This window comes from Triticum aestivum, chromosome 1D, assembly GCF_018294505.1.
Source record: "Triticum aestivum cultivar Chinese Spring chromosome 1D, IWGSC CS RefSeq v2.1, whole genome shotgun sequence".
Taxonomy (NCBI): Eukaryota; Viridiplantae; Streptophyta; class Magnoliopsida; order Poales; family Poaceae; genus Triticum; species Triticum aestivum.
In genome coordinates this window covers 480,341,523-480,413,611 of record NC_057796.1, presented here as the reverse complement: position 1 = coordinate 480,413,611, position 72,089 = coordinate 480,341,523, and the positions used below count along the sequence as shown (strand labels likewise).

Below are 72,089 nucleotides of genomic sequence, written 5' to 3'. Positions count from 1 at the left end.
AAACACGCCAGCAAATAGCAAAGTCATATAAGACCAAAGCTATGCATGGGCGAGGAAAAAAAAGAAAGAAAAGAAAAAAACCAAAGTGATCAGTTCCGTGATCGGCAAACTATAGGAAAGACCATATCCGCATCAACTGTCTCAAGACACCTTATGAACATCGTGATTCTTCAACAGCAACGCCTTCAGGAAGGGAGCAACCCTGAAACGCTGTCGTCACTGGATCCAGCAGTCAACGCCGGAATCTAGGTTTTCACCCTGAAGAAACTCTCCTCTTGTGTACGTATGTATCAATGAAAAGGTGAGCTGAGAGTCTTTTCGTAGAAAAAATTAGTGCTAGTTTTGAGCAATGTACTTCATTTTCGGTCGATATATCCGAGGATTCACTTTGGTGAAACCAAGATGACGCTCTTCCTCCCATAAAAAAAAAGATGCTCTTCCTCAACGAAGATCTGCTTCAGTACAAGTGCCCTCGTTACGGGAACCTCGGAGATAGCGAGCTAGCTGAACGGAAGCAACGACGGGGACAACTTATATGGGATCTGGGGTTCAGATGAGATCATGCGATTCAGTGATATGGTCCATTGGATCTCCATCCAGTGGTACAGATAATGAAAAGTGGGATAAGATGGTATAGTTTGCATCAAGATCTCTAGACTTATATAATATAACATTTAACAACAGTCTGGTATGTTTGTAGTGTAGACAAAATGGATTTGACACGGTACTGTACGTGCGAAAATATATGAAACAGATACTTTGTTCAAGTCAAAATATGAAAATATATACATAAAGAAATATTTTTTTTCTCTCCTGCTGTATACGCCCAATTGGTATAGAAAATAACCTTATTATGTCATACTAATGTGTACTGAACCCAAATCAGCTATAGCGGTACCTGCTACACAAATTTGAAATGTTATCTTCACGTTTGATAAGCATGATCTCATCTTTAATTAGTACTACGCAGCAGTTACACATTGCTTGTTTGCAAATCCAAAAATTGTACTACTAGACAGCAGCATGCTTTTTGCCTAAAAAATAGCATGGGTTATTATTATTTATTTATAACCCATGAATCAAAGTGTTCTCTATCTCAAGAACAACAACCTTCACAAACCCTGAAGCAGAAATGTACAAAATAAAAAGAAGATTTCGCGAGATCGGATGCACCAGAAAGAAGATCCGTTAACTTGACAAACACATGTAAATAACAAGAAGATTCCACAGGATATCGTGTACATAAACTTCTATGAGAGATTGGAGAGAACACATCCGGTCACATTGAGAAACAAATCATGAACCAAAAAGGCACGAAAATAGCTATAAGCTTAGATGTGTTATCTACTCGCGGCCATGGTGCCGATAGCTACAGGCTAAACAGCAAGCGGTGTTGATGACGATTGACGAACGACAATGTTGGGGACGAGCCCACAAGGGGGCAAAAGGAAACAGATCTGGCCGGGATCTATGGAAGGTCCGATGAGGAAGTAGTCCAAACGATGGGTGCACTCACCGGCGTCGGAGATGACGGCGGCAACATTTGGGAAGGTCCGACGGCAGTGATGCCAAGGGCTAGATATGAACTCTGAAGAGAGAATGAAGAGGATTTGTTTGGGCTGGGCACACACGTGGGATCAGAAGGGCTCAGTACGGCATAGAGGAAAGAAAGAAAGGGGTTTTATGTAAAATATGACATCTTAATCACGTTGCTACATCCGGATAGCACATTTCCCATCCAAGGGTAGACATGGATGGATCGTTCGATCGCACCTGAAGTACCGATCGCATACTAGTTCTCCCCACGACAACAACGAGAGGAGGAGAAAGAACTCTCCGTACAACTAGGAAGGAGTCTGTTTTTTCTCCAATAAAAACTAATTCACCAAATTTGTTGCGGATGATATCCAAACTAAGTTCAGGCCTCCAAGGTTAATTTGTTGTGCATGTTATCCAAACTAATATCTCCGTAGAACTAGGAAGGAATCAGTTTTTTCTCGAATCAGAAAAAAAAAGAGGAAGGTTAATCACGTCACGTCCATATAAAATGCCCTCCCCCCTCGCGCCTCAAGCCCTCCACCGTCGGCGGTGGAAGCCATTGGCAGGCGCACACTAGCTCGATCAGCCTGCCCCCAAAACTCAGGTCTTTTTCTCCTCCCTGCCTCGTGTAGCTTTTTACACACCTCTCTCCTGTAAATCTATATTTTATTTGTAGTACCTGTTTATGGAGTGGGATTTTACTTCTTGATCTCTTATTTATTATTATCATTGTGATTGAGGAAATTTTGTCCTCGGAAAATGCTTTTACATCGGAGTGGTAGGTAAGTCATTAAGGAACGGTGACTTATCTTTGTGTGGCGTGGTAATTATATTTAGTCAAGATTTTTGCACTACTTTTGGAGATTACTCATGTTCTGAACTGCCCTGTGGCACTTGCAGAGGAGAGCAGGGGAAGGCCTGCCGGGGCTATGGGCAACACCGGGAGTAGATGTATGTATTCTTGGTCCTTTTTCTAATTGAAATTCAGATTGTGCATATTATGAACAGAACACACATACCAATTAGAGCGCTCATTTGCTAAGCTAAACCAGGGAAAAAGTACATGGATGGTAGCGCTTAATTCTTATGGTCCTACAATTCTAGGTATATGCTGCAGTCCTTTTCTAAAAAAAGGTATATGCTGCAGAGAATGAACTTCTTATCATCGCTATCATCTTTAGTACTGTAACTAGCAAGACGATTAGCTACCGGAGTACCGGTGATTGCTCTTCGGCTGGGCTTGTCATGCTGGTGGCTGTTGTGCCCGCGCCCGGCCCTGTGGTGCTGGTGCAACAGTCATCGAGGTCATGGTCGTCTGATTTGCCACCGTGAACACCCATGGCTGATGACTGTAATTCTTGCTACGTTACCCAAAAACACACCTTTTTTTCCCTCCGTTTTGTTTGGTCAAAGTGAGTAACCATAGGGGCCACTTACCACATTAATACAATTAAGATTACATGCCTTCACACTCATTTTATTGGGAGTGCCTAGAATTCATTTAGATGAGATATAATTTGGTCTCATTCACCTTGAAAATAAAAACAGGTACAACCCACATCAGCACACACGCATCTTATAGCATCACATCCAATGGCTATAAAAGGTGAATGAGACCAAACTATATCTCATCTAGATGAGTCCTAGCAAAACTGCATTTTATTTGTCCATGTACAAGGGGAATGGACAGAGTTTCAAGTGCTCCTTGTGTGTCCTTGTTGTTTTAGGGTTTAATTGTTTTTTTCTTTTCTTTGATAAAAAAAACAAGCTGTGGCCAAACTCTTATACATTATTTGCATTTTCTGCTCAATGAAAATATGTTCTGCTTCTTCCATTTTGCTCATGGTAGACATTGCAGCCTGTTCATCTGCAAATGCAAAAGCATATTAATTTTAAGTTGCTGCCTTTGTGGAAATTTCAGCTCCTGCAAGCTTAGGAAAATCTCATGTTCCAGATTTAGAATGGAAAATTCATGACTTCTCAGCCCTACTTGAGACAGGAGCTAAGTCAGCAAAATCTTCTCATTTTCACTACTCCGGGTACAAGTGGTATGCATCATAACTGCAGAAGGATTTTTTACTCAATTACTATGTGTTAGATGTAAATATGATGCTCCCCAGTCTAGCATTATTACTAAACCATTCTTTTTGTTTTAGTAGTTCGAATCGTCATCTGTATATCCATATGCAATACTAATTTAGGATGTGCATTACCCCCGCTAATCATGCTGCTATGAAGTCAAATTTGCAATCATAATTACGTAGGATGCATGAAGTGAAGAAATCAGATCTCATTCTTACTTCAGTTATGATACCTTCTAGACTGATCTTGTTTTACATTTTTGTCCATCAATTGATTTACCAGGTTCCTGAAAGTGATACCAATGCATAAAAAACCTGGCGCTGAAACTCCATATGTTAGTCTTTGTCTTAAGCTAGGCTCGAAAACCCTGGAGCCGTGTGACACGGTAAATGCGGTGTTTGAGTTATCAGTATACAATCGTGCAAAGAGGGTGTATTGTGGACGCAGAGGTATTTTTCAATGCTTCTTTTGTGCACATCCAACCTATTACAATTGGGATTCCCTTCCCTAGTCCTTTGTGACTATGCTATATAAGTTTGAGCTATAATTCTACATGGGATTCACTATATTGCTACTCCGCCCGTTCCAAAATAGGTGTCGTGGTATTAGTTCAAGAACCACGACACTTATTTTGGAACAGAGAGATCCCTCCGTCCGAAAATACTTGTCATAAAAATGAATAAAAAGAGATGTATCTAGAGCTAAAATACATCTAGATACATCCCCTTTTGTTTATTTTGATGACAAGTATTTCCGGACGGAGGGAATACCATGTTTGCATATATGCGTAATGGGTGTGAAAGGAGTTTATACATTGTTTGGGGTATGCTGCTGCTTACATGCAAGTTTTCACTCACTAATGTTCCAATCTTTACCTGAATGCAGCTAGCCACAACTTTGATTTGAACAATACACTCTCGAAGAATGAATGTTTGATCCCTCTTCAGGAGCTACTAAAATCATCTGCTTTTCTAGTTGATGATAGCTGTGTCTTTGGTGTTAAGATATTGGAAATTAAATTATTTTCTACTGAAAAGAAGGCTGCTGTGGTTCCGAAGAAGGTTACCACAGTACAGAACCTTTTTATCCAGAAGAAAGGGCTCATCAAAGGGACCTACACCTGGATCATGGACAACTACCACGAATTGGACTCGAAGTACTTTGTTTGTTCTCCTACATTCGAAGTTGGTGGACATAAATGGTACTCATATCTTTCATCAGTTACATATAAATGGTGTTTATTAATAATATGCATGCAACATTAGTCCATTTATCGTAAATGTACCATGCCAAGTTACATTACTAATGTCATAGGGACATCCAGAAGTCTGTGTAACGCAAGTTCCATAGCCACTTCAGATATCCCAACGGACTATATCAACCCAACTTCTATAAATGGAACCAAGCAACTCTGGTTCTAGTATATATTTAGAGACACACAGAAACACACTCCGATGCATCACCTAACGGTGTTGCTGAATATTCAGTCTGCAAACTCGATGAGTATATTTTGATTGCCACTCTACATGTGTGTCAACAGGCATGTTGGTATGTATCCGCATGGTCGCAGAAACATCACCAACCATGTCTCCTTGTTCTTATACCTGGAGTCCTCGGATAAGCTCTGTGACGAGTCTGGGAAGGTAGTTGAATTGACTCTATCCATCCTGGACCAAAAGAACGGGAAACACTCCACCATAACTTCAGGTTCCGCTCTCCTTAGCAACTATCAGTGGCGATTAGAATTTGGGACCTCCTGATTTCAGTTGATCTTACTTTTGCGGTGATCACAGGTCTCTTGGTGTTTGGAGGTGAAAGCAGCCGGGGATGGTCCAAGTTCCTTACAGTAAAAAAATTCAAGAATCCGTCGAGAGGCTATGTTGTAGGATCAAGATGTGTCGTCAAGACAGATTTCACTATCGTTGGCTCATCCAATGATGGATAGATCGTTAGCTCATGGCCCTTGCATCCTAAGTTAGTCCAAAATGGAGTCACTTATTTTAGGGCGGAGGAAGTACTTGCTAGTATTATGTCATACTGTGTTTATTTCCTTTTTTTTCATATATTGTTTTGGTAGCAGTACTAACACGATCATCCTATGGTGCTAAGGACGAACTTAAGCTCTGGAAGTTGAGAACATGCAAGTTTAATTTTGGACAATGCGGTGTTTGAAAGTACTTCAATATGGCACGGATGATGCAATTATTTTGGTTGGCTTATTACCGCTCTACTTAATTTTCTATCATCTCTCCTCACCTTGTCCTGGTCTGCCAAAATATACTAGTTTTGGTGTTGGTACTGGTATTGGAAGAACGGCTTGCTTGTTTCCAAAAGCAGCTCAGAGATTGACACTTGCTGTTACATGAACGAGAAATTTAATCTTAATTGTAGTTACAACTCAGATGTACCGATTGAACTGTTGGGAGCATAGCGTGAGGACACATGGCTTGGAGGTCTTGGGTGCTCGGCCAATGTACGTTATTGCCGATGAATCAAAGACGATGGCTTTTTCGAGACCAACTAAGTACTGCCACACACTCGCCATCTCCTTTTGGGCATTCACTAGCAAAAAGGCTCGTGCGTTGCAACGGTAGATTTTTTTTCATAATCTCCAATGGTCATGACTACATTTTGCTGCATCACTGACAAACACTATCACTCTCAATTTCGTGAAATCATGAACATTTTTAAAAACTGGTACACATATCTGAAATCATGAACATTTTTCAAATCCATGAACATTTTTTGAATTTATGAACCTTTAATACGATTTGCAAACATTTTTTTTAAATAGTGAATATTTTTAAAACAATTTTCTTGAATCAGTGAACATTTCTAGAATTGATGAATATGTTTAAAAAAATTAGGGGCACAATTTATAAATTCACGAACATTTTTAGATCTAGCGAAAGGGACAGCACATTGCAACGGAAGAAAAATAAATCATAATCTCCAGTGGCCATGATCACATTTTCTTGCATCACCGAGATACACTATCGTTCTTATTTTCATGAAATCGTGAACAGTTTTTACAAATCATGAACATTTTTCTAAACTGGTGGACAACATCGTGAACATTTTTCAAATTCGTGAACACTTCTACAGTTTATTTTATACTATTTGCAAACATTTATTTTAATTGTGACATTTAAAAAAATCTTGAATAGGCGAACATTTCTTGAATCGACTAACTTTTTTTGGAAATTGTTTGGTGAAACAATTTTTAAAATTCACGAACATTTTTCTGAGTTAATAAACATTTTTTCAAATGCATGATCATTTTGTGAATCAGGAAACATTTTATGAATGAATAAACTATTTCGTAAGTCACGAACAGTTTTTGACTTTTAGGATATTTTTGAAGTCACGAACATTTTATGAATTGTCAAAATTTCGTTCAATTCCATTAACATTTTGAATACACGAACTTTTTGAAAAAAAAACATGAACATTTTTTTGATTTTGCGAACTTTTGTTTTCAAAATTGTGAATACTCTTGGAATATGCGAACATTTTTTTTAAATCATGATCATTTTCTGAGTCCACAAACATTTGTGAATTAATAAACATTTTATTTCAAAATTCACACTTTTGAATTTTCCTTTTTTTAATTACCAAATTATTTAAATTAGAAAAAAAAAGAAAATAAAATCGAAAATAAAACACAAAATTTAAAAAACAGGCCGCACGGACATGGGCCTGCTCAAATAGGCACGCAGTTTCTTCTCCCAGCACGCAGAGCGCAGTAAGAAAAGTTCCTATTGGGCCGGCCCATGCGGGGATTCCCGTGTGTGAAACGTTTTTATCACTTATAGATGGCATCAGTACGTAATATTTTGCAACTTTAGGGGCAATTTCGATGACGGACGACCAGAAGCAATAGCGCCTTCATTATTAGGTAAAGACGGGTGGTTGGTGCGTCGGCAAGGATGGTCCGGCTGCAGTTGTTGTTCTTTGAGGTGATTGGTGTCGATTGAGACACAACTTTGATCTTTTGCTTGGGGCAGGCTACATGCGTTGGGTTGTAATGTGTGTGATGGTGTTCTACACTTGTTCGGAGTGCGAGCTAGTCTTTTGTAATTGTTTTCTCCTTTTTATAAAAATATGATACACCGTGGCATACTCTCGAAAAGAAAAGCCTCATAGCCAACTATGAATGAAACATATTCAGGTGGGGACTCCTCCCCACAGTGACCATTACAAGAGGGTGGTTGGCGCCCGAGACAACGTGTCATCAAATTTTAGTTACAAGTGAAGTTCGGAGCTCAAGAGAAAAGTTTGGGAAATTCAGGTCTGATGCACTAGTCATATCCACCTCCCGTGTGCCTCGGCCGTCGATGCATCTCATTTGAAAAAGGAAAAGAAAAAGCGTCAACGCAACTGCTTCATGTGGCTTTGTAAACATGGCGAGTTCCAGCTGTCACGACGCCGAGATGTCGGCATCGTCGATCCGGAACGAACCTAAGCTTTCGCCCAGAGACAACAACCCAAGCAAGAACGGGGGAGATGCCGACACACCTCTGCGACGCATGCAAGGAGGGGAATGACCCCCATAGGCGCCGTCGCCACTAGCACCGACCGAAGACGGGAAGGATTTTCCTCCGTAACATCATGCACCTCCATACCTGCCCATTGGATTGGGGCAACTGTCCATGATTGTTAACTCCATCGCCGCCGCAACACCTCGCCATAGAGATCCTAATGTTGTGGAACACCGATACCACACATAGCCGAAGGAACGCAACCCTTCTTTCTCCTCCCTCGCGGTTAAGAACTCGCGGCTCTAGAACATCCTCCACTTCCGGCACGACAAGGACAACCGCAGAGCCTGCAGCAACCCACACACCAAAGGAGCAACACAACGGTCGCCACCTGAGCGCCAGATCAGGCACCAACAAGCCCTTGATCCAAAACGCACCACCACGCACACCAATCCACACCTTAGCGGGACCTGGTCGAGCTGCGCCACATCAGCCCTCTCCCACGCCCCCGCCTCCACTGTGCCGGCACTAACAAGAGGCCGACACCACCATGAGGCCATGCTACACACCAGGCCGAGCCGCGTCACATCTGGCCGAGTCGCGCCGCATCTGTCTGCTCCCACGCCTCTGCCTCCAACTCCTGTTTCGGCACCAACCGACGCCACCAGGAGCTCGCACGGCAACGCCACTCCCACGCCGGCGCCTTCGAGATGACACCACCCTTTAGCACCTCCTCTATGAGATCTCGACCATGCTCCGTCGCGCCGCTACGCCCTCGCCATGCTCCGTCCCACTGCAGAAGCTCTCCCCGCATCGCCCACTTGACGTTTGCTCCCCCGCGAGGAGGTCCGTCTGGGCGCGCCAACCTCGCCCACCGTCTTCGACGGCCGGGCGCCACCACCGCCACCGTCGGCGGCGGCAGCGGCGGCCAGGGGATCTCGGGGAGGAAAGGGTTTTGGGGCTAGGGTTGGGACCTCCTTAGCCGCCACACGCGAGTGGCCCTGGAGGGGAAAATGTTCAGCAAGTGCTAAGCTGGTGATACATCTCCAACGTATCTATAATTTTTTATTGTTCCATACTATTATATTATCTGTTTTCGATGTTTTATATACATTAATATGCTATTTTATATTACTTTTGGGACTAACTTATTAACCCAGAGCCCAGTGCTAGTTTCTGTTTTTTCCTTGTTTTTGAGTTTTACAAAAAAGGAATATCAAACAGAGTCCAAACGGCATAAAACTTTACGATGATTTTTCTTGGACCAGAAGACACACGTAGGACTTGGAGAGGAAGGCAGAAGAGTCCCGAGTGCTCCACAAGCCCTTAGGGCGCGCCCTAGGGGATGAAGGAAATATGCCCTAGAGGCAATAATAAAGTTGTTATTTTATATTTCCTTATTCATGATAAAGGTTTATTATTCATGTTAGAATTGTATTGATCGGAATCTTAAATACATGTGTGAATACATAAAATAATACCGTGTCCCTAGTAAGCCTCTACTAGACTAGCTCGTTGATCAAAGATGGTTAAGGTTTACTAACCATAGACATGTGTTGTCATTTGATAACGGGATCACATCATTAGGAGAATGATTTGATGGACAAGACCCATCCGTTAGCTTAGCATAATGATCGTTCAGTTTTATTGCTATTGCTTTCTTCATGTCAAATACTTATTCCTTCGACTATGAGATTATGCAACTCTCGGATATCGGAGGAATGCCTTGTGTATCATCAAATGTCACAACGTAACTGTGTGATCATAAAGATGCTCTACAGGTATCTCCGAAGGTGTTTGTGGAGTTGGCATAGATCGAGATTAGGATTTGTCACTCCGAGTATCGAAGAGGTATCGCTCTGGGCCATCTCGGTAATACACATCATAAGCTTGCAAGCAAACGACTAAGGACTTAGTCACTAGGTGATGTATTGCAGAACGCTCCCGAGAGTCGCGCCCACGATCCCTTTTTCTCGAGAACTCGCCCACGATCGCCACCAACGCACCGTGCGCGTCATGCATAGCATGGGCCTCCTTGACAAAACTGCATGCAAGCATGCAAGGCCCAGCTCACATGGGCTTTTTGGTGAAGGGTGTGTGCGGCCGTGCGAGCGTACAGGTACAACTGACCAGAACGTTTTGTTTCTTTAGTCCCACCTCGCCCGACCAAGGACATCAACCAAGTTTTTTGCCTATATAAGAGGGCGCCGCTGCATCCATTCAAGCACAAATACTACAAGCATGGTCTTTCGGTATATAACCGAAAACCGCATCGAATTTTCGGTTAATCGTATTTTCGGTTAGCTATTTTTTGTCACCATTTTCGGTTAGTGGTTTTCCTAGCCGAATTTGAAAAAAAAACTGAACGGTAGAAACCGAATTTTCGGTTTATACCGAACACCCACCCCTAATAGGAGCCAATATGGGCATTCAGGTTCCTCTATTGATTATTGACCGGAGAGATGTCTCGGTCATGTCTACATAGTTCTCGAACCCGTAGGTTGTATTATACTCCCTCCGTCCCAAAATAAGTGTCTTAATGTTGTACTAGCTTTAGTGCAAAGTTGTACTAAGCTTGAGACACTTATTTTGGGACGGTGGGAGTATGAGTCATGTGATTTGGTGACCGAATATTGTTCAGAGTCCCAGATGAGATCATGGACATGATGAGGAGTCTCAAAATGGTCTAGAGGTAAATATTGATATATAGTACGATAGTATTCGTACACCGAAAATGTTCCGGAGGGTACTGGGTACCTACCGGAAGGGGTTTCGGGCACCCCCGACAAAAGATATGGTCCTAATGGGCCAAGAGGGGAAACTCACCAGCCATCAGGGGCTGGTGCGCACCCCATATGGGCCGAACCAGAGGAGAAGGAAAGAGGGGAAGGGAGAAGGAAAGGGGAGGGATTCGGCCTCCCCCTTCGTTCCCTCCTCCCTCCTCTTTCCTTCCCCCTCCAGCAGATAAGGTATGGGGGCACCGGCCATAGGAAGGCCCCAAGTAGGACTCGGCATACTTGGGCGCCTCCTTGGATGCCTCCTCTCCCTCCCACCTATATATATATGTGGGGGGGCGCTGTCGGTGTCAAAACCGGCGGCTCTCGGGTAGGGGGTCCCGAACTGTCTGTCTAAGGTCGATGGTAACAGCAGACAGGCAACACGATGTTTACCCAGGTTCGGGCCCTCTCTATGGAGGTAATACCCTACTTCCTGCTTGATTGATCTTGATGAATATGAGTATTACAAGAGTTGATCTACCACGAGATCGTGATGGCTAAAACCCTAGAAGTCTAGCTTGTATGATTATGATTGCCCCTACGGACTAAACCCTCCGGTTTATATAGACATCGGGAGGGACTAGGGTTATACAAAGTCGGTTACAGAGAAAGGAATCTTAATATTTGGACGCCAAGCTTGCCTTCCACGCCAAGGAGAGTCCCATCCAGACACGGGTAAGAGTCTTCGGTCTTATGTCTTCACAGCCCATTAGTCCGGCCCATGTCTAATAGGCCGGACGCCCGAGGACCCCTTAGTCCAGGACTCAGTAGCCCTGAACCAGGCTTCAATGACGAGGTGTTCGGCGCGTGGATTGTCTTCGACATTGCAAGGCGGGTTCCTCCTCCGGATACTCCAAAATAGTCTTCGAACGCAACGAACGTGTCTGGCTCTGCAACACAAGTACCACACACAACCGCAGATAGTATAATATTCCATAAGTCCAATCTGCTGACAACTTTAGTAGCGTGACATCATGTCCCGGCCCGGTCAATATTTCAAACCGTTTTCGTCTTGCCGTTCCACGTCTCGAGACACGGTTTTATTGGCACGTCTCGTCAAAGAAGAGATCGTGTCCCCTTATTGCGGGATTCTCATTAATACGGGCGTGGCTAACCCAACGGCCCCATTGGCATGATTCCTTAGGAATAGGCAGGTTTCAAGGCTTCAGGAGGAGGCGTTCGATATCCATCACCTTTATAAAGGGGCCAAGGGCCGTCTTTCTCCTTTACGTCGACCTTTCCTTCAACCTTTCCAACCTTGAGTCCCATCACCCGAGGTTCAATCTAATTGCTTCGAGCTTCCCAACCATGTCTGGACCCAGCCTTCAAGGCCGGTGGGTGGCTTCCTCTGTCACAGAGGAGGATATTGTGAAGCTCCGGGCGGCAAGATACCTGACCGCGGAAATCCCCCATCGGCTTCCCGCTCAAGGGCAGGTTATTCCTACCCCCCGATCTAGCGAGAGGGTCGTATTCATCTGCCACTTCCTCCGCGGGCTAGGGTTCGCTCTTCATCCCTTCGTCCGAGGGCTCATGTTTTATTACGGGCTAGATTTCCACAATCTTGCTCCGGACTCCTTCCTTCACGTTTCGGTGTTCATCATCACGTGCGAGGCCTTCCTCCGTATTCCCCCACACTTCGACTTATGGCTCAAGACCTTTAATGTAAAGCCGAAGGTAATTGATGGGATACAAGCGGAGTGCGGTGGTGCCACGGTGAAAAAGCTTACCACCGCTCTCTGGCTAAAAGGATCCTTCACGGAATCCTCCAATTTATGGCAGCGGGAGTGGTTTTATATCACCGAACCCCGTGGTACCAAGTGGGCAGCTACACCAGCGTTCCGACCTGGCCCTCCAATTCAGCTCGCATCATGGATTAATAAGGGGTTGGACTGGGGATCAATTGACGAAGTGCAGACTCTTCAGAGTTGCATCCGGAGTCTTCTTGAGAGGGACACCGATCTAATCAACGTGATTCAAGTAATGCTAGTCCGCCGGGTCCTGCCATGCCAGCGACGGCCCCTCCACATGTGGGAGTTTAATTCGGAAGGACCACGAACCCTTCAGCACTTCTTCGGCACGACGGACAGAGGAATGTGGAAGTTATTCTTCGGGACACGAAAACAATGGCCGGACACCACCGAGGACATTGGCCTCGACTGCAACCATCCGGATACCTCGGTAAGCGCTCGACTCCCCAACACGGCTTAGTTAAACATCCCGTAATAAGATACTGAGAAAACCATCTTCTACAAGGGCTGGATAAAGAAGGCGGAGCGAATTAGATGTTCGACCCCTCTTCCCGAAGACCCAGCTAGTCCCGTGCTAACAAGGATGCTGGTCCGGGCGCCATACCAGGTGCCGGCGAAAGAGGACAAGGAGGAGAACAGGAAGGCCCAGGGTGGCTTCCATCCTGAAGGTACACCGGACACGGTGTCCGGGGAGGCTAGGGCTCCCTCTTCCGGAGACAAAAGAGAAGGAGAAGCTGTCATCCTTTCTCCCCATGGTAAGAAAAGGGCCGCCTCCGAAGGTTGGGGGGCAAAGGCTCCTAAGCGAGGTAAGATGCCTCTGTCCGGCGATTCGGGTTCGAAAGATGACGTTGCCGCACAATTCCTCTGCAAGGACAAGCCTTTAGCCGAATCGTAAGTGAAAAAGGGTGTTTTAAACATATCCCTGTTCTTTTCTTGTTGCAAGGGTAACATCCAGAATATATGTCTTGCAGTCCGGCACGCAGTCTTCCTCAACAATCCTCTTCCTTGGGAGATCTTCTTCCGGAGATGATGGAAAGCGAGACGCCTCCACAGGCTTCCTCGCCCCTAGGGCGGACGACTTCGAGGTGTCGTCTTGGAGGATCTCTCCTGATCAACAAGTGGTGCGAGGGATAACGAAGACGGCGCCCGAGGGTGAAACCTCGGTCGCCCAAGGCCTGGGGTATGTGGTCCCAACGGGGATCGACAATAAAGGCCCCGGACTATCCGGTTTGCAGCTGGAGACGATTCTAGGGTCGAGTAAACATATCCTTTCGAAGGGAGTCCGTGCTTCAACAGCTGCTTCCGGGAATCCGGAAGCGCCGGATACTTTGACGGACATGCTGAGACGTGCGTCCGTGACGGAGGAACATCATACCTTGATGGGTATGGTGGTTGAGAGGATTCTGTCCGCGAAAAGCGGATTGAATGACGCCTTCACAGGCCTGCTAAGAGGCTTCGAGGTACATAATGTAATATTTTTTTCAATTGTGCTCTATATGCAAAATGCACCTGTGTATAGATAGTAGCCCCTGAGACTCTGGTTGGCATCCAAAAGGAGGCAATCAGTGGATCCAAAAAAGACGTGCCCAGGAAATAATCTAACTGATTAGAACACAGGCTGCTACATCAGTGACGACTGCCCAAGCTACAGAGGTAGCAGATCTACAGCAGAAACTTGATGTGGCAGATGATGACATCACGCTTATTAACAAGCGGCTCGACGAGGAGCAAGGTATGTCTTGGTGGCAGTCAGTATAAGTACTATAATATAAGCATGACGCTGAGAATTGTACACTGAGACATGTATAACTGCAGATAGTGCCGCCGCAGTTGAGACCCTTCGGGCTGAGTTGGCCCGGGCCAAGGAGCAAGCCAGGATGAATAATGCGGCTGCCGAAAAGGCAGCTGATGAGTTAAAGGCCGAACAGGCTGCTCGGCGCCAATGCGAAGAGAGAATATCTGTTCTGGCGCTTGAGCTGAAGGAGGCCACTAGCCACTACGAATTTCTCGAGAAGGAGAACAAGGCCAGGACGGCAGATCTTGACAAGGCCTTACAAGAGGCGAAAGAAGCACGGTCCGAGTCTAGGGCGGCTCGGGAGGAGATGCGGCAAGCTGGGGAGATCGCGGCCGGTAAGCCCTTTTTATTACAAACTAAGTTCGGCGATCCAAATTATGCCCCGCTTAATCAAGTGTGGAGTTCTCCAGACGCGTTTTTGGACTTGCCGAAGAGTGTCTCCGATGCGACACAGTTTTTCCAAGCGCAAGAAGGACGTGCAATGGAAAGACTTTTCTGGTCGCAATTTAGCATGCCGAAGCGTCCGCTGTTGCTGAATGAACAGATGGCCCAGCGGGCCGAGCTCCACAAAATATCGGGATCTGCCATGAAGGATGTCGTGGTCCGGCTGTGGCCGACTGATCCAATTCCGAATAGTTATTTCGGTTTGGTGCAGCGACTTGTTGATGCGGTGCCGCGTATCGATGCCATTAAACGGTCAACGTGCATTGAAGGTGCACGGATGGCCTTTGTCCGCGTAAAGACGTACTGGGCGAAGATGAAGGCCACCGACATTACAGCGAAGAGTCCACCCAAGGGCAAGGACCATCACACGCCAGAGTATTATTTTGAAGATGTCCTAGAGGGTGCCTGCTTGATAGAGGGTCAATGCTCGAAGGATACGGTGTTCGAGTGAAATGTAGCGAAATTGTAAAAACAATATTCCGATATATTAAGGCTATGTTTTTTGTACTTTTGCCTGAAAGTTTTAGTTCCTCCTGTGCGACCGTTTTTTGTATAATCTGAAAGTTTACCAGTCGTCGGCTTCGGCCCCCTCGCATATAATACGGGGGTGTTCGGAAAAGCACTTGATCACTCTTGAGTCTTGACCCAACGTCTTGGTCCGTTAAGGAGGTGTCAATGTGGCGAACCAGGCAATCGGACTATAGGGCCTTAACACTTTCACTTAGCCATAGGAGTTTGACGGTGGGTCTATGATATAGCCCCTGGTATGTACGCGGTTATCCGAATACGGTACGTTTACATACGTGACCGGGAGAACGGTCCTTCGTTTAATACGGAAGGAATCACGAAGATTCTGATGAGTCATCGAGTGGTTGACTAGCTCTCGCCGCATCATGACAGTCAGTTTTCGGCTTTCTCTACTGAGGTGCTCATCTGGACAAACCAGGACACAATCGCAGTAGTTCTCCCTTTACTGCCCTAGCCGATAGAGCGGAACGTAAGGTAGTAAGCACAGGAGCCGGCAAACCCAACTATTGACCAAAGACATGATTCGGAGCTGATGCATATAAGGCCAAACTCGCGACGCCGAAGTATGCTATAAGGCTGTTCGGACTTGTTAGCAACTCATTTGTCCCTATATCGAGCCCCCGGCATTTTTTGCCGGGGCGCGTGTGTCAAACAACCCAAGAAACTTAATTCAGTTCTTTAGACAAGAGGCCAATACTGAATACGGATTATGTTCACTGGAACCTGATTGGTATGCCAATCGCCATCTTACAGATAATAACGCCACAACCCAGGCTATTTGGCATGCCAGGGGTCGAAGGCTGAGGGAAAAGGCACTTTACAGGCTCGAAAATAAAGAGTGCGGTCTACAAAAAGTTATTTGGACCTCCTGTCGCACGCCTGCGCCGCCTTGCCTCGGTGAAAGGGCTCCTTAACAGGAATAGCCTTTGGGTGAGTGTACAGAGCCAAACTCCGAGAGAGTCCGCGAGATGACCAGCCTGCTGAGCCACGTGTGGTAAAGGATAACAAATAGTTAGAAAAAGGAAAAGATTATGAGAGTGCGGACCGTATTGTAGGTCTGTCCGTATTGTGCCTCCGCCAATGACCAGGGTATTTTAAGTGCATAGTTATGTATGCGTGGTAAAAACACTGCGGCTATATGGGGTCGACGATGGAGGTCGAGCTGCTAATCCAGCTCTGAGATTGGTCGGTCCTTTTCAATAGAGACCGACGGCTTGATGGACGACGAGATGCGCGGCTTGATATGGTTGCTTTGTACTTCGGCTGTAGTGGCCGTAGTATGTTCCTCTGTTCGGAAGGAGCATTCCGTATTTCCGCTTAATTTTAGGACGATTGGATCTATGGCGTTGGCGTCCCGTAGTGCGTGCTCGCGCTCCCCTATAGGGATGTGCGTCACGTATACCATGTTCACTGTTTTCAATTCGGGGGGAAATTGCTTCTGACCCCCGGTGTTCTGTTGGTGAGTCTCTTCGTCATCGCTTTCACTGGGCGGCCCCTTCCCCTTGTGTTCGGCATTAAGCCTGTCGGCTTGTTTAAAGACCCAACAGCTTCTGTTGTTGTGATTGGCTGGCTTATCTGGGGTGCCATGAATCTGGCAGGGCCGATCCAATATTTTGTCTAAATTGGATGGTCCATCTCTGTTTGCTTTGACTGTCCTTTTCCGTTGACCGGGTATGGAACCACTGAATCCGGCGTTGACCGCCGTGTTGTGCATTCCTTCCATATTATTGCTACGCTTATGTTTACTGCGTCGTGGCTTGCCGTTGCTGTCTCGGACTTCGGAAGTGCCCGGATTGCTGGCGCCGTTGCTTCTACGAGCGAGCCAGCTGTCTTCTCCCGCGCAAAAGCGGGTCATCAGAGCGGTGAGGGCTGTCATGTATTTTGGTTTTTCTTGGCCGAGGTGGCGGGCGAGCCACTCGTCCCGGACGCTGTGTTTAAAAGCCGCGAGGGCTTCAGCGTCCGGACAATCGACAATTTGGTTCTTTTTAATTAAGAACCTAGTCTAGAGCTTCCTGGCTGACTCTTCGGGTTGCTGGACGATGTGACTTAAGTCATCGACATCTGGTGGCCGGACATATGTACCTTGGAAGTTATCGCGGAAGGCGTCTTCCAGGTCCTCCCAGCTGCCAACGGAGTTTTCGGGCAGACTGGTTAACCAATGCCAAGCGGGTCCTTTGAGTTTCAGTGGGAGGTATTTGATGGCATGGAGACCATCACCGCGGGCCATATGGATATGGAGAAGAAAAACCTCGATCCATACCACGGGGTCTGTTGATCCATCGTATGATTCGATAGTCATGGGTTTAAAGCCTTCTGGGAATTCGTGCTCCATTACCTCGTCAGTGAAGCAAAAGGGGTGTGCGGCGCCTCTATATCGGGACACGTCGCGACGTAGCTCGGATGGGTTCCGTCTGCGGTTCTTGGCTCGGGCGTGATTATGATTGTCGCGTCCGGCTAGGTAGCCGTTGTCGCGTGTAGGGGCGTGCCCCCGCGATCCATAGATCAATCTGTTCCGACCTGCTCTACTGTCCAAGTTCTGCCGCAGGTTGTATGTATGTCCCCGAGCTGTTTTATCTCTGCCTTTACGGGGAAGTAGTGCGGGCTAGTGTTCGGCTTCAGTTGCCGCTTTGTCCCGACCACGTAGTGGTCGGTCAGCCGCATTGCGCGATGATGGTACGGGCTCCAGCGGCTCGTCATCGAACTGAGGTAGCAATTTGCGCTTTGGGTAACTTTTGGCTGGGCGCTTGAGGCCGTATTCCTCGGCTGCCAGGACATCAGTCCATCTATCGTTGAGTAGGTCTTGATCAGCTTGGAGCTGCTGCTGCTTCTTTTTCAGGCTCCTTGCAGTGGCTATTAGCCGGCGCTTAAAGCGCTCCTGCTCGAGAGGTTCCTCAGGCACGATTAAATCCTCGTTGCCGAGGCTCTCCTCATCCTCGGAGAGCGGAAGATAATTGCTGTCCTCCGAGTCTTCGTGTACGGCCTGTTCATCAGAGCTAACTTGCCCGTCTTCTCGTTCGGCCTGTTCAGAAGTTGCCTCAATGGGGTCTTCATTGTCTTCGGCATCGTCCGGAGTATTGTTTTCTCCTGTGCCGGTATTGCTGTCTTTTCCATGGCGTGACTTGGAGCGGCGCCGTTGACGTCGGCGCTTTGGTTGTATCTCAGGAGGTTTATCCTCGACTGGGTTCTCCTTGTCGTCGCTGCTATTCTCTTTGGGTGCGTCCACCATGTATACGTCATACGAAGAAGTGGCCGTCCAACGTCTGGTAAACGGCGGGTTTTGGGCCTCCTCTTCTCCGGCATCATCGTCCATACCGTCGATGTCTTCGGAGCCGTAATCGAGCATGTCGGTTAAGTCTTCGACAGTGGCTATGAAGTGGGCGGTGGGTGCGAAGCGAAATTCTCCGTCATCAGCCTCCAGTTCGAACCGGATATAATTCAACTGTGAGTCCCCCGCTAAGGAGAGTGTTTCTAATGAGTTTAGCACGTTGCCCAAAGGCGAGTGCCGAAAGATGTCCGCGGAGCTGAATTCGACGATCGATGCCTGATCAAGATCGACGCCCGCGGACACAAATTGTTCGGAACATGTAGCCGGAAACGAGTTCGAAGTTCCGGTTACACATATTCCACTCGAGGTTGGGTCTGTGTGCGGCTCCGACGCTGCTGAGTCTGCGGCTTCCGTGGTGGGGTTGAGCCTCCCGTCCTCGGATGGCGTGATCTGTTCCGGATCTAGGGCCAGAGCAGTTACAGGTGCTATCTCCTGGGTATGGTCCGATGACAGATTTAAGTCATGTTCATCGAGGTGACAGGGAGTCGCTGTCGTAGTCTCGAATCCGTCGTAGATCAAGTCTCCGCGGATATCAGCGACATAGTTCAAGCTTCCAAATCTGACATGATGGCCAGGGGCGTAGCTGTCGATCTGCTCTAGATGGCCAAGCGAGTTGGCCCGCAGTGCGAAGCCGCCGAATACGAAGATCTGTCCGGGGAGGAAGACTTCCCCTTGGACAGCATTGTTATGGATGATTGACGGGGCCATCGAACCTCTTGAAGACGACGCAGCGGAACTCTCAATGAAAGCACCAATGTCGGTGTCAAAACTGGCGGATCCCGGGTAGGGGGTCCCGAACTGTGCGTCTAAGGTCGATGGTAACAGGAGACAGGGGGCACGATGTTTACCCAAGTTCGGGCCCTCTCTATGGAGGTAATACCCTACTTCCTGCTTGATTGATCTTGATGAATATGAGTATTACAAGAGTTGATCTACCATGAGATCGTGATGGCTAAAACCCTAGAAGTCTAGCCTGTATGATTATGATCGCCCCTACGGACTAAACCCTCCGATTTATATAGACACCGGGAGGGACTAGGGTTATACAAAGTTGGTTACAGAGAAAGGAATCTTCATATTTGGACGCCAAGCTTGCCTTCCACGCCAAGAAGAGTCCCATTCGGACACGGGTAAGAGTCTTCGGTCTTGTGTCTTCACAGCCCATCAGTCCGGCCCATGTCTAACAGGTCGGACGCCCGAGGACCCCTTAGTCCAGGACTCCCTCAGGTGCCCCTAGCACACCAGAGACAATTGCATAGCCGTGTGCGGCGCCCCCCCTCCACCGTTTACACTCTCGATCATATTTTCGTAGTGCTTAGGCGAAGCCTTGCGAGGATCACTTCATCATCACCGTCACCACGCCGTCGTGCTGACGGAACTCATCTACTACCTCGATGTGTTGCTGGATCAAGAAGGCGGAGGACGTCACCGAGCTGAACGTGTGTAGAACCCGGAGGTTCCGTGCGTTCAAGACTTGATCGGTTGAAGCGCGAAGAAGTTCGACAACATCAACCGCATTGTTTAACGCTTCTGCTTACGGTCTACGAGGGTACGTAGACACACTCTCCCCCTTGTTCCTATGCATCTCCATGGATAGATCATTGCGTGTGCGTAGAATTTTTTTTGTTTTCCATGCAACATTTCCCAATAGTGGCATCATGAGCCAGGTCTATGCATAGATGATATGCACGAGTAGAACACAAAGAGTTGTGGGCGGTGATAGTCATACTGCTTACCACTAACGTCTTATTTTGATTCGGCGGTATTGTGGGATGAAGCGGCCCGGACCAACATTACATGTCCATGCACATGAGACCGGTTCCACCAACAGACATGCAACTAGTTTTGCATAAAGGTGGCTGGCGGGTGTCTGTTTCTCCTACTTTAGTTGAATCAAATTTGACTGCGGCCGGTCCTTGAAGAAGGTTAAAACAACAAACTTGATGACACACCGTTGTACTTTGATGCGTAGGTAAGAACGGTTCTTGCTAGAAGCCCATAGCAGCCATGTAAAACTTGCAACAGCAAAGTAGAGGACGTCTAACTTGTTTTTGCAGGGCATGTTGTGATGTGATATGGTCAAGACATGATGTGATAAACATTATTGTATGAGATGATCATCTGTTGTAAGATATCTAACAACCGGCAGGAGCCTTATGGTTGTCTCTTTATTGTATGAAATGCAAACGCCATGTAATTGCTTTACTTCATCACTATGCGTTAGCGATGTTTGTAGAAGCAATAGTTGGCGAGACAACCATGACGCTATGATGGAGATCAAGGTGTCGAGCCAGTGACGATGGAGATCATGACGATGCTTTGGAGATGCAGATCAAAAGCACAAGATGATGATGGCCATATCATGTCACATTTTTTGATTGCATGTGATGTTTATCTTTTATGCATCTTATTTTGCTTAGTACGGCGGTAGCATTATAAGATGATCCCTTAACTAAATTTCAAGGTAAAAGTGTTCTCCCTGAGTATGCACCGTTGCTATAGTTCGTCGTGTTAAGACACCACGTGATGATCGGGTGTGATAGGCTCTGTGTTCACATACAATGGGTGCAAGACAGTCTTGCACATGCGGAATACTTGGGTTAAACTTGACGAGCCTAGCATGTACGGACATGGCCTCGGAGCACTGGAGACCGAAAAGTCGAACGTGAATCATACAGTAGATATGATCAACATAGAGATATTCATCATTGATAACTACCCCATCTCGTGTGATTATCAGACATGGGGTTAGTTGATTTGGATCACGTATCACTTAGATGACTTGAGGGATGTCTATTTAAGTGGGAGTTCTTAAGTAATTTGATTAATTGAACTTAATTTATCATGAACTTAGTCTTGATAGTTGTCGGAGTAAATGACTATGGGTAGCCTCATCGGCCCCCCATAGTATTTCAAGACATCGGGGCTAGCTGCGCCCCTCACATCATCTGGACGGACGACGTCCGTCTTGTGCAGGCTGGTCCAAGCGGACAGCTGCTAAAAGGCGGCGGAGCCTAGAAGGCGGCCACGAGGGAGGCCGGCTCCTAGAAGGCGGCCCCTCGTGCCCTCAAAGTCTGCAACCCCCATTACCACGACGGGATGGGGCGTGGCTACATTGTGGTATACCAAGCGGACACCCCTCGCCCAGCGCGGCATTGTACCCACGCAGCTCATGACATCACCTACGTCAGAGGGAGCCATGCTCCCATGATGGCCGGTCGGTACGGCCTGCAGGCGGCGGGCCCTACCTGTCGGCGAGCCCCAGAAGGTGGCGATGCCCCACCAGGCAGCAGCGGGAGTGGGCCGCCTTCCTGCAGGCGGCCCCCTCTCCCCCTCAAAGTCTGCGCGCCATTAACCAGAAGAGACGGGGAGTGGCTACAGTGAACGCCCACCAGGCGGCGAGACTGTAGCCACGCTTTCCCTGACAAAACATGCATCATCAGTGGCACGGCTAAAGTGCTAAGCAGCCGGCAGGACCCGCAAGCGGCGGGCGCGTCCTGTCGGCCAAGTACAAGATAGCCGGTGAGACCCTCCAGGCTGCGGGCCCCAGCAGCCGGCGGAGAAGCCGGCGACCAGATACACTGACGGCCGGGTCCTACACCCGGCCGGATTACCATTGTACCCCTGGGGGGTAGGCCTACATAAACCCCCAGGCCACCCATGCAAAGGGTTCTGAACCTTAGAAGACACACGCATGCATGCTCAAGCACCGGCGGCCACAAGCCATGGCCATAGTTGGCCACTAGGGCATGCCATGCACATGCATATACGAGATCAGACGCCCTTGGCATCGATCTCAGATATAGCTCCAGGAGCACTTTGTACTGCTAGATGTACACACCACATATATATCCAGACATGCATGAGTAGGGGTATTATCTCTCCGGAGAGCCCCGAACCTGGGTAAACTACCACGTGATACTCGCATACCCGTCCCCGGATATTCCTGCGGCAGTCTTGCCCTCACCTCAAGCCACCCTGTGGCATCTGTCGTCTCGCAACCCCCCTGTGAGAATACCACGACAATAGTTTTGCATATCTATGTTGTAGATCAACAGCTCGCGATATAGCTCCTATGTAACTTTGAAATGTTCCTAGAGAAAACTAATTTGAAAGATGATAGTAGCAATGATGTGGACTGGGTCCGTGATCTGAGGATTATCCTCATTGCTGCACAGAAGAATTATGTCCTTGATGCACCACTAGGTGACAGATCTATTGCAGGAGCAGAAGCAGACGTTATGAACGTTTGACAAGCTCGGTATGATGACTACTTGATAGTTTAGTGCGCCATGCTTTACGGCTTAGCACAGGGACTTCAAAAACGTTTTGAGCGCCACAGAGCATATGAGATGTTCCAAGAGTTGAAATTGGTATTTCAGACTCATGCCCATGTCGAGAGGTATGAGACCTCTGACAAGTACTTTACCTACAAGACGGAGGAGAATAGCTCAACCAGTGAGCATGTGCTTAGAATGTCTGGGTACTACAATCGCTTGAATCAAGTGGGAGTTAATCTTCCAGATAAGATAGTGATTGACAGAGTTCTCTAGTCACTATCACCAAGCTACTAGAACTTCATGATGAACTATAATATGTAAGGGATGACAAAAACGATTCCCAAGCTCTTCGCGATGCTGAAATCGGCGAAGGTGGAAATCAAGAAAGAGCATCAAGTGTTGATGGTTAACAAGACCACTAGTTTCAAGAAAAGGGGCAAGGGAAAGAAAGGGAACTTCAAGAAGAATGACAAGCAAGTTGCCACTCCTGTGAAGAAGCCCAAAGCTGGACCCAAGCCTGAAACTGAGTGCTTCTACTGCGAAGGAAATGGTCACTTGAAGTGGAACTGCCCCAAACATTTGGCGGATAAGAAGGATGGCAAAGTGAAAAAAACGTATATTTGATATACATATTATTGATGCGTACCTTACTAGTGTTCATAGTAGCCCCTGGGTATTTGATACTAGTTCAGTTGCTAAGATTAGTAACTCAAAATAGGAGTTGCAGAATGAACAAAGACTAGTTAAGGGCGAGGTGATGATGTGTGTTGGAAGTGATTCCAAGGTTGATAATATCACCTTCACATACTCCCTCTACCTTCGGGATTAGTGTTGAACCTAAATAATTGTTATTTGGTGTTTGCATTGAGCATGAATATGATTGGATCATGTTTATTGCAATACGCTTATTCATTTAAGTCAGAAAATAATTGTTATTCTATTTACATGAATAAAACCTTCTATGGTTATACACCCAATGTGAATGGTTTATTGAATCTTGATCGTAGTGATACACATATTCATAAAATTGACACCAAAAGATGCAAAGTTAATAATGATAGTGCAACATACTTGTGGCACTGCCATTTAGGTCATATTGGTGTAAAGCGCATGAAGAAACTCCATGCAGATGGGATTTTGGAATCACTTGATTATGAATCATTTGATACTTGCAAACCATGCCTCATGGCAAGATGACTAAAACTCCGTTCTTCGGAACAATGGAGCGAGCTAATGACTTATTGGAAATAATACATATTGATGTATGCGGTCTGATGAGTGTTGAAGCACGCGGTGGGTATCGTTCTTTTCTGACCTTCACAGATGATTTGAGTAGGTATGGGTATATCTACATAATGAAACACAAGTCTGAAACATTTGAAAAGTTCAAAGAATTTCAGAGTGAAGTGAAGAATCATCGTAACAAGAAAATAAAGTTTCTACGATCTGACCGCGGAGGCGAATATTTGAGTTACGAGTTTGGCCTTCATTTAAAACAATGTGGAATTGTTTCACAACTCACGCCAACTGGAACACCACAACGTAATGGTGTGTCCGAATGTCGTAACCGTACTTTATTAGATATGGTGCGTTCTATGATGTCTCTTACCGATTTACCACTATCATTTTAGGGTTATGCATTAGATACAGCTGCATTCACATTAAATAGGGCATCGTCTAAATCCGTTGAGACGACACCATATGAACTGTGGTTTGGCAAGAAACCTAAGCTGTCATTTCTTAAAGTTTGGGGATGCGATACTTATGTCAAAAGGCTTCAGCCAGATAAGCTCGAACCCAAATCAGAGAAGCTCTTCTTCATAGGATACCCTAAGGAAATAATTGGGTACACCTTCTACCACATATCCGAAGGCAAGATCTTTGTTGCCAAGAATGGAACATTTCTAGAGAAGGAGTTTCTCTCGAAAGAAGTGAGTGAGAGGAAAGTAGAACTTGATGAGGTAATTGTACCTTCTCTCAATTTGGAAAGTAGCACATCAGAGAATTCCATTCCGGTGATGCCTGCACCAACTAGAGAGGAAGCTAATGATGATGATCATGAAACTTCAGATCAAGTTACTACTGGACCTCGTAGGTCGAACAGAGCACGTTCCGCACCAGAGTGGTATGGTAATCCTGTTCTGGAGGTCATGTTACTAGACCATGGCGAACCTACGAACTATGAATAAGCTATGATGAGCTTAGATCCCGATAAATGGCTTGAGGCCATGAAATCTGTGATAGGATCCATGTATGAGAACAAAGTATGGACTTTGGTGGACTTGCCCGATGATCGGCATGCTATTGAGAATAAATGGATCTTCAAGAAGAAGACTGACGCTGATGGTAATGTCACCGTCTACAAAGCTCGACTTGTCACAAAAGGTTTTCGGTAAGTTCAAGGGGTTGACTACGATGAGACCTTCTCACCCGTAGCGATGCTTAAGTCATTCCAAATCATGTTAGCAATCGCCGCATTTTATGATTATGAAATTCGGCAAATGGACGTCAAAGTTGCATTCCTTAATGGATTTCTTAAAGAAGAGTTGTATATTATGCAACCAGAAGGTTTTGTCGATCCTAAAGGTGCTAACAAAGTGTGCAAGCTCCAGCGATCCATCTATGGACTGGTGCAAGCATCTCGGAGTTGGAATTTATGCTTTGATGAGGTGATCAAAGCATATTGTTGTATACAGATTTATGGTAAAACCTGTATTTACAAGAAAGTGAGTGGGAGCTTTGTAGCATTTCAAATATTATATGTGGATGACATATTGCTAATTGGAAATGATATAGAATTTCTAGATAGCATAAAAGGACACTTGAATAAGAATTTTTCAGTGAAAGATCTCAGTGAAGCTGCTAACATATTGGGCATCAAGATCTATAGGGATAGATCAAGACGCTTAATAGGACTTTCACATAGCACATACCTTGGCAAAATTTTGAAGAGTTCAAAATAGATCAGTCAAAGAAAGGGTTCTTGTCTGTGTTGCAAGGTGTGAAGTTGAGTAAGACTCAAAACTCGACCACGGCAGAAGACAGAGAAAGAATGAAAGTCATTCCCTATGCCTCGGCCATAGGTTCTATAAAGTATGCCATGCTATGTACCAGCCCTATTGTGTACCTTGCCATGATTTTGGCAAGGGGGTACAATAGTGATCCAGGAGTAGATCACTGGACAGCGGTCAAAATTATCCTTAGGTACCTACTAAGGAAATGTTTCTCGGTTATGGAGGTCACAAAGAGTTCGTCGTAAAGGGTTACGTCGATGCAAGCTTTGACACTGATCCGGATGACTCCGAGTCTCAATCTGGATACATATTGAAAGTGGGAGCAGTAAGCTAACGTAGCTCCGTGCAGAGCATTGTAGACATAGAAATTTGCAAAACACATACGGATCTAAATGTGGCAGACCCGTTGACTAAACCTCTCTCACAATCAAAACATGATCACACCTTTGTACTCTTTGGGTGTTAATCACATGGCAATGTGAACTAGATTATTGACTCTAGTAAACTCTTTGGGTGTTTGTCACATGGCGATGTGAATGTGTGTTAAATCACGTGGTGTTGTGAACTAGATTATTTACTCTAGTGCAAGTGGGAGACAAAAGGAAATATGCCCTAGAGGCAATAATAAAGTTGTTATTTTATATTTCCTTATTCATGATAAAGGTTTATTATTCATGCTAGAATTCTATTGATTGGAAACTTAAATACATGTGTGAATACACGAACAAATACCGTGTCCCTAGTAAGCCCTTGATAACGCGGGATCACATCATTAGGAGAATGATATGATGGAGAAGACCCATCCATTAGTTTAGCATAATGATCGTTCAGTTTTATTGCTATTGCTTTCTTCATGTCAAATACATATTCCTTCGACTATGAGATTATGCAACTCCTGGATACCAGAGGAATGCCTTGTGTGCTATCAAACATCACAACATAACTGGGTGATTATAAAGATGCTCTACATGTATCTCCGAAGGTGTTTGTTGAGTTGACAGAGATCGAGATTAGGATTTGTCACTCCGAGTATCGGAGAGGTATCTCTGGGCCCTCTTGGTAATACACATCATAAGCTTGCAAGCAAACGATTAAGGACTTAGTCACGAGGTGATATATTACGGAACGAGTAAAGAGACTTGCCGGTAATGAGAATGAACTAGGTATGAAGATACCAACGATCGAATCTCGGGCAAGTAACATACCGACATACAAAGGGAATAACGTATGTTGTCATAATGGTTCGACTGATAAAAGATCTTCGTAGAATATATAGGAGCCAATATGGGCATCCAGGTTCCGCTATTGGTTATTGACCGGAGAGGTGTCTCGGTAATGTCTACATAGTTCTCGAACCCGTACGGTCCGCACGCTTAATGTTCGATGACGATATTGTAGTATATGAGTTATGTGATTTGGTGACCGAATGTTGTTCGGAGTCTCGGATGAGATCACGGACATGATGAGGATTCTTTAAATGGTCGAGAGGTAAATATTGATATATAGGACGATAGTATTCGGACACCGGAAGTGTTCCGGAGGGTACCGGGTACATATCGGGTCACCGGAAGGGGTTCCGGGCACCCCCGGCAAAAGATATGGGCCTAATGGGCCAAGAGGGGAAACGCACCAGCCACCAGGGGCTGGTGTGCCCCCCATATGGGCCGAACCAGAGGAAAAGGAAAGAGGGGAAGGGAGAAGGAAAGGGGAGGGATTCGGCCTCCCCCTCCTTCCCTCCTCCCTCCTCTTTCCTTCCACCTCCGGCAGATAAGGAAGGGGGGGGGCGCCGGCCATAGGAAGGCCCCAAGTAGGATTCGGCCTACGGGCACCTCCTTGGCTGCCTCCCCTCTCCCTCCCACCTATATATATGTGTGGCGCCCCCCTAGCACACCTCAGACAAATTGCATAGCCGTGTGCGGCGGCCCCCTCCACCGTTTACACCCTCGGTCATATTTTCGTAGTGCTTAGGCGAAGCCCTGCGAGGATCACTTCATCATCACCGTTACCATGCCATTGTGTTGATGGAACTCATCTACTACCTCGACGTCTTGCTGGATCAAGAAGGCGAGGAACGTCACCGAGCTGAACGTGTGCAGAACGCGAAGGTGCCATGCGTTAGGTACTTGATCGGTTGAAGCGTGAAGAAGTTCAACTACATCAACCGCGTTGTTTAACGTTTCCGCTTACAGTCTACGAGGGTACGTAGACACACTCTCCCCCTCGTTGCTATGCATCTCCATGGATAGATCATTGCGTGTGCGTAGAAAATGTTTTGTTTTCCATGCAACGTTTCCCAACAAGGGGGCGCCCCTGGCTTGTGGGCCCCACGGGACTCCTCCAACCCTAATCTTTGGCCTATAAATTCAGAAATATTCTCAAACGATCAGAAGCGTCCACCAAAATACTTTTCCGCCACCGTAACCTTCTGTACCCGTGAGATCCCATCTTGGGACCTTTTGCGGCACCCTGTCGGAGGGGGGTTCGATCACGGAGGGCTTCTACGTCAACTCTATTGCCCTTCCCATGAAGCGTGAGTAGTTTACCACAGACCTACGGGTCCATAGCTAGTAGCTAGATGGCTTCTTCTCTCTCTTTGATCCTCAATACCATGTTCTCCTCGATGTTCTTGGAGATCTATCCGATATAATCTTCTTTTGTCGCGTGTTTGTCAAGATCCGATGAATTGTGGATTTATGATCAATTTATCTATGAATATTATTTGAATCTTCTCTGAATTCTTATATGCATGATTTGATATCTTTGTATTTCTCTTCGAATTATCGATTTTGTTTGGCCAACTAGATTGGTTTTTCTTGCAATGGGAGAGGTGCTTAGTTTTGGGTTCAATCTTGCGCTGCCGTCACCCAGTGACAAAGTAGGGGTAGCGAGGCACGTATTTGTATTGTTTCCATCAAGGGTAAAAAGATGGGATTTTCATCATATTACTTGAGTTTATCCCTCTACATCATGTCATCTTGCTTAAGGTGTTACTCCGTTCTTATGAACTTGATACTCTAGATGCATGCTCGATAGCGGTCGATGTGTGGAGTAATAGTAGTAGATGCAGGCACGAGTCGGTCTACTTGACACGGACGGGATGCCTATGTTCATAATAATTGCCTTGGATATCGTCATAACTTTGCGCTTTTCTATCAATTGCTCGACAGTAATTTGTTCACCCACCGTATTATTTTCCTTCAAGAGAGAAGCCTCTAGTGAAACCTATGGCCCCCGGGTCTTATTTCCATCATATATTTTCAGATCTATAAACAAAAAACCAAAAATACCTCGTTGCAATTTATTTACTTTTACTTTGTTTTACGTTTTAGTAATCTTTTATATCTATCTCTATCATATCTCATCTTTGCAAGTGACTGTGAAGGGATTGACAACCTCTTTATCGCGTTGGGTGAAGTGTTTGATTGCTAGTGCAGGTGCATAAATTGGGGACTTGCTTGTATCTCCCACACACCACACTGCACATCGACACTGCCTGTGTGTTGGGTGTGGCTGAAAGATTGCGCACGGCCAGGATAACGCCATGGCGCCTATGTGCCAATGACGAGAGTCAACGAGCATCAGAGTGAGAGACACACCGTAGAGAACTCATGCATGGAGCACCCATACCACACGCGGGGTCACCGCCGTAGTCGAAAGGCATATCACCATCGAGGGCAACTCCAACCCCACCTAGGTCCGACGTACCCGAAGAGCGGGCTAGCCGAGAGCACACGCATAGACCACCCACACCAGACACACCATAAAGCTTCGACTTGGATCCAACACATGATCGTAGGAATCGGCAAGCAGAAGCCGCCACTACCATTGCCACAGCTCGCCTCGCATTAGAGAGGATACCGCATGCATAGCCACCGTCTGTAAAACCATGGGGCACGCCAGAACAAAAGGGGGCTCAAAACCCAGCCACGATGACCCCCACCCACATAGAGTGTGCGTCGCCACCACGGCCGCCATCTACGAAGCCACGACAGAGTCATCCCCAATGGCACCCTGCTGCAAGATGATGCCTGAGCAAAGAGGAAGATGACCCTTGCAACCACATAGAGCACACCACCAACTACCAAGAGGAAAGGAGCATTGTGATGAGAACTTCAAGAAATGTGCGGCATTTGCGACTCCTCATGAAGCAAATCATAATTATTTGTCTTTTCCCTTTCCCACTTCCCCTTCTATCTGGAGTTTTCAAACTAGTTTGTGCCACAGTTCAATTCCTTGGAAACTCCAACCTCCAGCATTCTCGGGGGGTGGGGGGAGGCGGCGGAGGGACCCTCGGCTACCATTCTTCATTTAGTGTCACAACACACTCCGCGCCATAGAGGTTCGACTATTGTCGTTCTGTGTCGCGCACCTCTGCATCTGCTGCCGTCGATGCGCACCCATGTTTCATGGAGGCTTCCACCTCGATACATGCACATGTTTCCCAGCGGCCGCCGTAGCGTGCTCCGAGCCTCCATGTCGCTGGTTGATCCCCTTCTCCTTGTTAGATATTCGGTCCTCCCTCGTATGCCCTGTTCCTGGTCGACCCCTTCTCATTATCCATTGCTCGGTCCTCCACTGACTCCCTCGTCGACACCCTGCGGCGACACTATGAGTAGATGCAGCGACAATATTGGGACCACCGCATATCAGTGCTACAACTGGTGTTGGTAGAAGCTGTGAACAGTGATGTGCCATGCAGGAGTCAGCAACATCGACTGTTGGAACCAGCGGTGGTGGATGTTGTGACCAACATTGTCCACTGCTGAAACCGGTGGTGTGGAATGTTGAGACCGACTCATCCACACTACTATGGATCGAAATAGCACTGACTGGCCATCCAGGACACGTCTGTAATATGTAGCACTAGGCTCGGCTTGACAGTTATCAGAGACTGGTCAGAAAATGACCGGTCAGTGATATGTTGACCCGAAGATCAAATTGGACCGAAGATAATCACTGACCGGCTGCTATATTTGACCCATTTGTGTAGTCTTAAATCTGGCCCCTTTTTGTGTCGTTAGTGTTGTTTTATATGTTGACTTTTATAACATCGTCCACCCCATGTTTCCATTCCATACCCTCACTGCCATCGTCGAGTCCCTCCCTCTTGCCGGTCTTCTTGTTATCCCTCATCTACCTTCGGCCACTAATATGTGGCAATCTCTCCAATGGCCCCACGGCCTTCCTTCGCAGTCGCACCATCCCAATGCTACTACTCGCAAGCCGTCCGTTCGCCGCCACAGAGATTTCTCATCAGGCCGTTGCCATATCCCATCCATCTGTTGCTGCCCTCTCATGGGATGCCGAGTCTCCCGTGCTGACGCGTGTGCTCGTTGACCCAACAATCGTAGTTGTGCTGGTGTCAGGTTGCTCCGCACCAGGGATCTGCCCTGCTCCCGGCCGTGTCTCTCATGCCTCCGTGCTTGGTGGTAGACTCGACATGTAGTGCCATGTTCTTGGGTCGTGGCAGCGGCCACGGCGATGAGCTTCACTCATTTATAATTATGTTGCAATTTCAATTAAGCTATGCATGTCATGTATGTGTTACAATTCTGGGATGCAGGTACTTGTCTTGCTATGAATCTTACAATTGTGGCATGTTCACATGTACATATGAATATTAGAAATTATTATATATTGTGCATTTTATATGTGATAATGTAGTGAATATGTTAGAAAATCGTATAAACGCAACCAACTGCCTCATTAGGCATTCTTTGCGATTACAAGATGGGAGGGAAGATACAGTGGAATATGGTTCAAGTGAACGGCATACTTAGTCTATGCACATTACTTTAGTTTTCGATGTCTAATAAAACCCAACTAGATTTAAATAAAATATTTATATCGCAGCTACCTTATATTTTAGTTGCACTGCACAAGATTTAAAGAAGAGAAGAGGAAGTCGGAGGGGTAGGCTCGAGCTACTCCAGACTCCTCATTTCGGATATGGGTTGTGTGCACGGCAGATGATCTCAAGTGTCAGGATCATGCGATGAAGATAGTTTCTTAGGATCTGACTCAAGTCTTGCAGATTCTGCGATCTCCAGACACATAACAAGTATCTACTTATGGCGTTACCTCCTGCTCCTTGGAGAAGGCGAGAGAGTCCTCAAGTGGAGTGTAATTAAATTGAACTTTGGTACGATATTCTTAACTACACGTGTATTAAATGAATCAGTGAATATCCGATGTTAATTGTCTTAACAAATTTCCTTGTGTACAGACTTACATTTAATGACACTGCACAAAAGAAGATGACCAAGGGGTTTATGAAGTAGGATAGAGTAGTGAAAAAATATATGTCCTCTCTCTAGTTAGTTAAGAGGCTCAACTACTAGACTAATCTGATATATTCAATGACATGTGTATTGTGAAGTGTGTAGCTTTGGCTAGTATTCTCTACATGTTGGTTGTGAGCTGTGTAAATATATATATGTGAATTGTGTCACTGAAAGCAAAGTACTTGCTGTGCAAATGAATGATTTATGCCTATGTATTATGTATTGTGTTCCTATGTTTTTGGCAATTTTGTTTGCATTGTTGTAATCAAACAGAATAAAGAACAAACATGCAAAAGTGAATGTAATTATTATCACTGACTGGCTGCGATTAGTACCTGCCGGTGACCACTGGCCGGCCAGTCGGCTAGTTGATGATGGCAATGTCATCACTGACCCTGAGGCATTGACAGACAACACGACGCCGCATGCTGGAACTGATGACGCCACATGCTACAACCAGCAAGGCAACATGCTACAACCAGCGAAGTGGCATTCTATGATGGGGCGACGCGACGGTGAATTTTGCTGGGATGGACAATTGCTAGTGCCGCGACCGGCGGCGACAGATATTGCTGCGCGCATTGGTGACTTTTGCAGGACCGGTAACTGATTTTTCGCTAGGATCGGCAATCGGTGGTGCTGTGACCGGCGACGGACTTTGCTGAGACCTGCAATGGGGGTTGTAGAGATCAGTGTGGTGCCATACTTTACTACCACATCCACCGGCCATGCCCAGCGCCTGGCCAGCGATACAAAGGTGTTGCAATCAGTGATGCCGGGTGCTGCGAGGCACGATTCCAAGTGCTACGAGCGGTTGCGGCGGTGCTGGGAGCCGGTGGACATGCGAGGCAATGCTAAGTGCAGGTGTTACAAGCGACCTTCCATGGTGCTACAAGCAGTCTCACTGACGCTGCGAGTATTGGGACGCACGCGGTGAGCCGGCAGCAACGCAGTGAGCGGACATCTGTATTTTCTAACAAGGGGCGGCGTGCGTGCACTGTAGCGCTGTAGCAGGTCAACGGTGTGTTTCTCTCTTTCATTTGATACGAAGCCATGTGGAAAGGATGGCATGCGGACAAAGCGGTACAGAAGGATGACGTGGGGACGATACAAATCCAATGGTTATAGATAGATGAATCCAACGGATGCGCGGCGACTGGCGCGAAACAATTCATGAATAAACAAGATACATAAGTTTTTTGTGAAAAGGACCCTGATATTAAAAGAAACAACAAACAATACAAAGCACCTCAACAAGAATGAAAATTACAACGAAATCCTTGAGATGCCCTTCGTCTTCAACCTCCAGACCTTGTCGACGGGGCGCCACCGCTGCTGCTCCACCCTGAGCCAGCCTAACATTGTTGGTTGCGGACGGGAAGTCGCCGAACGGGTCTAAAACACCACATCCGCCTTGGAGACGAAGAAGGAGTAACCGTCGATGAAGCTCCTTGACGATCCGGAGATCCCCACAGCCAGAAGAAATCCTCAAGAACCACACCACTCCCACAAGCCTCTCAATGTCACCGCCGAGATGGGACTGAAGCCGGGAAGACTTTATTGAACGAGGCGCCGCCGCCACCATCTGAGCGCGGCCCAATAAACCTAGACCCTAACACCAGAAAACGATGCCAATCCTAACTACCTGTCGGAGCCAAAGCACCGAGGTCCCCACCCCCAACCGCCGCCAGAGCGGCAGATGGAGGCAGGGACCAGCGGCTTCACCAGCGGAGGAAGGGGCGATGGTTTTTCCTCCTCGTCCGCCTCTCGTGCGGTTGGGGAAGAGAACCTCCATTTTTTGTTAGAAAGACTATAAAGGCTGAATCACCTCCAAGAGGCTTTAAGCAACAGATTGGAAAAAATTCGCTTGCAGCAACGAGAGAAAAGACTTCACCTATCACTCATGAGGAGAGGGCACCATGCATTGTTTGGGATATGATACAAAAACACTGCACGCATACATTGTACATACGATCTCTATATATTAATCATCATACAATTTATCATCTTATTATTCGAGACAAAAAGATACTAATAGAATTTATCTTATACAAAACATATAGCTGGAACAGAAGTAGCTAGGCGAGGGCGCCGGGCGTAGGAGAGTCATGAGATGATGATGATGATGATGGGAAGCAACACAGCGAGACTACTATATGGATGGGATGTGGTTCATGGGTTCTCGGGTGCGTCCTTGAGGTCGTAGGCCTGGAGGATGCCGCCGCACTCCTTGCGCGGCTCCTTGGGGAAGAAGGCGATGGGGTTGGCGAAGCGGGTGCCCTGCTGCTTCATGCCGTTGTTGCTGGTGAGCGGGACGCGCGCGCGGTCGCGGAACTCCTCGATCTCGGCGCACGACGGATCGGGGCTCTTGGTCAGCACCACCTCGCAGATCTCGTCCTGGTGGTCCTGGTCGATCTCGATCTTGTACCACCCCTTGTTGTCCGTCGTCGCCTCCGCCTTGAGCTTGCTCTCGCCGCCGCCGAACGGCCGGCAGTCCATCGCCACCGTCGCCCCTGCATGCATGCATGCGTACGTCACCCAACTGTAAATTGTAACGTTACCCCTCGACCCGAGGCGGGCGTACGTACCTTCGACGTTTTTGGAGACGTTGGTCTCGAAGCCGGCGCGGCAGGGGTCGCAGTAGACGCGGCCGGTGACGATGAAGCCGCCCTCGGGGGCCTTGTCGGCGGAGGCGACGCCGGCGAGGGCCAGCAGCAGCATGGAAGCGAGGAGGGGCATGCACCGCGCCATGGTGTCGGTCAATCGATCGGGTGGTCAGTCACAAGCGGGCTGGGAGGGAGGGATCGGGAGCGGTGAGGCCGGCCAGGAACAGGCATTTTATGCATGGACGGCGCGGTCGAGAGTGGTGGCGCGGCGGAGGCGGGAGGCCGACCGAGCTCGTCCAGGCACACGCGGGGAGAGCGCAGAGCCCATCAAATTTCAGTTCATCTGATTCTAAAAAAAAAAAAGTTCAGTTCATCTTCTTCGGAAAATAGTCTTAGGATCCATCCATGCATGCATGGACGCAAAAGCGTGTGCTATTTTCTGTCTGGTTGACGTGCCATCTCTGCAGGGGTGACGTGGCAAAATATTGGGATTTGTTTTGGATATCTGGACGAAAAAACGTTTTGGAGGTCGAGCACATGTAGCTTTTTATATCCCTCGCACACCCGACGAAGCCACTTTGGGGAGTACTAGCAAATATGCCCGTGCGTTACAACGGGAGAAAACAGCCCTCACACGTCATTATCCAGTGAGCATGGCTAAAGACCTCAGCCTCACACCCATAACATAATAAGCATGACTAATACCTCATCCTCATATCCACATCCTCCATTTTAATATAACACCGGACACGTGTTTTCGCTTGTCGTCTTTGTCGTCCTCGTCGCCGGTGGTTGTAGTACCAGTTGTCGCCTTTGTCGTCCTTGGCCTCGGTGGTCATAGTACCAGTTGTCACTAACCAAGGTTGGCCAGGTCCAATAGCTGGATTGTTGAGCCGCCTTTGTGTCCAGCGAAGATCAAGAGTGTTTAACAAAGTTTTTTTTACCATCTGGCTAATATAATATGGAAAAGCACTGCAGATTATATATGTCCGTGTCATCTTGTAAATTGAGTAGTTTGTGTGAGATAGACCATGAAACCTTAGTTGGACTCCTCATGCAATTTCACGGGAGTCACTGGGTCGAGTGAGACTGGTCGTACATGAACACGCGACAGAGAAAAAGATTCGTTCCATATCCCTAGTTTAATAACTTAAACTAAAACAATGCATCAGGTGGGCATACCTCCCAGTTAAAAAAATCATGTTTAAAAAATGTTCACCTTTTCAAATTTAAAGTTCAAAAAATATTGGTGTTTTGAAAATGTTTGCAAATTCAAAAAATAATCACAACAGTACCTTCTAGTTTTAAAAAAAAATTGTGTTTAAAAAAATACTCAGGTTTCAGAAAAAATAAAAAGATAAATATTGTTCTTTTTTGCAAATTCAAAAAATAATCACAATAGTACCTCCTAGTTTTTAAAAATTGTTTGTGTTTTAGAAAATACGCAGGTTTCAAAAAAATAAGTAAAAAGAGAAATATTTTTTTTAATGTTCGAGTTTAATTTTTTTTAACAACTTTACAAAATTTTCGCATTCTAAAATATATTCACTTTTTCCAAAAAATATATTTTCCTCTCAGTATCTGTCGTGATTGTGAGCTTATTTTGAAATCATGTGCTACTAATTAAACAACAATTCTTGTCTAGTCTAGTGGCTAGCAGTCTGATTGCTCCCGTGTTAGTGGCTGGGTTCAATTCCTTGTGGCGCCCAATTCTTTCTTGGAATTATTTTTTACTGCCGAGCTGTTGGTACGCTAATGGGCTGGCCCATTGCGTCCTGTGATTTGTTTTTGACCGAAACGAATCGGGAGAACGAGAAAACTTCCGCACGAGGAAAAGAACTGCGGCGTACGAAATTTATGTGGGTCCCACCGTAACCAAAAAAATGGAGAAACAATCCTCCCTTTAATATTAGGTAAAGATTCGCAACACCTATGAGCGGTATATATATGTGACAACATCTACAACCCGACTCTCCGTACCCGTCCCAAATGGTTGTCCGCTCAGCGTCCGGACGCCACCCAATCGGCTTCCTCATAGCCGGCCCAAACGTCTGGACTGACCGACACTCCTCATAGAAGACCTAAATCTAGGATGGATATGGGACACCCGGACTTGCCCGCTACGTCGGACTAATCGATTGCTAGGATCCATGTCAGTTCGCTCATATCCGCCTCCCCTCTCCTCGCCCGAGCAGCCCTCTCCTCTTCTTTGTCCACGCTCCTCCGGACAGCCGCCACCAAACTTACGCCGCTATCAGAGCTCCGTCACCATCCCCAACTCAAGGCTTCGCCACCGGACGCCCAAACACACACGGCCACCACTCGACAAGGTTGCCACCACCGGACGCCGCCCCAGTACATCAAACTCCCCATATTTCCACCCTGCACTCTACATGTTCGATGAAATGTCCGAGCCAATTTTTTATTTTTCCGGTCATTACATCTAGGTCACCAATGGATTCCGCGTGGAATGATTGCTATGGAAATGATATCTTGACGAATTCATATTCAACAAGTTCATCACGTCATCGGATTCAGATGATGAGGATGTCGAAGTAATATGATGACGAGCATCCAAGAGGAGTTGGTGAAGGCAGAGGAGCACGTCCTAAACTTCAAGGGTTCCATCAAACTACTTCACAGCTGTTTCAACATTCCATGAAACTTTCTTTCGTCGTCGCTCCCAGATGAGCAGAAACTTGTTTTTGCGGGTAGTGAAAGGTGTGTGGAGAAGGCTGATGACAACTTCAAGCTGAGGAAGGATTGTTGCAGAAAACTTTCCTTCTCTCTTCTACAGACATGCACCGCTGCTCTCAGGATGCTTGCTTATGATAAAGCAGCAGATGCAATTGATGCAGAAATCCGGATGGAAGAGATCACGGTCCTGAACACCACGATGCAATTTGCCCGCACTTGGTGAAGGTGTTCGGACATGAGTACCTAAGAGAGTCAACTATGACACATAAAAATTGTTGGCAATTGGAGCAGCAAGAGGATTCCTAGGTATGCTAGGTTCAATTGATTGAATGCACTAGCAGTGAAAAAATTGCCTAAAAGGTTTGCATGGGCAATACCAAGGCCAGGTCAAAAAAGCCACCATCATACTTAAAGCAGTGGCTGTTGGAAATATGCCCTAGAGGCAATAATATTATATTATTATATTTCCATATTCATAACTAAATGTTTATATTTCATACTATAACTACTATGATCCTGGAATATGCGATTCGGTGGAAAACTCATATGCACATGTCGAATGATAAACGGATAAAATAAAGGTTCCTGCTCTCGCCTCTAAGACTAGCTCAAGTGTTGTTGGTGATCATATTTTTCGGATCTTAGGATATCATTAAGTGTAATGATAGTCCTGAAACAATATTGAGATTATGACGTTGGAAGAACGATCATATTGAATCGACCCAATCTTGTTTGTTATGAATTGAGATAATATCGTCTTTAATCAATTGTAATAACACGGAGTGTTAACATGTAATTTTGCTCCTTAGACCACGAGAGTATCGTGGTCACTTCTTATCGTAAGGCAGGCTTTGGGGTTGCTCAAACGTCACCTGTAACACGGTGATCATAACGATAACTTACAGGTTCATCGAAAAGTTTGACAAGTGGCCGGATAGCTTGAGAGTGGGATTTGCTCCTCCTACGATGGAGAGATATTCTTAGGGCCCTCTCGGTGTGACGGCAACAATCATCGTCTAGCCAGACACACGTGACTTCATCACGGGAATGTTGGAACACAATAACGAGAAAGAAAAGCAAAACCGGCAACGAGGATGTCGGTATGGTGAGCATGGTGATGACTCGTGAGGATACCGATGCATCTTGTGTTTTGTAAAGTATTGTAAAGCAAAGGTAACATCACATGATAACCAAAGGTTCACTTGAATATCATTCGTGTGCTCACAGGGACCAATATGGACGTCCACGGTCCCGCTGTCGGCCTTTGAACAAACAGTTTCGTTCATGTCTGTGAGTTGTTGAACCTACAGGGTCACAAGCTTAAGGCAATCACAATCTACTAAGTGTTAGTAGGATGGGAGTGATGAGAATATATTTGTGGAATTGTTTCATTAATATTCAGAATAGTTTCGAGAGGATCCGGAAGCGTTCGGGGTCACCGAAAGGGTTTCAGTGAATATCGGGTAATAACGGGTATTACCGATAAGTATATATGGGTGGAAAATGTTTTTGAGGATGTTAAATTATATATATAATGGTCTGAAAATATTTAAAACATTTATATATTTAATTTAATATCAACGAGCCTTAATAGGCCAAACGGTGGAAGGAATATTGGGCCACAAGGGCCCAATAGGGAGGCGCCCCCTTCTCCTCATGGTAATGAGGGAAGGAGGCCGAATTGGAGGGGGTTCCCCCCTCCTCTTGGCCTGCTAACAAGGGGGAAATCTCCCCCCCCCTTGTGTGGCGCCTCCTCCTCCCTCTCCAACATATATATATATACTAGAGGTTTTTGGTCCTTTTGAACAGACAATTTATGGAGCCTCCTCTAGTCTGGCTAGTTCATGTTCTAGTTGGTCCTAGTTGACTAATCAGAGCTTGGCTAATCCTCTTGTCCTCATAATTAGAAGCCCAGTGTGGTTTTAATCTATTCCCTCTAATTCTTCGGTCACGATTAGCTCCGGACGGTGAAGCACTGCCGGATCGTGAAGGTTGCACGCTTGCAACCAAGTAGAGAGGCCGTGCTTTCGGTCTTTGGTTTGAGGGTCCGTTCGTGGGCGGTACAAGGAATCATTCATCGACGGTTCGAGGGACTCCAAGTACGATCTACACCGACATGTTCTTCTTCCATTGTGCTACTTGTGAACTATGTTGGGATTTCCCCGAAGAGGAGGGGATGATGCAATACGGTAGAGATGAGTATTTCTCTTAGTTAAGAATCAAGGTTATCAATCCAGTAGAAAAACCAAGCAACACCTCATTAGCAGCACCTTCACACAAACAACAAATCGTTGGAACCCAACGCATACAAGGGGTTGTCAATCCCTTGACGGTTATGAGCAAGATTAAATTGTATGATATTTGATAGATAGATCGGACAAAAATACAAAATAAATAAATAAAGTCAAAACGCAGCAAGGTATTTTTAAGATTTTTATATGATAAAAGATAGACCCGGGGCCATGGTTTTCATTAGAGGCTTCTCTCGAGAAAATAGCATACGGTGGGTAGACAAATTACTGTTTTTTCAGCAACACGTCCTCTTCTTGGCAAACTATCAGCTATATGGGCTTGAGCTTTTAAAAAAAGGCTTGATTTGGAGAGTTGGCAATGGGAGGAGCATCCTAATTTGGGGTGATAACTGGATTCCCAGGCCTTTCTCTTACAAGCCTATCACTATCCAAGGTACTTGCCGTATTCGTTTTGTTTCGGAGTTGCTTGAAGGTATTGGTGCATGGAATATGGAACTGCTACATGACTATTTTTGCCAGCGGACATCAGTGAGATCACCAAAATACGAGCGTCACTGCGGCTTGAAGATGATACATTGGCATTGCGCCCTAGCAAGTTTGGTACGTTCTCTGTTAAGACTGCATACAACTTAGCTTACGAAGAAGCTCACAGGGGGTCAGTTGTCAGGTCCAGTACCCAACCTGATGGGCGTTGTTCTTGCTGGAGGACAATTTGGTCCTGTGATGTACCCCCAACTATCCGGAACCATGCATGGAGAGTTGCAGCTGATGCATTACCGACCTGGAAAAAAAAAGTTCGGAAGAGGCCTGGAAACGGATGCCTTGTGTCCGGTTTGTAAGATGGAACCGGAGGATAATTTTCATCCTTTTCTCAGATGCCCGTTGTCACGCGAACTATGGAAGATTATGTCTGATGTATGGACGTTGCCGGAGATTGAGTCGGTTCATAATACAGGAGAAGAGTGGTTGCTGAATTCCCTTGCTCCTCTCTCTGATGTGGAACGAATTATGCTGCTCATGATCATTTGGCGTGCCTGGTTCACTCGAAACGAGGTAGTTCATAATAAACCTCCGCCAATCATGGAAGCATCGAAGAGATTTCTAATGAGATACCTAGATTCACTGATTGGCATCAAGATTGATCTCGCACCAGACCATAGGAAAGGGAAGAAAATCTGCACATATGATAAAGTGCTTGTGTCTCCACAGGTGGTCACGCGCGCCTAGTGCAACAGATGGTATGCTCCTTGTGACGGCTGGGTTAAACTGAACTCTGGTGGGTCTTTTGTAGAAGGCGGTTCAGCTGGGGCAGGGATGATTCTGAGAGAGGTTGACGGCAGCATTATTTTCTCGACTTGTAGAGTGTTTTTCTCTTGTCGTGATGCCCTTGAAGGTGAGGTGTGTGCATGCATGGAGGGCTTATCTTTTGCCTTACAGAGAAGTGATTGATAGATCGACCTATTCGTCCATTTGTCTCTTCGTGATTCGTGTATTACTCATGTAAATCAAACCTAAAATATGGTTAGCAATAGCTTAGCTAATTTTGCACGGACTGAAGGAAGAACCATGACTTGTTTAGGTTGTGGTCCTGAAGAAGAAGAAGAAGAAGAAGAAGAAGAAGAAGAAGAAGAAGAAGAAGGAGGAGAAGGAGAAGGAGAAGGAGGAGGAGGAGGAGGAGGAGGAGGAGGAGAAGGAGAAGAAGGAGAAGAAGAAGAAGGAGGAGGGGAAGTGAAGTGCCGGTGAGAGTGTTTACTCCACCCCACGCCGCTACTCCGCAGGGAGCAGCACGTTGTCGATGAGCAACTCTGCCTCCGTCCGTCCGTCTGTCGCTCTGTTCTCCTCCCCGTCTCTGTTCTCGCTTATTGATTGAAGGACTTGGCTGCCATTTTGATGCAAGGTTGCCAATCTCGTGCAAGGTTCACATTAAGGCAGACTGACGCCGTTCACCATTTTTCCTCCTCTCCTTTTCCCTTTGCTCTCTGCTCTACTTCACTAGGTGGTGGGTGATAGCTGCTCTTTTCTTTATGGGAAAACTGATACTAGTACGGATAGGAACTCATATTCACATTAAACTTGAATCGGGGTGGTGAGATTACACATCGATTCAATCAGTCAAGTGAGTTAGGCTCACTTTCTTAGTTCATTTGTGTTGATAAGTTTCTCTTCACATCAGGATAAAAAATTAACACTTCATAAAAAGGGCAGGATGGTGTTATTTTAAAATGGTCGTCGCTTGTCCGTCCTTGCCATAATGGGAGTAACTTAGGTAGTAACATAGCACATCCTCATCCTCAGTAAAAATTGCTTATGTGGCATGGAGTTAATGAGGAAAGAGATGCATACGGTAACATAATATGTTAATGTAACATAACACATCCCGAGGTAAAATGAGCCTATATTTCAATTAATGAAGAGTTGCATGTTATCATCCATATGTTACTATCCACTATGAAGGTAGTATTATAGACTAGTAACATATGCATATTACTAGTCCAAGTTACTCACCAGTATGACCAGCCTTACGCGTTACGTACGTACAATACAATATGTACACCGTACGTGTGTCACCTCACATCGCGTGGCGAATTGGGCTACACCAGGCGATCAAGGGTTAAACCGCGTCGCCCGACGTGGCGTGTGGACAGATTGTGGCGTTTCTCGCCGTCTCCCGAAGCCATTGATGTCGGCGTTACTCCGGCCACCGGCCTCCCCCGGCCTCCTCACGCTATAAAACCCCCATGGCCCCATTCACCGTTGTCATCCAGATTCATCGCTGCCACCAACGAGGTCCACAACGGCGACGATATGGTCGAACAACGTCGGTGCTGGAAGTGCTGACGCAGGGCGGCTTCGATGGGGTCATGGCCGAAGCCACACGGTGCCGCGGGTGGAGGAGCTCGCTCGCTACGTCATCCTCGTGCCGCCGCCCGCCCACCTGCCGACGGGGTGGCACACTAGCGGTGGCCACGCGGCGGAGGGCCCCGCCGCCCCCCGCGACGAACGACGCTATCGCTTTGGCGCCCGGTGGAACACCCATGGTCCCCACGAGTTTTGGGAGGGTTGCGTGTTCGACAAGATGCTCATCGCGTACTAGCGGCAAGACATTGGGCGAGGCAGCGACTGCATAGGGCAGGTTGTCCAGCCCCCGGCGGTGCGTGTCGACCCCTGCACACACCAACCCGCTGGTCATCCATCCTCCAGCCACGCATGTCGGCCCCTGTGCGCACCAACCCGCGCCTGATGCGGCAGGCTCAAAGACGCAGGCAACCCTGGTGACACGTCGGGGGTTGCTCCGCGCAATCCACGAGTCCGCGACGATGCCGGAGTGGATTCCACTGTGCGAGGCCGACGATCCGGACGGCACGCCAGGTTGGAACGCCGCCCACTGCGACTCCATGGATGCGGCCGATGATGGGCTCGGCTTCCTCGTGGCGGACGACGACGGTGACAACGATGGTAACGGCAGTGAGCTAGACTTCATCGTGCTGGCAACAACAGTGACGACGATGTTTAGTTTAGGGTTTTTTTAGTTGAAATTCAAATTGCGTTCAAAACCATGTAAAATTTCCTCTCTAATTTAGTTTAGGGAGGGATACTAGGTGTTTAGGTGGTGTCTTTTTCAACCTCAAGTAAGCTCCTCTCTAATCTCCTCTCTTCCATGCCCCTCTAATCTACACAATGATACTTCGATTCATGGTAAGCTCTACACAAAAAAGATGCACATCGATACTACGGTTCCATTCAGGCGATCGGTTCGTAGTTTCATCGGCCGTAAGTTCTTAATCTTGTGTTCCCGTTCGGAGCTATTCTGGACGAATTTTGTCAGATTCGTCGCGCGCGATCGATCATTTGAAATTTCCTTTGACCAGCAGCCTAATCTCGCAGTTCCTCACAACATTCGTGTTGTAAATTTTTGGTTTCGATGATCGGACCTTCATCTCTCTTTGAACAACAGTCTATTGCATTGACGACGCCATGTCGAGCTCCTCCATCCTCTGCTCAGAGCCCTCCTATTCGTCCCTCTCGACGCCGAAGACCTTCCCCTTGATCTCCTTGCCCGCGTGCTACTACACTAGAGTCGTTTCTGGCGTCGCTCATCTCGGCCTACTCTCTGTCGCCCTCCTACTACACTGACGCTGCAATGGCGCGCACACTGCTTTCTTGTGTCCTCTACCTCCGTGCACACAGCAGTTCGCCGCGCCGCTGACGGGGTCGATCATCTTCGCCTCCTCTCTCTCTCGCCCTACTACACTGGAGTCGTTTCCGGTGTCGATCATATCGGCCTCCTCTGTCGTCCACTGCACTGACGATAGCATGGCGCGAGCACTGCATTCTCCTCTTCTGTCCACTGTCTTTGCGCGAGCACCGCAACTAGTTCGCCGATGGTGTCGCTCGCCGTGCAGCCAATGGGGCCGCTCGTCCACGACTCCATGCTTGTCATGTCGGACACGGCGCCACGGCCACTATCCACCATAGTCGCCATTGTCCGCGCACACTGCACTTCTTCTCCCCTTCCCTCTGCTAGCTCTTAGCCCTGTCTGCTAAGTGAAGTGCTAGCTCTTAATCATACCTCATACGTGCAACCAAACACCGAGTTCATGTGCTGCTTGGGCCAATGCAGGCAACCAAACAAAATGCACATGCGTATTACCTAATGCAGGGACCCTAGATGCAGGCAACCAAACAACTCGCAGATGTCGCATATGAGGCTGTTTTTTCAGAACCAGGTTGGGTTGAGATGTGTATGCAACGCAACTACTATTCACTACGGCAACCAAACACGCCCTAAGCGTCCGAGGCATCGACGTTGGGGCGACGTGACAACATCTCTTTTTTTACTGCTATATTATGTTTTTATTATGTATTTAATGTTTTATTTTAAATACGAGTCTTCCCAATTTTAAATTATGTTTGTACTTAATAATTTAGATGTATTAAATATTTTATTAAATAATTTTATGTACATTTTACATATTACACAATTTTTTAAAATTCATTTTATTTTCTTAGAACATGGTTTGGTTTTTGAATCTATGAGAAATGACTCTAACTTTTGCCTCGAAGTGGGCATGCCCATGATAGGATTGCATGAATGGTTTGAACGACTTCTGAAGCCGTTTATTCATTGCGACACACGTGCCCATTTGTCGGCCTATTTTCACCGAAATAATTCTAGGAAATGCAAAAGTTGTCGAAAACGAAAATCAATTGGCATCGTACCATGAATTTATCATGGTAGGCCATGTAAAAAGATTAGGGGTCATTTCACGGATGTCGAAAAACGATGTGCTCACAACACCGTCCTTTGAAAATGGACCTTTTTTAGACATCCGAGGAATGATCCCAACTTTTCCACCAAGGGGCATGCCCATGGTAGGCATGCATGCCTGTTTTGAATGACTTTCCACACGGTTTGCATATTGTTACACGTGTGTCCAAAAAAATACAAAACTTGACGAAAACTAAAACCACTTGGCATGGTGCCTTGATTTTTTTTGAACAACTCAAAACTTTATTCCTCAAACAATAGCCATATCATTTACAATCTGACGAAAACTAAAACCACTTGGCATGGTGCCTTGAATTGGTTATGATAGTCCGTTAAAAAAATGGGGCCATGGATATTGAAAAATGACGTGCTCACGAACAGAACCTTCTGGCCTCTCTGAACACCACCTATTGAACATGGTCTTTTTTTGGAAATCTGGAAAATGACGCCAACTTTTTCCATCAAGGGGGCATGCCCATGATAGGCATGCGTGCCTGGTTTGAGCGACTTTGGACACGGTTTGCCTGTTTTCACCAAAATGATTTTAGAAAAATGCTAAACTTGACGAAACCCAAAATCACTTGGCATGGTGCAATGAATTGGTCATGGTGTTCCATGGAAAAATCGCAGACCCGGACACTGCTTGAACATTCTTCAACTCAATTTAGTGCACTGTTCCATGTGCTTGTAGTTCAAATTTGAATTATATATATTAAATACCTACAAACTTACTTAATATCTGAAAAAGGCCAAATGAATCATCAACAATTCAAATTGTAGCATGACAATTCTATTCGTTCCTTTTGATTGTAGAAAATGTTTCAAGGCCAAAACAGAGAGCGACTGTCGGCTCACCCTCAAACGTGACTCGTTTCTCTCGAAACCATGAGTCATCTTGTGAGATGCTTCGGTTTCTAATAATATCCTATCAAATTTTATCTCAAAATTGGAGTAATTTTTTACCACGGCCTATTGGTGCCATACCACAACATCAAGCCAAGTTTCATGTTGTTAAGAGCATTTTTTTTATTTTCTTGAATTTAGAAACCAAGAGTCTCAATGTTTGCAACCGAGCCATGAGACCGAGGTGTTTGAAAATTTTCTCATTTATTGCATGGGGCCTAAACATATAACCCAAGGATGAAAAACTATTTTCAACCCAAATTGATGCACTGTTCCAAATGTGTGTAGTTCAAATTTGAATTATGCCCATTAAATGCCTAAAAACTCACTTAATGCACCCAATTAACCCTGGAAAATTCCAAATTCCAACATGACAATTCCATTGGTTCATGTTGACTGTAGAAAAAATTTCATGTACAAAAAAGATAGTGACTGTGGGTTGGCCTTCAAACATGACCCGTTCCCTCTCGTAACAACGAGTCTTTTTGTCAGATACTCCGGTCTCTAAGGAGCTTCTGTCATATCATCATGACATCGGGCCTAGTTATGTCAAAATTGGATAAATCTTTTACCACGGCCTATTGGTGTCATATCATGACACCAGGCCTAGTTTCGTTTATTACAGAGCACTTTTTGATTTTCTAGAATTTAAAAATAAAGATACTTAATGTTTGCGGTCGAGCCATAACACTGAGACGTTTAAAGTTTCTTCTTATTTCTTGGATGGGGCCTAAGCATACACCCAAGGTAATAAATATGAACTTTCAACCCAATTTTGTGCACTGCTTCATGTGCCTGTATTTCAAATTTAAATTGTGCCCATTAAATGACAAGAGATTTACTTAATGTCTAAAAATGCAAATAAACTTTAAAAAATTCCAAAATTTAACATGACACTCCTATTCGTGCATGTTGACCATGCTCCTATGATGAATTTTTTTAAGAGAAAGCAAACAATTTTAAAATGTTATATTTTGCACACGTTCATGTTATGTTTAAAATGTGCTTGACAATTTCCATGTGAAATGGACAATAGTATTTCGTTAGTGAAAAACAAAACAAGTTAAATGGCCGAGAAATGCCAAAATATGGTGTTCAACTTACTTCAGCACGGATCAAAATGCTTGAGCTTTCGACCTAAACATTTGACATGAATATATACATATATAAAAATAACGTATATTTTTCACATTTGCGGAAACATTTTTGGTGCCTAGAAGCAAATGGTTCCAGCAGAGTTGGATATCCGGTGAATTCCCTATTTTTGTATTTCCTCACATCCACGCTACATGCCCAAACATTTTTCAGCCATTGCTTGGGTCGGTGGTTGCAAGGCTTACTTCAGCTCTGCTACCTCTTGAGCACTCCGTTGGTTTCTCTTGAAGAGGAAAGGGTGATGCAGTAAAGCAGCGTAAGTATTTCCCTCAGTTTTTGAGAACCAAGGTATCAATCCAGTAGGAGACCACGCACAAGTCCCTCGCACCTACACAAAACAAATAAATCCTCGCAACCAACGCAATAAAGGGGTTGCCAATCCCTTCACGGTCACTTCCGAGAGTGAGATCTGATAGATATGATAAGATAATATTTTTTATATTTTTATGATAAAGATGCAAAGTAAAATAAAAGGCAATAAAAATAGCTAAGTGTTGGAAGACTAATATGATGGAAAATAGACCCGAGGGCCATAGGTTTCACTAGTGGCGTCTCTCGAGAGCATAAGTATTACGGTGGGTAAACAAATTACTGTTGAGCAATTGACAGAATTGAGCATAGTTATGAGAATATCTAGGTATGATCATGTATATAGGCATCACGTCCGAGACAAGTAGACCGACTCCTGCCTGCATCTACTACTATTACTCCACAAATCGACCGCTATCCAGCATGCATCTAGAGTATTAAGTTCATAAGAACAGAGTAACGCTTTAAGCAAGATGACATGATGTAGAGGGATAAACTCATGCAATATGATATAAACCCCATCTTGTTATCCTCGATGGCAACAATACAATACGTGCCTTGCTGCCCCTACTGTCACTGGGAAAGGACACCGCAAGATTGAACCCAAAGCTAAGCACTTCTCCCATTGCAAGAAAGATCAATCTAGTAGGCCAAACCAAACTGATAATTCAAAGAGACTTGCAAAGATAACCAATCATACATAAAAAAATTCAGAGAAGATTCAAATATTGCTCATAGATAAACTTGATCATAAACCCACAATTCATCGGTCTGAACAAACACACCGCAAAAGAAGATTACATCAAATAGATCTCCACAAGAGAGGGGGAGAGCATTGTATTGAGATCCAAAGAGAGAGAAGAAGCCATCTAGCTAATAACTATGGACCCAAAGGTCTGAGGTAAACTACTCACACATCATCGGAGAGGCTATGGTGTTGATGTAGAAGCCTTCCGTGATCGATGCCCCCTCCGGCGGAGCTCCGGAAAAGGCCCCAAGATGGGATCTCACGAGTACAGAAGATTGCGGCGGTGGAATTAGGTTTTTGGCTCCGTGTCTGGTAGTTTGGGGGTACGTAGGTATCTATAGGAGGAAGAAGTACGTCGGTGGAGCAACATGGGCCCCATGAGGGTGGAGGGCGCGCCCAGGGGGGTAGGCGCGCTCCCCTACCTCGTGCTCTCCTGGTTGATTTTTTGACGTAGGGTCCAAGTCCTCTGGATCACGTTCGTTCCGAAAATCACGTTCCCGAAGGTTTCATTCCGTTTGGACTCCGTTTGATATTCCTTTTCTGCGAAACCCCGAAATAGGCAAAAAAACAACAATTCTGGGCTGGGCCTCCAGTTAATAGGTTAGTCCCAAAAATAATATAAAAGTGTATAATAAAGCCCATTAATGTCCAAAATAGAATATAATATAGCATGGAACAATAAAAAATTATAGATACGTTGGAGACGTATCAAGCATCCCCAAGCTTAATTCCTGCTCGTCCTCGAGTAGGTAAATGATAAAATCAGAATTTTTGATGTGGAATGCTACTTAGCATAATTTTCAATGTAATTCTCTTAATTGTGGTATGAATATTCAGATCCGAAAGATTCAAGACAAAAGTTTAATATTGACATAAAAATAATAATACTTCAAGCATACTAACTAAGTAATTATGTCTTCTCAAAATAACATGACCAAAGAAAGTTATCCATACAAAATCGTATAGTCTGGCTATGCTCTATCTTCACCACACAAATTATTTAAATCATGCACAACCCCGATGACAAGCCAAGCAATTGTTTCATACTTTTGGTGTTCTCAAACTTTTCAATCTTCACGCAATACATGAGCGTGAGCCATGGATATAGCACTATATGTGGAATAGCATGGTGGTTGTGGAGAAGACAAAAAAAGGAGAAGATAGTCTCACATCAACTAGGCGTATCAACGGGCTATGGAGATGCCCATTAATAGATATCAATGTGAGTGAGTAGGGATTGCCATGCAACGGATGTACTAGAGCTATAAGTATATGAAAGCTCAACAAAAGAAACTAAGTGGGTGTGCATCCAACTCGCTTGCTCACGAAGACCTAGGGCATTTTGAGGAAGCCCATCATTGGAATATACAAGCCAAGTTCTATAATAAAAATTCCCACCAGTATATGAAAGTGATATCATAGGAGACTCTCTATCATGAAGATCATGGTGCTACTTTGAAGCACAAGTGTGGTAAAAGGATAGTAACATTGTCCCTTCTCTCATTTTCTCTCATTTTTTTATTTGGGCCTTTTCTCTTTTTTATGGCCTCTTTTTTTCCCTTTTTTTATTTGTCGTCCGGAGTCTCATCCCGACTTGTGGGGGAATCATAGTCTCCATCATCCTTTCCTCACTTGGGACAATGCTCTAAAAATGATGATCACCACACTTTTATTTACTTACAACTCAACAATTACAACTCAATACTTAGAACAAAATATGACTCTATGTGAGTGCCTCCGGTAGTGTACCGGGATATGCAATGAATCAAGAGTGACATGTATGAAAGAATTATGAACAGTGGCTTTGCCACAAATACGATGTCAACTACATGATCATGCGAAGCAATATGACAATGATGGAACGTGTCATAGTAAACGAAACGGTGGTAAGTTGCATGGCAATATATCTCGGAATGGCTATGGAAATGCCATGATAGGTAGGTATGGTGGCTGTTTTGAGGAAGGTATATGGTGGGTGTATGATACCGGCGAAAAGTGCGCGGTATTAGAGAGGCTAGCAAGGGTGAAAGGAAGAGAGTGCGTATAATCCATGGACTCAACATTAGTCATAAAGAACTCATATACTTATTGCAAAAATCTACAAGTTATCAAAGCAAAGTATTACACCCATGCTCCTAGGGGGATAGATTGGTAGGAAAAGACCATCGCTCGTCCCCGACCGCCACTCACAAGGAAGACAATCAATAAATAAATCATGCTCCGACTTCATCACATAACGGTTCACCATACGTGCATGCTACGAGAATCACAAACTTTAACACAAGTATTCCTCAAATCCACAACTACTCAACTAGCATGACTCTAATATCACCATCTCCATATCTCAAAACAATTATCAAGCATCAATCTTCTCATAGTATTCAACACACTCATAAGAAATTTTTTATTAATCTTGAATGCATGTCACTTTAGGACTAATTTCTCAGTTTAAGCAAATTACCATGCTGTTTTGTAGGACTCTCAAAATATAAGTGTAGCACATAGAGTATTGTAATAAATTCCTAATCAAGTGTGTCTCTCTCAAAAGGTGTGTACAGCAAGGATGATTGTGGCAAACTAACAAATAAAGACTCAAATAGTACAAGACGCTCCAAGCAAAACACATATCATGTGGTGAATAAAAATATAGCTCCAAGTAAAGTTACCGATGGAAGTAGACGAAAGAGGGGATGCCTTCCGGGGCATCCCAAAGCTTTGGCTTTTAGGTGTCCTTAGATTATCTTGGGGTGCCATGGTCATCCCCAAGATTAGGCTCTTGCCACTCCTTGTTCCATAATCCATCAAATCTTTCACCCAAAACTTGAGAACTTCACAACACAAAACTCAGCAGAAAATCTCGTGAGCTCCGTTAGCGAAAGAAAACAAAAAACCACTTCAAGGTACTGTAATGAACTCATTCTTTATTTAAATTGGTGTTAAACCTACGGTATTCCAACCTCTCTATGGTTTATAAACTATTTTACTAGCCATAGGTTCATCAAAATAAGCAAACAACACACGAAAAACAGAATCTGTCAAAAACAGAACAGTCTGTAGTAATCTGTAACTAACGCAAACTTCTGGAACTCCAAAAACTCTACCAAAATAGGAAGACCTATACAATTTTTTTATTGATAAGCAGAAATTGGAATCAATATTTTATCACGTTCTGGTAATTTTTAACAATGGTTTTCGTGAACAGAAAGTTTCTGGAATTTACAGCAAGATCAAATAACTATCATCCAAGAAGATCCTATAGGTTAAACTTGGCACAAACACTAATTAAAACATAAAAACACATCTAACCAGAGGCTAGATAAAATATTTATTCCTAAACAGAAGCAAAAAGCAAAAAACTAAAAATAAAATTGGGTTGCCTCCCAACAAGCGCTATCGTTTAACGCCCCTAGCTAGGCATAATAGCAAGGATAGATCTAGGTATTGCCATAATAATAGGATAGATCATTAAAAATCATTTCATATTCTCTACGTTCAGAAGCATGTTTTCTTTGGTGTAAGCAAAAGTAATCAAAAGGGCTAAATTTAATGGGACAAAAGTCCCCAAGATCAACTTTAGGAGGTATAGGTTCCTCCTTTGGCCCTTCGTATTGCACAACCAATTCATCATTATAAGCATTCTTTCGACAGAACTTTGTGAGCCTATACTCGAGAGAATATCTTAGCTCATTATTTCGAATAGCCAAATCATTATTAAGTTCAGAAATTCTATCAACTAGAACATTAGTAGGAACCCTTTTTCTAAGATTTTCATTAAAAGCAACATAGTCTAGAGATTGAAAACGCATTATTTCTTCTTGATCAAAGAGGATAGCCTCTATGGGAGGACGGCCAGCGTCCACCCTATAATGCACCCAACAGAAGAGTGCTCAATATTAGAAAATTCTAGGAAAATCCTTTGTATGCAAGGATGCATGTGCGTAAATTGTCTTTCAAGTTCAACTATAAGCATGGCGATAGCGTCCGCAAGACTACTAGTTCTATGAAGAATAGAACTACCCATAGAAGGCAAAGCACCGGCACAAGTAAAGAAATCTTGGATAACTCCTTTTCCAATAATATTACCACTACCAATTCAGAATTTTTTTGTATGTAAGATAGGGGGTTCTTCAGCAGGAGCCTCAGAATTTTCCATGATATTATTATTGTCCATGTCGACAATAATTTCCCCCAATTTCAGACATAACGGCAGAAAGTGCAAGGGGCAAAAAGAAAGAGGAAGGTAAACGGAAAAGAGAGGGCGAATAAAACGGCAAGGGTGAAGTGGGGGAGAGGAAAACGAGAGAAAAATGGCAAATAATGTAATGCAGGAGATAAGGGTTTGTGATGGGTACTTGGTATGTTGACTTTTGCGTAGACTCCCCGACAACGGCGCCAGAAATCCTTCTTGCTACCTCTTGAGCACTGCGTTGGTTTTCCCTTGAAGAGGAAAGGGTGATGTAGTAAAGCAACGTAAGTATTTCCCTCAGTTTTTGAGAACCAAGGTATCAATCCAGTAGGAGACCACGCACAAGTCCCTCGCACCTACACAAAACAAATAAATCCTCCCAACCAACGCAATAAAGGGGTTGTCAATCCCTTCACGGTCACTTACGAGAGTGAGATCTGATAGATACGATAAGATAATATTTTTGGTATTTTTATGATAAAGATGCAAAGTAAAATAAAAGGCAATAAAAATAGCTAAGTGTTGGAAGATTAATATGATGGAAAATAGACCCGGGGGCCAAAGGTTTCACTAGTGGCTTCTCTCGAGAGCATAAGTATTACGGTGGGTAAACAAATTACTGTTGAGCAATTGACAGAATTGAGCATAGTTATGAGAATATCTAGGTATGATCATGTATATAGGCATCACGTCCGAGACAAGTAGACCGACTTCTGCCTGCATCTACTACTATTACTCCACACATCGACCGCTATCCAGCATGCATCTAGAGTATTAAGTTCATAAGAACAGAGTAACGCTTTAAACAAGATGACATGATGTAGAGGGATAAACTCATGCAATATGATATAAACCCCATCTTGTTATCCTCGATGGCAACAATACAATACGTGCCTTGCTGCCCCTACTGTCACTGGGAAAGGACACCGCAAGATTGAACCCAAAGCTAAGCACTTGTCCCATTGCAAGAAAGATCAATCTAGTAGGCCAAACCAAACTGATAATTCGAAGAGACTTGCAAAGATAACCAATCATACATAAAAGAATTCAGAGAAGATTCAAATATTGTTCATAGATAAACTTGATCATAAACCCACAATTCATCGGTCTCAACAAAAACACCGCAAAAGAAGATTACATCGAATAGATCTCCACAAGAGAGGGGGAGAACATTGTATTGAGATCCAAAGAAGGATAAGAAGCCATCTAGCTAATAACTATGGACCCGAAGGTCTGAGGTAAACTACTCACACATCATCGGAGAGGCTATGGTGTTGATGTAGAAGCACTCCGTGATCGATGCCCCCTCTGGCGGAGCTCTGGAAAAGGCCCCAAGATGGGATCTCACGAGTACAGAAGGTTGCAGTGGTGGAATTAGGTTTTTGGCTCCGTGTCTGGTAGTTTGGGGGTACGTAGGTATATATAGGAGGAAGAAGTACGTCGGTGGAGCAACGTGGGCCCCACGAGGGTGGAGGGCGCGCCCAGGGGGGTAGGCGCGCCCCCTACCTCTTGCTCTCCTGGTTTATTTCTTGACGTAGGGTCCAAGTCCTCTGGATCACGTTCGTTCGGAAAATCACGTTCCCGAAGGTTTCATTCCGTTTGGACTCCGTTTGATATTCCTTTTCTGTGAAACCTTGAAATAGGCAAAAAACAACAATTCTGGGCTGGGCCTCCGGTTAATAGGTTAGTCCCAAAAATAATATAGATGTGTATAATAAAGCCCATTAATGTCCAAAACAGAATATAATATAGCATGGAACAATAAAAAATTATAGATATGTTGGAGACGTATCAAGCTCCTTGGTAAATCTTCACGCAAAGAAAAAAAACGTTCCTCTGGTAAATCATAGGGCCTTGCTATGTGTCGGCCAGTGAATCTTTTCAAAATATCCGCCGCCTCGCGAATCATTGGATTCAACACGAGATGGCCGCCGATCCACCATGCCTCATGCTGGTGGGATGGTCATGCTTATCAAACTTGATCGGGCAAGCCGACCAGGGGTTGAACTTCAGAGCGACTGGCTGCAACACATAGACATCCCGAAATACTAGCTTCCTCTCCTTTTTAGGGAAGTGAGTACATAGATCATGTTGAGCTTGGTTACCTCATCGGGAAACTTCTTCTGGCCCCCATTATTGGGCCGCCGAGGTTCATCCTCGTCTTCACTACGGTTTTGGGTTTTACTTGGACCCTCTACCATGACCATGCCATCTTGTTTAAAGACCCAGCAATTCCTGTTGGTGTGGGTTGCTGCTTTGTCCTGGGTGCCATGGATTTGGCATGGCCGGTCTAGGATTTTGTCGAGCTTGCTAGGCCCGTCTTTGTTCCCTTTAAAGGGTTTCTTTTTATGTCCTGATTTAGGTCCGGTGAACCATGTGTTGACCGCAGCGTCTTTGGTATCGCTTCCGCCATTTTTATACATGCGCTTGGGTTGTGAGAACTGCGGACGAGACAACTATCCTCTTCCACACAGAAGCGGGTCATCAGCGAGGTGAGGGCAGCCATAGTCCTCGGCTTGGCCAAGTTGACGGGCCAACCATTCATCTCGGATATTATTCTTGAATGCGACGATGGCCTTGGTTCCGGAGTAGTCTATGATCTGGTTCTTCTTGGTGAGGAACCTGTTCCAGAATTTCCAGGCTGATTCACCTGGCTGTTGGGTGACGCGACTGAGGTCATCATGTCCAGAGGTCGTACGTACGTGCCCTGGAAGTTTGCTCGAAAAGTGTCCTCGAGGGCCTCCCAGCTGCCAATAGAGTGAGGAGCCAGGCTGTTAAGCCTATGCCTCGCCGGCCCCTTTACCTTGAGAGGTAGATATTTAATAGCATGGAGATCATCTCCATTGGCCATGTGTATGTGGAGAAGGAAGTCCACGATCCATACTGATGGATCGGTGGTGCCATCTTATGATTCTATATTGATGGGCTTGAATCCTTCAGGGAATTGATGTTCCATCACCTTGTCTGTGAAGCAGATTGGGTGGGCCGGACCTCGGAACCGGGGAGCGTCTCGACAGAGGTTGGGAGAGAGCCGTGAATAGGCCTGGTCTCGGGCACGGCCATCCCTGTCCATCCAGGCACCATAGCCGTCAAGCCCAGCGGGCGCACGCCCTCTTGATCTGTAGATAGACCGAGGAGGTGCCTTGTTTGCCTCGATGCGACGTCAAACATCGTGAGGATCTAAGTAATCCACAAGGTCCTCGCCATAATGGCGTGGAGGTGGCCGGTCGTTGAGGTTTTCCCACATTGGCATGTCCCGCCCTCTAGGGGGTCGGTTGTGATCGTCGGCGAGCTCCTCATCGAACTCGGGCAGGAGATGCCTGCGTGGCCAGTCTTCCATATCTAGCTCGGCGAAGAGCACTTCGACCCACTTTTCATTCAGTGCATCGGTGCTGGCCTGCAACTGTCGCTTCTTATGTTTCATGCTCTGAGTCATTGCAATGAGGCACTGCCGGAAGCGCTCTTGTTCGAATGGGTCTTTCGGGACGACAAAGTCCTCTGTACCAAGGCTTTCGTCCTCATCAGACTCCAGCATTTAGTTGTCATCTACCCCTTCAAAGAGGTCGCGGGATATGAATCCCTGAGATGTCCTTCGGGTGTGCCATTCCGCCCTGGGGAATCTTGATGGTCTCCCTCGGGGTTATTGGCGTCATTGGCTTCTGCGTCACCGTTACCTGCGGTTGCATTATTGCCGCTAGGCTCCCCATTGTTGCCTCTTCTGAGTATTGGGGTTGTCCACCATGTAGACATCGTAAGTAGGTGTGGCAGTCCACCTGCCGGTGTTTACCAAGGGCGAGGTGTCTTCTGCAGGACGTCGGTTAAATCATCGACCGTGGCGACTAGGTGGGTGGTGGGTGGTATGTAAATTTCTCGATCATCGGCTTTAAGTCTGACCTAGTCATATATCAAAGTCTTGCCGTCCGAGATGGACACGTTCTGGATACGATCAAGCATCTCATTGAGGTGAGACAACTCTTCGGGATTTATTGTTGTTTTATAAGCGGGGCCGAGTGGAAGTATGCCCGATGTGTAACTTGATGTGTCTTTGGCGCGAAGGGGATCCGGGTGTGATTCCGGGTTTTGCGCCGAGGTCAGTTCTAATCTTGACATAATTCCCGAAGTGGGAGCCAAATCTACGTCCGGACTAGAGACCGAAAGGGCACTGGCCGAAGTAGTTACGTCGGGGGTCTCTGGCGACGCCACGACAGAGATCGCTTCCGGAGTCGAGCCTCCGGAGCCACTTGATTTGTCGATTCAGCCCGGGGCCCATCCTGATAAGATGAGCTCACCACGGGATTCACAATGTACTCGAGGTTGCCAAAGGTCATGATCCGACCCGGGGTGTAGTTTTTGACAAAGGCGAGAAGTCATGTCGAGTCTGTGCAAAAGACCATGATGCCGAACACAAAAAGCTGGCCGGGAGCGAAAATGCTCCCGATGCCGCTGGAGCAGTTGATCTGCAGTTGAGCCATCGATACTTATAGTGATCGCATAGCGGAACTCTCAATGAAAGCACCCGTGTCGGTGTCAAAACCGACGGACCTCGGGGTAGGGGGTCCTGAGCTTTGGATCTCGGATCGAGGGTAACATGAACGAAGGAGACGATGTTTACCTAGGTTCGAGCCTTCTTGATGGAGGCAAAACCCTACGACATGCTCTTTTTTATATTGATGGAGATATATCGAGTACAGAGTTCATATACCTCAAGATCGTACTGTGTGGTCTAACTCTAGGGCTAGGTGAATGATTTTGCGTTGATGTCCCCTCTACGGGCTAAACCCTTTGTCTTATATACATGCTAGGGAGGGTATCTAGGGTTATAAGGTCGGTAACTAGGAGCTAGGTGGCGACACAGATGTTGGAGTATACGTTATGTCTTTGGGAGAGGCAGTCTCGATCATGCCTACTGCGTACGGCCTCCGGAGTCCATTTTGACCATGAATGAGGGCTCGTCGGCCCAACCCGAGGAGAATGGGCCGACCGGGTTAGTACCCCCTTATCTAGGACACCGTCACAAAGCAAATGCTTGCACCCAACGGAGGCAATATGGTTGTCGATCCCCTTGTTCTCGCCAATTGCAAGGATTGAATATGATAGTGGTATATATATAAAATAAAATAAAAATAGCGAGCAAATTTAGGGTTTTAGTAAATATGGAAAATGGACACGGGGGCCATAGGTTCACCAGAGGCATCTCTTTCATAAGCATAGCAATGGTGGGTAAACAAATTACCGTTGGGCAATTAGCAAAATAGCGATAGTTATGATGATTCTTCATGGCATGATCAATATATAGGCATTACGTCCATGAGAACTAGACCGAAATCCATCTGCATCTACTACTATTACTCCACCTCAAGACCGCTATCTAGCATGCATCTCAAAGTATTAAGTTCATGACAAACAGAGTAATATTGAAAGCATGATGATATAATGTAGACAAAAGAAGATCAACTAATATGTTCGAACCCCGTCGTTTTATCATTAGTAGCAACAATACCATACGTGCCTTGCAACTCCTCCTGTCACAGACTAAGGACATCACAAGATTGAACCTACTACCAAGCACCTCTCTCACTGAAGATAAATCAATCTAATTGGTCAAAGAAGATGGATAAATCAAAGACAAATACAAGGCTATAAAATCACACATATATAAATCTAAGAATAGACTCATATAGTTTCAATGAATAATTTGATCATAAACCCACAATTCTTCAGATCCAACAAACGCACCGCAAACTTTTTACATCTAATAGATCTCCGAAGCGATCATTGTATTGAAGATCAAATATATATATATATATATATATATATATATATATATATATATATATATATATATATATATATAGAGAGAGAGAGAGAGAGAGAGAGAGAATCATCTAGCTACTGCTATTGACCCGTTGGTCCTGTGGGAACTACTCAGACATCATCATGGAGGCAGCCATGTCGATGAAGGCTGCCTCCACAATGCTTTCCCCCACCGCTAGAGTACCGAAAAAGGCCTCCAAATGGGATCGACGGAAGAATGGAGGCTTTTGGCGGCGAAATAATTTTTCGGGTCTCTCGCTTCGGGTTTTTTTGGAATATTAGGGAATTTATAGGGCAGAGATTACGTAAAACGGAGCCATGTGGGCCTCACAAGTGATGATGGCGCGCCTCCCCCTAGGGTGCACCGTGTGAGCTTGTCGGTCCCTTGTGCATCTTCTGGTCTCTCCCCAAAGCTTCTAGGGTCTCTTCTGGTCTAAAAAAATTACCGTAAAGTTTCATCGTGTTTGGACTTTGTTTGGTATGGTTCTTTTAAACAAAGAAATAGACAAAAAATAGGAACTAGCACTAGACACTCATTATTTATGTTTAAAAACGAGTATGTAGGTACATCTGTTAAACCATATGGCTTAGCAAATATATGGTTACATTCGTACATGAAATCTTTAAAAATGAGTATATCTAAAGCAATCCCTCACATATGGTCAAATTTGTACTCTAGAATTTTCTAAAGATATGCTTCTCTAATTATATAGTACAATCACGATTATGATATTTGTTAATCCATATGTTTTAGAGATATCTAACATAGATATGTATAAACAACATAATTTACACAAGTATCAAAAACTAATTTTAAAAATATTTTTTGTCACAAAGTACAAATTGAATTCAGTTTAACGCGTGAGTATTTTTCAATTATATACATTATAAATATATAATAAATAAATAATATAACTAATATTTAAATTTGTTATGTTGTTAAGTATAACAAATAAGTAATGAAAAATTATAATCCTTAACACAGTAGTATGGTAAGTATAAAACTTTATTATAAAATATGTATATATAAGGAGGAGCTGGGTGATAGGCGAGACTGAAATTGGTGACTTTAAAAAATAAAATCGAATCTATGTTCAACCACATTTGAAATGCTAGCTCCGCTATTACACACATTGCAATCAATTGTATAGCAGAGCCTCTAGCCAAAGCCTCTGGCCGGAGCCGGAGAGGAGCTACCTTGAGATGTTGCACCTCCGCGAGCTCGGGCTTGGAAGGCACAACACTAGACTTTGCGCTCTGAACATATAGGTAGATGACCGGATCATGAAGATAGAGAGAGTTTAGAGCACTAGGACACTGATCCTAGTGTCACATTGCACCAAATCAACATCTCTCGACATCAAGTGATTTGCAATAGATATAGAGTGAGTATTTTTTCTACTCCACTACTCAGTTACAAGTGGTTAATCACCTGACAACAAAGATTGCTTCATAATCTAGGAAGTAGATATTAATATCATGCCACCATTAGTAACTTCACAGTAATACTATGTTTTTCTTATTCTGGAAAGGAACACACATTCATGGACGGAGCTAGATGAATACATGAGTGTGAAGATGTGATGGACCCCCTCTGTCCTGACCCCATCCCTCCCGATCTGATCTAGGGCTTCCGCTGCCGCCCCTCTCCCCGCCGTCGATGGAGTGTCGTGGGGCTAAGCCCATGCGGGTGATGATGGTGGAAGCATGCCTTCCTCCAACGTGGCTCCTGGACGCGGTCGTGGTGAAGATCCGCACGGGTTTTCTGCTTCGACATATGCGTCATTCGGTGTCGGTGGATGATATGTCTCCAACGTATCTATAATTTTTTATTGTTTCATGCTGTTATATTATAATTCTTGGATGTTTACAATCATTTTATAGCAACTTTATATCATTTTTTTGGGACTAACCTATTGACATAGTGCCTAGTGTCAGTTGTTGTTTTTTGCTTGTTTTTTACTTCGTAGAAAATCAATACCTAACGGAGTCCAAACGTAGCGAAACTTTTTGGAGAATTTTTCTGGGCCAGAAGAAACATGATGGGCCAAATAAGTACCAGAGGGGTGCCTCGAGGGGGGCACAACCCACCTGGGTGCGCCTGGGGGCCCAGGCGTGCCCTGGTGGGTTGTGCCCACCTCGGTGGCCTCCCGCACCGCCTCTTTATTCTATAAATACCCCAATATTCCAGAAACCCTTGGGGAGTCGACGAAAATCAATTCCAGCCGCCGCAAGTTCCAGAATCACCAGATCCAATCTAGACATCATCATGGAGGGGTTCATCATCCTCATTGGTGCCTCTTCGGTGATGGGTGAGTAGTTCATTGTAGACCTACGGGTCCGTAGTTAGTAGCTAGATGGCTTCCTCTCTCTCTTTTGATTCTCAATACAATGGTCTCTTGGAGATCTATTTGATGTAACTCTTTTTGCGATGTGTTTGTTGGGATAAGATGAACTCTGAGTTTATGATCAGATCTATGTTTTTATCCATGATAGTTATTTGAGTCTTTTGATCTCTTATATGCATGATTACTTATAGCCTCGCATTTCTTCTTTGAATCTTTGGTTTAGATAGGCCGACTAGATCGATATTTCTTGCCATGGGAAGAGGTGCTTTGTGATGGGTTCGAACTTACGGTGCTTGATCCCAGTGACAGAAGGGGAAACGACACGTATGTATCGTTGCCATTAATAGATCTTGTTTGCATCATGTCATCATTCTTATTGCATTACTCCGTTTCTCCATGAACTTAATACACTAGATGCATGCTGGATAGCGGTCGATGTGTGGAGTAATAGTAGTAGATGCAGGCACGAGTTGGTCTACTAATCTTGGACGTGATGCCTATATAGTGATCATTGCCTGGATATCGTCATAATTATTTGAAGTTCTATCAATTGCCCAATAGTAATTTGTTTACCCACCGTATGCTATTTTTCTTGAGAGAAGCCACTAGTGAAATCTACGGCTCCCGGGTCTCTTCTTTATCATATTTGCCTTCGAGATCTATTTTTATTTGTTTTATTTTCAGATTTATTAATCCAAAAACACAGAAATACCTTGCTACACTTTATTTTATTTTGCGTTTATTTGAGATTTATTTATCCAATCTATCATATTTTTATCCCGTCAACTCGAAAATTTATGGCACCGTTACCCGAAAGGGATAGACAACCCCTTTAACACGTGGAGTTGCAAGTATTTGTTCTTTGTGTGCAGGTACCGTTTACGTAGTGTTGCCTGATTCTCCTACTGGTTCGATAACCTTGGTCTCATCACTGAGGGAAATACCTATCGCCGCTGTGCTACATCATCCCTTCCTCTTTGGGGAAATATCGACGTAGATTGGTTTTTCTTACAATGGGAGAACTGCTTAGCTTTGGGTTCAATCTTTGTGGTGTCCTTTCCCAGAGATAGTAGGGGCAGCAAGACACGTATTGTATTGTTGCCATCGAGGATAAAAAGATGGGGTTTACATCATATTGCTTGAGTTTATTCCTCTACATCATGTCATTTTACTTAATCTGTTACTCTGTTCTCCATGAACTTAATACTCTAGATGCAGGCAGGAGTCGGTCGATGTGTGGAGTAATAGTTGTAGATGCACGCAGGAGTCGGTCTACTTGATACGGACGTGATGCCTATATTCATGATCATTGCCTTAGATATCTTCATAACTTTGTGCTTTTCTATCAATTGCTCGGTAGTAATTTGTTCACCCACCATAAGATTTTCTATCTTGAGAGAAGCCTCTAGTGAAACCTATGGCCCCGGGGTCTATTTTCCATCATATAAGTTTTTCATCTACAATCTTAGTTTCCTATTTACTTCTTTTTCAATCTTTTACTTTTCAATCTATAAACAAAAAATACCAAAAATATTTACTTTACCATTTATCTACCTTTATCAGATCTCACTTTGCAAATAACCGAGAAGGGATTGACAACCCCTTTATTGCGTTGGGTGCAAGTTGGTGTTTATTTGTGCAGGTATTCGGTAACTTGTGTGTTGTCTCCTACTGGATTGATACCTTGGTTCTCAAAACTGAGGGAAATACTTACTCTACTTTGTTGCATCACTCTTTCATAAACTTATAGCTCTAGTGCATCCGTTGCATGGGAATCCCTACGCACTCACATTGATATCTATTGATGGGCATCTCCATAGCCCGTTAATACGCCTAGTTGATGTGAGACTATCTCCCGCTTTTGTCTTCTCCACAACCACCTTCTATTCCACCTATAGTGCTATGTCCATGGCTCGCGCTCATGTATTGCATGAAAGTTGAAAAGGTTTGAGAACGTCAAAAGTATGAACCAATTGCTTGGCTTATCATCGGGGTTGTGCATGATTTGAATATTTTGTGTGATGAAGATGGAGCATAGCCAAACTATATGGTTTTGTAGGGATAAGCTTTCTTTCCCCATGTTATTTTGAGAAGACATAATTATCTTGTTAGCATGCTTGAAGTATTATTGTTTTTATGTCAATATTGAACTTTTGTTTTGAGTCATACGGATCTGAACATTCATGCCAAAATAAAGAAATTACATTGATAAATATGTTAGGTAGCATTCCACATCAAAAATTCTGTTTTTCTCATTTACCTACTCGAGGATGAGCATGGATTAAGCTTGGGGATGCTTGATACGTCTCCAACGTATCTATAATTTTTTATTGTTCCATGCTATTATATTATCTGTTTTGGATGTTTTATATGCGTTATTATGCTATTTTATATTATATTTGGGACTAACCTAGATCCAAGTGCCAGTTTCTGTTTTTCCCTTGTTTTAGAGTTTCGCAGAAAAGGAATACCAAACGGAGTCCAAACGGAATGAAACTTTCACGATGATTTTTCTTGGACCAGAAGGCATCCAGAGGACTTGGAGTGCAAGTCAGAGAAGCCACGAGGCAGCCACAAGGATGAAGGGTGCGCCCAGGGGGGTAGGGCGCGCCCCCACCCTTGTGGCCCCTCGTGACTCCACCGACCTATTTCTTCCGCCTATATATTCTCATATATTCCATAACCAACAGGGAGAACCATGAAAACACTTTTGCACCGCCGCAACATTCTGTACCCGTGAGATCCCATCTAGTGGCCTTTTCCGGCGTCCTGCCGGAGGGCGATTCAATCACGGAGGGCTTCTACATCAACACCATTGCCCTTCCGATGAAGCATGAGTAGTTTACCACAGACCTACGGGTCCATATCTAGTAGCTAGATGGCTTCTTCTCTCTCTTTGATTCTCAAAACCATGTTCTCCTCGATGTTCTTGGAGATCTATTCGATAGTAATACTCTTTTGCGGTGTGTTTGCCGAGATCCGATGAATTGTGGATTTATGATCAGCTTATCTATGAATATTATTTGAATTTTCTCTAAAGTCTTATATGCATGATTTGATATCTTTGCAAGTCTCTTCGAACTATAGATTTGGTTTGGCTAACTAGATTGGTTTTTCTTGCAATTGGAGAAGTGCTTAGCTTTGGGTTCAATCTTTGAGGTGTCCTTTCCCAGTGATAGTAGGGGCACCAAGGCACATATTGTATTGTTGCCTTCAAGGATAAAAAGATGGGGTTTACATCATATTGCTTGAGTTTATTCCTCTACATCATGTCATCTTACTTAATGCGTTACTCTGTTCTTCATGAACTTAATACTCTAGATGCAGGCAGGAGTCGGTCGATGTGCGGAGTAATAGTAGTAAATGCAGGCAGGAGTCGGTCTACTTGACACGGACGTGATGCCTATATTCATGATCATTGCCTTAGATATCGTCATAACTTTGCGCTTTTCTATCAATTGTTCGGTAGGAATTTGTTCACCCACTGTAATATTTTCTATTTTAAGAGAAGCCTCTAGTGAAACCTATGGCCCTCGGGTCTATTTTCCATCATATAAGTTTCCGATCTACAATCTTAGTTTCCTATCTACTTATTTGGAATCTTTTACTTTCCAATCTATAAACCAAAAATATTTACTTTACTGTTTATCTATCTCTATCAGATCTCACTTTGCAAATAACCGAGAAGGGATTGACATCCCCTTTATCGTGTTGGGTGCAAGTTGGTTTTTGTTTGTGTAGGTATTCGGTGACTTGTGTGTTGTCTCCTACTGGATTGATACCTTGGTTCTCAAAACCGAGGGAAATACTTAGTCTACTTTGCTGCATCACCCTTTCCTCTTCAAGGAAAAACCAACGCAAGCTCAAGAAGTGGCACCTCTCGTTTTCGTCTCCCACACATCACAAAAATTTGCCGTTTTATTCGCCCTCTTTTTCGTTCGCCTTTTTCTCATCAGATCTGTTTTTGATTGCAATCTTGATGCTTAGTCACGATGACTCAAGAGAACACCAAGAGTGTGTGATTTCTCCAATACCAACAACAATGATTTTATTAGCACTCCGATTGCTCCTCCCGCCACTATTGCGGAGTCTTGTGACATTAGCACTCTGATTGCTCCTCCCGCCACTCCGATTGCTCATCCCCAAGCATTTTGGTATTGAGTTCCAAAAGGGACGAGCATCAATTAATCTTGGGGATGGTTGATGCGTCTCCAACGTATCTATACTTTTTTATTGTTCCATCCTATTATATTATCTGTTTTGGTTGTTTTTTATGCATTATTATGCTATTTTATATTATTTTTTAGACTAACCTATTAACCTAGAGCTGAGTGCTAGTTTCTGTTTTTCTTTGTTTTAGAGTTTCAGAAAAAAGGAATACCAAACGGAATGAAACTTTCGCGATGATTTTTCTTGGACCAGAAGACATCCAGAGGACTTGGAGTGCAAGTCAGAGAAGCCACGAGGTGGCCACAAGGATGGAGGGTCTACCCAGGGGGGTAGGGCGCGCCCCCACCCTTGTGGGCCCCTCGTGACTCCACCGACCTATTTCTTCCGCCTATATATTCTCATATATTCCATAACCAACAGGGAGATCCACGAAAACACTTTTCCACCATCGCAACATTCTGTACCTGTGAGATCCCATCTAGTGGCCTTTTCCAGCGTCCTGCCGGAGGGGGATTCGATCACGGAGGGCTTCTACATCAACATCATTGCCCTTCCGATGAAGCATGAGTAGTTTACCACAGACCTACGGGTTCATATCTAGTAGCTAGATGGCTTCTTCTCTCTCTTTGATTCTCAATATCATGTTCTCCTCGATGTTCTTGGAGATCTATTCAATGTAATACTCTTTTGTGGTGTGTTTGCCGAGATCCGATGAATTGTGGATTTATGATCAGCTTATCTATGAATATTATTTGAATCTTCTCTAAATTCTTATATGCATGATTTGATATCTTTGCAAGTCTCTTCGAACTATAGATTTGGTTTGGCTAACTAGATTGTTTTTTCTTGTAATGGGAGAAGTGCTTACCTTTGGGTTCAATCTTTGCGGTGTCCTTTCCCAGTGACAGTAGGGGCAGCAAGGCACGTATTGTATTGTTTCCATCGAGTTGCTTGAGTTTATTCCTCTACACCATGTCATCTTACTTAATGCGTTACTCTGTTCTTCATGAACTTAATACTCTAGATGCAGGCATGATTCAGTCGATGTGTGGAGTAATAGTAGTAGATGCAGGCAGGAGTCGGTCTACTTGACACGGACGTGATGCCTATATTCATGATCATTGCCTTAGATATCGTCATAATTTGCGGTTTTCTATCAATTGCTCGGTAGAAATTTGTTCACCCACCGTAATATTTTCTATCTTGAGAGAAGCCTCTACTGAAACCTATGTCCCTCGGGTCTATTTTCCATCATATAAGTTTCCGATCTACAATCTTAGCTTCCTGTTTACTTCTTTTGCAATCTTTTACTTTCCAATCTATAAACCAAAAATACCAAAAATATTTACTTTACCATTTATCTATCTCTATCAGATCTCACTTTGCAAATAACCGAGAAGGGATTGACAACCCCTTTATCGCTTTGGGTGCAAGTTGGTGTTTGTTTGTGCAGGTATTCGATGACTTTTGTGTTGTCTCCTACTGGATTGATACCTTGGTTCTCAAAACTGAGGGAAATACTTACTCTAATTTGCTGCATCACCCTTTCCTCTTCAAGGGAAAAACCAACGCAAGCTCAAGAAGTGGCACCTCTCGTTTTCATCTCCCCCAGTTCACAAAAATTTGCCGTTTTATTCGCCCTCTTTTTCGTTCACTGTTTTCTCGTCAGTTCTATTTTTGAGTGCAATCTTGTTGCGTAGTCACGATGACTCAAGAGAACACCAAGTTGTGTGATTTCTCCATTCTCAACAACAATGATTTTATTAGCACTCCGATTGCTCCTCCCGCCACTAGTGCGGAGTCTTGTTATATTAATGCTGATTTGTTGAATCTTGTTATGAAAGATCAATTTTCCCGTACTCCTAGTGAGGATGCCGCGTCCCATCTTAACACATTCGTGGAATTATGCAGTATGCAAAAGAAAAAAGATGTGGACAATGATATTGTGAAGTTGAAATAATATTATGGAAAATTATTCACAATGGCATACCGAAAGAGCTCCTACTTGTAAAAAGGTTAATTCGCTTGAAGAAATTTATACTTTGAGTGAAAAAGTTGATTCTCTTATGAAATTGGTTGCTAATAAAAATGCTCCTATTAATCTTGATGTTGTTCCATTGTCTACTTTGATTGAACAAAATAGTGATGCCATAGATGTGAATTTTGTTTCGCGGAACAATTTTAATAATAATGCTTATAGAGGTTATTTTAATCCTAGACCTTTTCCGGGAAATTCCTCTAATAATTATGGTAATTCCTATGGTAATCCTTCTTATAATAATAATAGGAACACCTCTGATCTTGAAAATAATATTAAAGAATTTATCAATGCTCAAAATAAATACTATGATAGAAGAAAAGTTGAGTAAGATTGATGATATGTCTAGAAGCATTGATAGAATTTCTCATGATGTAAAAAATCTCAAGATGTAAATTTTTGTGCCAAAGGTAGAAGAATTAATTGAAGCTTTATATGTTTCTATGGATGAAAGTAAGAAAAGAACCGCTATGCTTAGAGCTAGAAGAGAATTTTTAGAAAAGGCATTTTCTAGTGATTGCTTTCATAAAAATGATGAAGATCTTAAAGTGATTGGTGGTTCTTCTATTGATTCCTTGTTTAGCAAAATTAAGATTGATGAAAAAGGGCCTGAAGAAGAGTCAACTTTAGCTAGAAGGCATCCCGATAATTCGGAGGGTGAAAATCTTGATGAGAAAATTGATAAAAGTGGGTTTGGAGAGGTCAAAACTTTTGCTAGTGATGTGCCCACTCTTTTGGATTACAAAGTCTTTAATTATGATAATTTCTCTTTGATTGATTGTATTTCTTTGTTTCAATCTATGATAAATTCACCCCATGCTTATGAACAAAATAAAGCTTTTACTAAACATATTGTTGATGCTATGATGTAAGCTTTCGAAGAAAAGTTGGAATTAGAGAATTCAATTCCTAGAAAATTACATGATAAATGGGAACCTACTATCAAAGTCAAGATTAAAAATTATGAGTGTTTTGCTTTATGTGACTTGGGTTCTAGTGTTTCTCTAATTCCAAAATCTTTATGTGATGTGCTTAGTCTTACCGATATTGAAGAATGTTCTTTAAATTTGCACTTGGCAGATTCTACTATTAAAAAGCCTATGGGAAGAATTAATGATGTTCTTATTCTTAAAAATAGTAAGTATGTGCCCGTAGATTTTTTCTTGATATTGATTGCAATCCGTCTTGTCCAATTATTCTTGGTAGACCGTTCTTACGCACTGTTGGTGCCGTGATTGATATGAAAGAAGGCAATATTAAATTTCAATTTCCACTAAGGAAGGTTATGGGACACTTCCCTATAACAAGAATTAAGCCACCATATGAATCAATCATGAGGGCATCCTATGGATCTAGAAATAGAATGGCAACACTTAGATCTTTGCATTATGCCTAGCTAGGGGCATAAAACATTAGCGCTTGTTGGGAGGCAAATCAATGAATAAAATTTATATTGTCTTTTTCTTTCTGTTCTTGAGTGTTTGAACAATTATGCTACTGTTATGATTGTGTTTTTTATGTCTTAATTAGTGTTTGTGCCAAGCAAAGCCTTTGGGATCATGTTGGATGATAGTTGATTTGATCTTGTTGAAAAACAGAAACTTCTGCGTCCAGAAAAACAATTCTCATTTTTAACACAAGCATGATAAAATTCTTAATGTTTTACACAAGATCGATATACAAATTGCCCACGTTATCCTAATGTTTCTAAATTTTTGGACTTACAGAAGTATTCGAAGTATTTAGATTGCTCCAGACTATTCCGTTTTTGACAGATTCTGTTTTCTTTGCGTTGTGTGCTTATTTCGATGAATCTATGGTTTGTATCGGAGGGTATAAGTTATAGAAAAGTTGGAATACAGTAGATATAATGCAAAAAATAAAATATGAATGGGTTTGTGATAGTACTTATAGTAGTGATTTGCTTTGTTATACTAACGGATCTCACGAAGGTTTTGTTGAGTTTTGTGTGATTGAAGTTTTCAAGTTTTGGGTGAGATCACGATGGATGAAGGAATAAGGAGTAAGAAGATCCTAAGCTTGGGGATGCCCATGGCATCCCAAGCTATTATCTAAAAGAGAAGCAATCAACCAAGCTTGGGAATGCCCGAATGGCATCCCCTCTTTCTTCTAATGACCATCGGTATTTTACTTGGAGCTATATTTTTATTCGTCACATATCATGAGTTTTGCTTGGAGCGTCTTGTATGATATGATTCTTTGCTTGTTTTGCTTGTTATTTTTAGTCAAGTATCCTTGCTGGACACACCTATTTGAGAGGGCAAAAGTTATGCTGTGATTTGTTAGAATTCCTCTCTATGCTTCACTTAAATCTTTATGAGCTATGGAGTTGCTCTAGTGCTTCACTTATATATTTTTGAGCACGGTGTGCTTTAGTATTCTTGAAGAAATGCTCTCATGCTTCACTTAGATTTATTTGAGAGTTTGTAAAAATTTCAAGAAATTCTCTCATGCTTCACTTAAATTATTTTGAGAGAAGAATTTTTTTATGCTCATCTTCTTCAGTTAGATTTGTTTGAGCTATCAAAAGCAACATATGAAATTAGTCCCAAAGTGATAGATATTCAAGAGGGATATAATAAAAACTTTCATGAAGATCATTGGACAAAATAAACTTGATTCCTTGTAATAGTTTTGCGATATGTTGATATAATATGTGAGTCATGTTGATGAGTAATTATGCTTTAGTAAGAATATTGTTGTTAAGGTTTGTGATTCCCTATGCAAGCACGAAAGTCAATAGTTATGCAATGAAATTACATCCTACTTGTGTTGCATTATCTGGTGTTAGTTATGCTTAATGCTCGCTTATGTGATTTTTCGTTTCTTGGTTGGATGCTTCTCAATCTTTTGCTAGCCTTCATTTGCACTAAGTACGATCACCACTTGTTACTACCTCTTGAGCATGCGTTGGTTTTCCCTTGAAAAGGAAAGGGTGATGCAGCAAAGTAGCGTAAGTATTTCCCTCAGTTTTGAGAACCAAGGTATCAATCCAATAGGAGACAACGCACAAGTCACCTAGTACCTGCACAAACAATCAAGAAACTTGCAACCAACGCGATAAAGGGGTTGTCAATCCCTTCATGGCCACTCGCAAAAGTGAGATCTAATAAAGATAGTAAAGTAAATATTTTTGGTATTTTTGTTGTATAGATTGAAAAGTAAAGATTGCAAACTAGTAAACGAGATGCAATGTAAATAAAAGAGATGCAATATAATAAGAAAGAGACCCGGGGGCCATATGTTTCACTAGTGGCTTCTCTCAAGATAGTATGTATTACGGCGGGTGAACAAATTACTGCCGAGCAATTGATAGAAAAGCGCATAATTATGAAGATATCTAAGGCAATGATCAAGAATATAGGCATCACGTCCGTGTCAAGTAGACCGAAACGATTCTGCATCTACTACTATTACTCCACACATCGCCGCTATCCAGCATGCATCTAGAGTATTAAGTTCATAAGAACAGATAAACTCAAGCAATATGATATAAACCCATCTTTTTATCCTTGATGGCAACAATACAATACGTGCCTTGCTGCCCCTACTGTCACTGGGAAAGGACACCGCAAGATTGAACTCAAAGCTAAGCACTTCTCCCATTGCAAGAAAGATCAATCTAATAGGCTAAACTAAACCGATAATTCGAAGAGACTTGCAAAGACATCAAATCATGCATATAAGAATTCAAAGAAGAACCAAATAATATTCATATATAATCTTGTTCATAAATCCACAATTCATCGGATCTAGGCAAACACACCGCAAAAGAGTATTACATCGAATAGAGCTTGGGCATGCTGATACGTATCCAATGTATCTATAGTTTTTTATTGCTCCATGTTGTCATATTATCATTCTTGGATGTTTTTTAATCATTTTATAGCAACTTTATATCATTTTTTTGGACTAACCTATTGACATAGTGCCCAGTGCCAGTTGTTGTTTTTTGCTTGTTTTTTACTTCACAGAAAATCAATACCAAACGGAGTCCAAACAAAGCGAAACTTTTTGGAGAATTTTTCTGGGCCAGAAGACACGGGATGGGCCAAAGAAGCACAAGAGGGGTGCCCCGATGGGGGCACAATGATACGTCTCCAACGTATCTATAATTTTTGATTGTTCCATGCTATTATATTATCAGTTTTGGATGTTTATGGGATTTATTTTACATTCTATATTATTTTTGGGACTAACCTATTAACCCAGAGCCCAGTGCCAGTGCCAGTTCCTGTTTTTTTTCCTTGTTTCAGTTATTCGCAGAAAGGAATATCAAACGGAGTCCAAACGGAATGAAACCTTCGGGAGCGTGATTTTTGGATAGAACGTGATCCAGGAGACTTGGAGTTGAAGTCAAGGAAGCTTCGAGGTGGCCACGAGGTAGGGAGGCGCGCCCCCCACCCTCGGGGGCCCCTCGTGGCTCTCCTGACCGACTTCTTTCGCCTATATATATCCATATACCCTAAAAACTTCGGGGAGCAGAATAGATCGGGAGTTCCGCCGCCGCAAGCCTCTGTAGCCACCAAAAACCAATCGGGACCCTGTTCCAGCAACCTCCCGGAGGAGGGAACCCTCATCGGTGGCCATCTTCATCATCCCGGCGATCTCCATGACGAGGAGGGAGTAGTTCACCCTTGGGGCTGAGGGTATGTACCAGTAGCTATGTGTTTGATCTCTCTCTCTCTCTCATGTTCTTGAGGTGGTACGATCTTGATGTATCGCGAGCTTTGCTATTATAGTTGGATCTTATGATGTTTCTCCCCCTCTATCTCTTGTAATGGATTGAGTTTTCCCTTTGAAGTTATCTTATCGGATTGAATCTTTAAGGATTTGAGAACACTTGATGTATGTCTTGCATGTGCTTATCTGTGGTGACAATGGGATATCACGTGATTCACTTGATGTATGTTTTGGTGATCAACTTGCGGGTTCCGTGACCTCGTGAACTTATGCATAGGGGTTGGCACACGTTTTCGTCTTGACTCTCCGGTAGAAACTTTTGGGCACTCTTGGAAGTACTTTGTAATGGTTTGAATAGATGAATCTGAGATTGTGTGATGCATATCGTATAATCATACCCGCGGATACTTGAGGTGACATTGGAGTATCTAGGTGACATTAGGGTTTTGGTTGATTTGTGTCTTAAGGTGTTATTATAGTACGAACTCTAGGATAGATCGAACGGAAAGAATAGCTTCGTGTTGATTAGTGACTTTGGAGTGACTCTTTGTTGCATGTTGAGGGATAGTTATATGATCAAATTATGTTATTAT

General features: G+C 44.3%; 2 protein-coding genes across 2 annotated transcripts; one reads left to right on the top strand and one right to left on the bottom strand.

Moving 5' to 3' along the window:
• The first annotated feature begins 1,970 nt into the window (after positions 1–1,970).
• LOC123177378 (uncharacterized) lies at positions 1,971–5,861 on the top strand. Its single transcript, XM_044591158.1, has 7 exons — positions 1,971–2,143; positions 2,440–2,490; positions 3,461–3,587; positions 3,904–4,070; positions 4,507–4,822; positions 5,162–5,328; positions 5,415–5,861. Exons 2-7 carry the CDS (start codon positions 2,469–2,471, stop codon positions 5,564–5,566), a joined length of 951 nt encoding a protein of 316 aa, XP_044447093.1. The 5' UTR covers positions 1,971–2,143; positions 2,440–2,468; the 3' UTR covers positions 5,567–5,861.
• Positions 5,862–34,259: 28,398 nt separating this feature from the next.
• Positions 34,260–35,094, bottom strand: LOC123177365 (major pollen allergen Lol p 11). The gene is made up of 2 exons (XM_044591152.1): positions 34,886–35,094; positions 34,260–34,810 (listed from the first exon to the last, which is right to left on the bottom strand). The coding sequence occupies exons 1-2, from the start codon at positions 35,046–35,048 to the stop codon at positions 34,470–34,472; spliced, it is 504 nt and encodes a 167-aa protein (XP_044447087.1). The 5' UTR covers positions 35,049–35,094; the 3' UTR covers positions 34,260–34,469.
• Between the last annotated feature and the right edge of the window lie 36,995 nt (positions 35,095–72,089).

Coding starts and splice junctions, on each gene's coding strand:
- LOC123177378 (XM_044591158.1), top strand. CDS start 2,469: ATGGGCAACACCGGGAGTAGAT. Junction 2,491..3,460: donor GGGCAACACCGGGAGTAGAT/GTATGTATTCTT, acceptor TGGAAATTTCAG/CTCCTGCAAGCTTAGGAAAA. Junction 5,329..5,414: donor ACACTCCACCATAACTTCAG/GTTCCGCTCTCC, acceptor CGGTGATCACAG/GTCTCTTGGTGTTTGGAGGT.
- LOC123177365 (XM_044591152.1), bottom strand. CDS start 35,048: ATGGCGCGGTGCATGCCCCTCCTCGCTTCCATGCTGCTGCTGGCCCTC. Junction 34,811..34,885: donor CGTCTCCAAAAACGTCGAAG/GTACGTACGCCC, acceptor GCATGCATGCAG/GGGCGACGGTGGCGATGGAC.